Here is a 72089-nt window from a genome sequence, read left to right as displayed (position 1 = left end):
AGTCTGTCTTTAATTCACCCTTGATATGGAAAATTATATAACTGTATCTCATTGGAATGCATAAAAATGAGGAATAAGTAAGAGAAAGATATTTGCATCAACTGTATATCATATGGAGAAGAATTTCAGGCATTCTGCCATTGGTTGTAAATACACAGCAGCCAAGGACATTTATTATGGGAAAAGCATTATCATTAGAAGTGCTGTGCTTTGGAACATATTGTTCAAAGTACATTTTTCTCCTGCCTTCCAGATGATTGCTTTTTAAAGAATAATTCAACTAGATTTTTTTTGAAAATTAAATAAATTAAATAATCATTGGGCAAACAATGTTTATATTGGCTGCTTGATTATTATTCTAAAGCATTTTTGAAAATCAATGCTTGATAAAGACAGAGTAATAATGTTTTCCTAACTGCGTAGTTTAAAAAATGCTTTTGCCTGCATCTTTTCATTTGACCATCACAATAATCCTATATGATAACTGGGAGTTATTTGTTCTCACTTTAAAGATGAATAAAAGTTATCATTCAGTGATTATATATCAGAAGAGCAGTATAAAAATCTGTAATGACTATTATTGCTACTGTGGTGGGGTAGCAAACAAAATGTGAACATTTATCTAAGAAGCTATTAAATATTTATTTTTAATGAAAATAATTTTTTTGTATGGGGGACAGTAAATTATTGAAATGGAAATTATCTAATTCCCCAAGTATAATTATAATCTATTCTTTAATACTATTGTTGATTTTAAAATAGTTTCAAATTAGAGCATAGCATTTCAGGTGTCGGCTGAAATTTCAACCATGTGACTTCCAGAAAAGACAATAAATGAATAGATATTTCCCAAAATAATTCCTTGTAAACAAACTAAGAGAAATATATAAACTCTAAATGCATAATCCTAAGTCTTTATACATAGAGGGCATTAACTGAAATGTAATAAATGAATGGGGCTCTGCCACTTGGGATCTTAATTTTTTTTTTCTGCACTTGTAACTAACTACTCAAGAAAACTTTGTTTCTTTAGCTTTGTATAGATATGTGGAAGAGGCAGGCAGATGGAAAGGCAACTAATCATGAGGCTGTAATTATTATACACTTTCATTACTTCCTCTGAATGATGACCTTTCACCCTTGGAAAAAAAATGCCTCTTTTACTAGAGCTCCTACTTTGACAAAAAGATGAAGAAAAGCAAGATATTACCAGATCCTCAACCTCTTGCACTTTCTGGCACCCATACAAGCCTAGAAAATTTCCAAGGAATTATTTTGGGAAGTATCTATTTCATTAATTGTCTTTAGTGGAAGTCACATGGTTGAAATTTCAGCCAATACTTGAAATGCTATGCTCTAATTTGAAACTATGTTAAAATCAACAGCAGTATTAAAGAATAGATTATAACTTTCTTTGAGGAGTTAGATAATTTCGATTCCAAGAATTTACAGTCTCCCATATGAAGAATTTCTTTTTATTAAAAATAAACAGCTTGTTAGATAACTCAAAAATTATTTCTAATAACAGTATTGATATACCCTAGATTATATAATTTAAAATAAGATGAAAATTTCTCTTACAGTACCAATAAAAGCAGATCTCTAAATTTGTTTAAAATATACCAAACAAAAAGTTACAATACATAGGCATTATATAAAGGTCTCTAATTTTTTATATCAACAGTAAATTACACAGTAACCATTCTAGGTTAGGTTCACAAAGTACCATTTACTAAAAATGAATACTAAAGTCACGTAAATTATATTTATTGAGTGAATATTCTCAGCTCTAAAAATCAGACAGAACCTTGAGTTAGTCTGGATTTTATTCTAAGGACAACATGAAGGCATTTGGGACATTTAAACAGTGAGTATCCGGGAATGTGGCAAACTGCTAAGTTTATAGTCATGGCATGTATTCAGCTCCAGCCAGCTGCTTTACAAGAATATAGATCTAATTTCCCATGTTGCCAGATTTTTTTGATTTTCAAAAGAAAAATGTAAAATTTTAAAATTCTCAAGTGTTGGCAACCAATTAAAAAAATCATTAAAAAGAAAAAACATTTGGTAGGTAAAGAGAACATGTCTTTCTGTATTTAACCAAAGGGTCACTTGTTTGCATCATCAGGATTGAATTTGCATTTCTAGAAATCTGGCCCTTTTCTTTTAGTGAAGACAGACCGAAATCCACTTGGTGGAATATTTTTTTCAGTGACACAGTTTTGTTTTGCTATTGGACATACATCTTGTCCGATTACTGATGTTCTCTGGTATAAGCTGCTTCTCCATTCTACATAGAGTATCTCCCTCCCATCTAATGCTGAGTGATAGAGATAGAACACAGTATAGACAACTTTCTGTTTTTATTATTTCCCGTTTCTTCATACCAGGTTAGGAATTAAGCATTGGAGTACACAAATCCATAATTTATGTCAATAAACCATAAAAAAGAAAAGTTCATAAATATGTTTATGTTGGATTTTTTTTTTTTGCGACGAGACTCTGTCGCCCGGCCTGGAGTGCAGTGGCCGGATCTCGGCTCACTGCAAGCTCCGCCTCCCGGGTTTACGCCATTCTCCTGCCTCAGCCGCCCAAGTAGCTGGGACTACAGGCGCCCGCCACCTCGCCCGGCTAGTTTTTTGTATTTTTTAGTAGAGACGGGGTTTCACAGTGTTAGCCAGGATGGTCTCGATCTCCTGACCTCGTGATCCGCCCGTCTCGGCCTCCCATTCTGTGCTGTTGCTCTTGGGAGAGAAGTCCAGAAAATATGTGGTCAGCTAAAACATTTTAAGTTAGTTAGAAGATTGAAGTTACATTGATTTTGTTTCTGCTTTTTTTAAAATGTAAACCAGAGCTAGGGATCTCAGTCTTCTGAAATATATGATACTCTTAAAATAACTTATGAATTATGTATGAATGGAAATAAGTTATTCTTTATCTCTGTCTGTCAAGTGCCTCACATAGTACTTGAGCTGTCACTTTAGGTGCTCAAAAATGTGCACTGACTGAATACATATCCCAAAAAACTTGATTATTAGCTAATGTTGACCAAACTTACTTCAACGACAAGGTTTTACTTTTGAGATAAATATTTTCTTATTTATTTTAACACAATCTTCTTTTCATTTATTTTACCAGGCCAAACACCCAGAATCACACTTGATTCTTCTCATTCTATTGCATATCCCACTTGCAATTAATAAGAAAATCATACCAGCACTAATTTCCACATTTTATCTTGGAGCTGCTTCTCACCATCCCTGCCTGTTACCCTCCTAATCCAACCCATGATATTTTGTCTAGGATACTGCAATGAATTTACTGTTTGGTTTCCTTATTTCCCACTCTGCCCATAGTATATTTTCCACACAGAAGTTAGAATGATCTATTTAAAACATAAAGCAAATCATGCTCTTCCCCTGATCAAAACACAAGCACTGGTGCAATGGTTTCATACCACAGATTGAACAAACTCCAGATTCCCTAATATTGTCCTCAATGCTGTATGTAATCAGGTCCTTACCTAACTCTCTGATCTCATTTTTTACCATTATCTTTCTTGGTCACAGTGGTTAGACAATTTAGTCACCTTGTTGTTTGTCAAACATGCCAAGCTCATTACTGGCTCTTAACTTGGCATTTGTTCTTCCCTTGCCTAGACCATGCTTCTCCAAGGTATTTTCATAATGCATTCCACTTTCCTTTAATAACACTAAGCTATTACTCCCCAAAGTGCCTTTCTTGATTTCCCCATCTGGTAACATGTATTGGTTACTCCCATAACCTTATTTGTTTCTTTCCTGATACGTGTCACAATCAGAAATAACATTTTGTGTTTGTTTAATCTTTAACTATCTTTATCCCTAACTAGAATGCAAGTGCTTTGACACTTAGATTCTCATGTATCTCAATTCCTGACGTACCTGTAGAGAATATTCTGGTAAAAAGATATATTGAATTGAATTTATTTTAAATGCAATTATCTTTGATAAGACTTGTAACAACAAGACTCCACTTGTTTTAGCAGTGGACCATATTTACATTGATAAATTAGGAAGGTCAAAGAGAAATATAAAATCCAGTATTAACCTTCATGTCCTTAAAATTCTGTCACAATTTCTACGTCAAACATATAAAGCACTCAGTCTTATAAAGTGGGGGAAAATAGAATAGGCAAGAGCAAATGGGTATAATTATTCATAGGACAAAAGAAAAAGAAAAAAAAGCAGTTTTATTCAAATTTCTTTGGCATTGGGAACAGAACATTTCTTTATGCCATGGAGAATAACGTGAATAGTTCTCTCGCCAACAATTTGGAAATATTAAAAAAAAAATCAATTAGTTGTCTTTTAAATGAGCAATAAAGTATTTTTTGTCCCCCTCCAAAAGTCAATCCCAGTATTGTTTTTCTGTTGTAAAAAGTGTGGTCTCAGTACTCTGTTGCCACCCCATGAGGTGGCTGTAATTAAGGTCAAGAAACTGAATATAAATAATGACATTTAAGAACTTCTGTAATTGTCTATCAGAATACTTTGGTTTAAAGCTGTATTTTCATTTTAAGTCTTTTGCTTTTTGCCTCTAATGCTAAGAATGTTTTATGTCATTAGTCTATAAAGATAACTTATTTTTATAACTCATTTATATGCATTTTTATAACTTTTGTTATATTCTCTGCATATAACTCACATTTTTTAAAAATCAAGTTGGCTAGAAGTAGCCAAAAGCCATCAAAAAGTACTAAACAAGTTTTCCACTGAAAAACGTTGTTTAACACTGTTTAATTATTAATATAATATAATTTTACTTTGATTCTTCAATATAAATATTCAAGTATAATATACCCAACCTTCGGTATATGATTTTGGAGAAAGTTTCAAAGATGGAAATTTTATCAGATTTTTAAAGAAAAAAACTAATCTCAAATTTTCAAATTGCTTATTAATTAGGCTAATGTTCAAAGAGGAAGAGGAGGCAGGGGTAGAAGAGGCCAAAAATACAAGAAGGAGAAGGAGAGGAATGAGAAAATAATTCGAGAGGAAACTAATTAGACTGCTGAATCTGACCAAGAGGCTTATTGACAGGAAAATAAACTTGGAGTATTTTATTTAATCTTTTCTCTCACATTGCTGATACATAGTGGCGAATTTTTAATTTTGGTTGGCTTTTCACTCTAAACGGCAGGAGTGAAGAATAACAAAGCAGGTCTATGACTTCAAGCAAAATCCTAAGGACTACAAAAGTGAACTGTTAAACCATTGTGAGCTAAGAACAAATAGCATCGTGCTTACCTCATCCACTGAGTTCAAAGTCATGGCTCCACACTGATTGATCATCACTGAAAATCATAATCCCAAACCACTTAATGACTCATTCTGTACCTCCCAAATCTTTCCTCTATTTTTCTGGAAATGAATATTTACCATTAGCAAATTTCTGGGCAAACCTGAGATAAAGCAAGAGTTCCTTTTGCTCGCTTTTCTTTTTAACTTTAAGTTCAGAGGCACATGTGCAGGTTTGTTGTATAGTTGAATTGCAGGTCACAGGGGTTTGGTGTACAAAGTATTTCATCACCAGGTATTAAGCATAGAACTCATAAGTTATTTTTCCTGATCCCCTCTCTCCGCCCACCATCCACCATTCGATAGGCCCCTTATCTGTTGTTCACCTCTGTGTGTCCATGTGTTCTCATGAGGTAACTCCCACTTGTAAGTGAGAATATGTAGTATTTGCTTTTCTGTTTCTGAGTTAGTTTGCTAAGGATAATGGCCTCCAGCCCCATACATGTTTCTGCAGAGGACATGATTGCATTCTTTTTTATGGCTGTATCATATTCCATGGTATGTATGTACCACATTTTCTTCATCAAGTCTATCATTGGTGGGCATCTACGTTGATTTCACATCTTTGCTATTGTGATTAGTGCTGCAATAAACATATACAGGCATGGGTCTTTATGATAGAACAGTTTATGATAGAACAATTTACATTCCTGTGAATATGTACCTAGTAATGGGATTCTGGGTTCTGTTTTTAGGACTTAGAGGAATCACCACACTGTTTTCTACAATGTTTGAACTAATTTGCACCCCCAACAACAGTGTATAAGTGTTCCTTTTTCTCCACAACCTCACCAGCATCTGTTATTTTTTGACACTTTGAAAATAGCCATTCTGACTGGTGTGAGATTTTATCTTATTGTGATTTTGACTTGGATTTCTCTAATGATCAGTGATGTTGAGCTTTTTTTCCATGTGTTTGTTGGCCACATGTATGTCTTTTTTTGAAAACTGTCTTTTTATGTACTTTGCCCACTTTTTAATGGAGTTCTTTGGATTTTTCTTGTAAATTTGTTTAAGTTCCCTTTAGGTGCTGGATGTTAGACCTTTGTCAGATGCAGAGTTTGTAAAAATTTCTTCCATTCTGTAGGTTATCTGTTCATTCTGTTGATAGTTTCTTTTGCTGTGCAGAAGCTCTTTAGTTTAATCAGATCCCATTTGTCAATTTTTGCTTTTGTTGCAACTGAAGATTGAGACATGAAAAACCATTCAAAAGATTAAAAAACCCAGTAGTTTGTTTTTTAAAAGTGTTAATAAAATAGACCACTAGCTAGACTAGTAAAGAAGAAAAGAGAGAAAACACAAATAAGTACAATTAAAAACGACAAAGAGGGTATTGCCACTGACCCCACAGAAATAAAAATAACTATCAAAGGATATTACGAACACCTCCACAAGCTGGAAAACCTAAAAGAAACAGATACAATCCTGGATTCATACACCTTCCCCAGACTGAGTCAGGAAGAAATTAAATCTCTGAACAGACTAATAATGACCTCTGAATTTGAATCAATATTAAATAGCCCACCAACCAAAAAAAAGTGCAGGGCCAGATGATTTCACAGCCAAATTCTACCCAATGTGCAATGAAGAGCTGGTACCATTCCTACTGAAACTATTCCAAAACACTGAGAAGGAGTGACTCCTCCCTAACTTGGAGGCTAGCATCATCCTGATAGCAAAACGTGGCAGAGAAACAATGAAAAAGAAAACTGCAGGCCAATACACTTCTTGAACATCAATGCAAAAATTCTCAACAAAGCACTTGCAAATCAAATCCAGCAGCATAACCAAAAGCCTGTCCATCACAATCAACTAGGCTTTATCCCTGGGATACAAGGTTGGTTTAACATACACAAATGACTCATCACATAAATAGAACTAAAGACAAAAACCACATGAATCTCTCAACAGATGCAGTCAAGTTTTTTGATAAAACTCAAGACCGCTTAATGTTAAAACTCTCAATAAACTAGGTATTGAAGGAACATACCTCAAAATAATAAGAGCCATCTATGACAAACCGACAGCCAATATCATATTGAATGGGCAAAAGCTAGTAACATTCCCCTAGGAAACCAACACAAGACAAGGATGCCCTCTCTCACCACACCTATTCACCATAGTATTGGAAGCCCTGGTCAGAACCATCAGGTAAGAGAAGAAATAAAAGTCATCCAAATAAGAAGAGAAGAAGTCAAACTATCTTTGTTTGCAGATGACATTATCATATATCTAGAAAAACCCATTGTCTCATCCCAAAAGCTCCTTGGTTAGATAAACAACTTGAGCAAAGTCTCAGGATACAAAATCAATGTATAAAAATTGATGGCATTCCTATACTCTAACAACTGTTAAGCTGAAGCCAAATCAGGAACACAATCCCATTCACAATTGCCACAAAAAGAAGAAAATACCTAGGAATACAGCTAACCAAGAAGGTGAAAGATCTCTACAAGGATAACTATTAAAAACTCCTCAGAGGAATCAGAAATGACACAAACAAATGGAAAAACATTCCATGCTCATGGATAAGAAGAATCAATTTTAAGATGCTCATAGTGCCCAAAGCAATTTATAGATTCAATATTATTCCTATCAAACTACAAATGACATTCTTCACAGAAATAGAAAGAAAAAAACTATTTTAAAATTAATATGAAACCCAAAAAGAGTCCTAAGAGACAAGGCCATCTAAGTAAAAAGAACAAAGCTGGAGGCATCATGCTACCTGACTTCAAACTATACTACAGGACAACAGTAACTGAAACAGCACAGTAGTGGTACAAAAACAGACACATAGACCAATGGAACAGAATAGAGAACCCAGAAATGAGACCACACACCTCCAACTATCCAATCTTTGACAAAGCTGACAAAAAAAAGCAATGTAGACAGGACTCCCTGTTCAATAAATGGTGCTGATGTAACTGGCTAGCCATATGCAGAAGATTGAAACTGGAACCCTTTCTTACACTGTATATAGAAATCAACTCAGGATGGGTTAAACACTAAATGTAAAACCCAAAACTCTAAAAACCCTGGAATATAACCTAGTCAATATCATTCTGGACATTAGAATGGGTAAAGATTTCATGATGAAGACACCTTTTGCTTTTTATGGCCACTCTAGATCATTTCTCCTCCCGCCACTCCCAGAAGATGCAGATTCTTTGCAGCACATGTCATCACATTATGTTACTTGTTCTCTTTCCTTATCACAACCATCTATCAACCTTCGGGTTACTTGTCCTTCATTCCCTTGAGATTTTAAAGCTGACTCGTTCATTCTCTTCCCCCACTATTCTTGCACCAATTTCTGTGACTTTAATTATTTATGAATGATTCATCCAACACCTTGCCTTTCACATTCTTGACTTCCACCCCGGTCAGTTTTATCTACTCCACTTTAGCTACATACCCTCACAGTGGTACCCTAGAATTTCTACCTCTAATAACTCAGGGACTCAAAAATCTTCTTTGAAAACAAGTCATTCTCAGAACAAGCCACCAAGTATATTTTTGCCTCATTTAAAAAAAATACTTCAATGCTACAAATGCATTTTTTTCTAATTGAGATTTCTGTTGACTGATTTTATAACTCTTTTATAGTTGAAAATGCATCTCATTTCTCTCTTTCCTTTCTTACCTGCCATGGTCTGAAATTATCATCACAAAATACCATATGTTTACTTGCCCTTTGCTTTCTCCATTGTGAAAGCATGTGAAAAGGACCCAAAATATGTTTAAAACCAAGTATTTACTTACTATTTGCCTACACTGCAGTGATTTAACATTATTGAAAAAAATTCATGTCAATTGCAATTTAAATTTCTGGTCCCAAAGTTCAATGAGCACAACTTATTTACTGATTTTTATAATTCTCCAAATGAATATTTTACATCTCATCACTCTGAAACACCTTCCCCTCCTCTATACTTCAGTTAATCTTCTAGCCTACTATTTAACTACATTAGAAATAGTATAGTGAAACATTGTTATGTCAGAAATTTTCTCATTTTCTCATCAGCAAATCTACCAATGAACCTGAACCTGAATCAATATTTTTTTGCCTTACTTCCTATTAAAATGGAACATGTGCTTGCTTCTATCAAAGGCCACCTCCTTTTCTTTCCACAAGATTCAATAGTCAATGTCATCTTAACCACGCAGGAATTTCTGCAATTACTACTTTTTCTCAGATTATAAATTCACATTTTCTGTCTGGATTCTACACATGTTCATAAAAACATGATTTAATCTCACTCATATAAATCAAACAAAAAACTGTACCCTGACTTCCAGCTATAACATGACTTCTCTGAATCTTTTCATAGTAAATTACTCTAAAGTGTTGCCTGAAGTTACTGTTTTCACTTGATTCACATTTTCTGTTTATTCTAGGTGGGTTCTCATTCCCGACTCTTTTGTCAAATCATGACTGACATCCTTCTTGCTGAAAACAATTGGGAATTCATCATTCTTGATAATATTCAGCATAAACACTCTGCCATCATAAAAATCTTTGCTTTAAAAAAATCTAATCGATTTATTGATATATAATTTATATAATTATAATTCATCCATTTATAGTACACAATTCAATAGTTTTTAGTATTTTAGTATTTTCACCGAGTTTCACAAACATCACCACAATAAGATTTAAAATAATTTCATAATCCCCAAAAGAAACCCATACCCATTCACTCCCCATTCTCTGCACACCCCCTGCACCCCACCAAGTAGGCAACTCTTTACTGATGTACTTCCCGATTTTTTTTGGTTTGCCTATTCTAGATATTTCATATAAATGAAATCAAGCACTATATAGTCCTTTGTGACCAGCCTCTTTCATTAGCATGTTTTTAAGGTTCACCCTTGTTATAGCATATATAGGTACTTCATTTCTTTTTATTGCTGAATAATATTTCATTGTATGGATGTGCCACGTTTATTAATTCCTTCATCAGTTGGTGGACATTTGCATTGTTCCCGGTCTAGAGCCATTGTGATTAATATTGCTATGAACACTTATGTACAAATTTTTGTGTGGACATATGCTTTCATTTCTCTTGGGTATATACCTAACAATGGAATTTTTGGGTCAAATGGTAACTCAATATTTAACCTTTTGAGAAATTGGCAGACTTTTTTCAAAAGTGGCTTCGTTATTTTACATTTTCACAAGTAACTTATGAAGGTTCCAATTTTTTTCACATCATCATTCCTGCGTTTATTTCTCTGTTTAATTATAACTATCCTAGTGGATATACAGTGGTATATCATTGTGGTTTTGGCATTTATTTTCCTGATTGCTAATCTATTGTTTCATGACAGAAAAATTTTCTATAGGCAGCTTAAAAGAATGAGGTGTGATTGTACTGTTATTTCCTTCCAGTTTCACAAGCCACCACACCTCTGTTGCATATTATTGGGCAAAAGTCACAGTAATTGCAAACTAGATTCAGGGCACTGGTTCTTGGTTACACCCACAAGTAACTGAAAACCATGCCATAATTATTACAAACATAAGGAAGAGTAATACTGGTGCTGATAAGAGAGAAAATGTTATAAACAAAAGATTAGTCCACACTATTAGGGCAATGAAACTATTCTGTATGATTCTATAACGGTGCATATATGTCATCATACTTTCATTGAAACCCACAGAATGAACAACAACTACAGTGAACCCTAATATAAACTATGGACGTTGAGTGATAATGACATGTCAATGTAAGTTCGTCAATTATAACAAATGCCCACTCTGATGGGCGATGCTGATAATAGGAGAAGCTGTGCACATGTGGAGTCCGGGAGTATATGAGAACACTCTACTTTCCACTCAATATTGCTGTGAACCTAAAACTGCTCTGACAGATAGAGTCTCAAAAAAAAAAAAAAAAAATCCCCCCCAAAATCCAAAAGTTGCCTTCAACTTTGCCAACTGCCCCTCCTCAGTCTCACTGCTGATTCCTCTTACACCCAAACTCTAAATTTTGGAATGTTAACAGTTCTACATATATTCTCTCCCTAGGTGATCTTGTTCTATGTGTGTGTAAATACCATTTACATGCTGATTACTCTCACACTTTTACTTTCAACACTGAACTTTTCTGCCTACTTGACTTCTTTTCATTCAGTTTGTACCTTGAATTTATTTCCAAAATTAAATTAATTATAATGGTATCCTCCATATCCACCTATTTATACCTTTCCCCATATTATACATTTAATTCAATTATGCCATCATCCATTCAGCCATTTAAGATGCAAACCTAGAAACCATCATAATTTCTCTCATTTCCTTACTATGCATGAGCAGACTGTCAACTTGACATTCAGAATACCATCCAGATATGTTTACCTCTTTGCTATCAGCCTATTCCACTTCACGACACATGAAGGCAGTAGACACCTATCTTACATGTTTATTTCTACTCATGCCACATCTACAATTTACTCTCCACACAGAAGTGACTACAAGCTTTGTATTAAGTTGGTGCAAAAGTAATCATGGCAAAAAACACTAAAGATGATTGCAAAATCCGTGATTACTTTTGCACCAACCTAATAAAACTTAAATTAGAATCTACCACGTTCAAGCAGGAAATGTTCTTGTCTTGTACTTAGAGTTTTCTTGAACAAGAAAATGGGGAATGTATAATGTATGAGTAAGTTGACCTTTATTTATTCAGGAGCTTGAAGATACTAAAATCCTGAGTATATTTGGGTAAGATTAGAGAAAGTGGAAACAGTAATTTACTTATAATATTGGATTGGAGGATAGTTATAGAGAGAGTATGATTATTTTTCAATCTGTCATTACATACCTCTATTTCTTGGGGTAGTCAGAGTACAAATATCATATCTTAAAATTAGTTACTTTGCTCTTTGGTAGTATTATAGAATTTATTTCTTTAATAAATTATTAGATCAAGTGATGCAGTAAGAAGTTATACAATTAAATGAAGAGAAGAATAAATGACTCCGTTTGCTGATTGAGATAAGTTGCTAGCTACCTGAGCTGCAGTTAACACACTCGAGAAATCAGGTGGCTGGATGGAGTAATATCTGTAGCTACTCCAGCTCTAAAGCCATGAGAGTCATCTCCAGTGATGTGTAATTACTCCAAATACCAAGTTTTATAAGATCGTTACTGGAAGTATTGGACTTTTACTGCCAGTAAGTCTTTGGCACTTTAAATGCAACTATGTTTTGTTACTTAGGAAAGCTGCCAGAAAGTGAATAAACATTAAGTACAGAAACTTTCTGTTTATTACCAGAGTAAATACCATAAAAGCAGAAGTGACTTTTATCTTTCATACCAAGTAATTAACTAATTAACTAAACTTGTCTCCTCAAAAATGATACTCTTACAGACAAATGATCCATTCAGTTTCTGTACAGTTTTTATTAGTGGCTTAAGATAAATGTTTCCACCATCCCAAAATTAAGTAGAGCTTCAAAACAAGGAGCTGAGTTGACACTAGACAGTTCATGTAATAACTTACTGGCTTTCAGCACCAATTAATATAACTTCAGTGCAGGGAGGAAAAAAGAAGCAGTATTGTGTTAAAAGAGTCATAGAAAAACAGGAAAATCAAACTGGAGAAAATCTGTTGACACAAAGATGACAGTCCTGAATCATTTACTGTTGTTAAAGAAAATGGATTTATATTGGTAATTTCAAGAATTGTAATGTGAAAAAAATATTGGTAATTGTGAAGCACAAGTCTAACTAATTTTGGTGGCAGTTGTTACTATGACAGTGTTAGTCATACAGGGCAGTGTGTTAATATAGCTCAGCACATCCGTGTTTGTAAGTATCAAGGAAGGAAATAGTACATTTCTAGGCGTGGAATTGTATGGAATACCGATAGGCAAAGCAAGGCACACAAGTTTTTTCTATCCTTTTAACTACCTCTGCTTACCAAAGGAAAGTGTTCTCTTCCTCCTGCAGTTGTTTAAAGTTACAAGTTGTTATGCTATACTGAGATGTCAGATTTCTGGAAGACAACACAATAAATATTACTGCGTGACACTTTCAAAGAGAAATAAATAATTTTTCCTTTCATCCTTTATGTGGTTTTTTAACTGTATTTAGATATACTTGAAATATTATACTGTATTCATATTTAAAATACCCAATTTGATCGGTTTTGACATATGCATAAGGCTTTGAAACAATCACCATAATCAGAATAGTAAACATTTTTATCAATCCACAAAGTTTCCTGGTCTCCCTTTATCAACCATCCTCTTCTCCATCCCCATCCTCAGGCAATCACTAGTAGATTGGTAACTGTAGGTTAGTTTTGCGAATTTTATAGAAACAGCATCATATATTATACATCCTTTTTTGACAGGCTTCTTTACATTCATTATAATGATTTTGAGATTTATCCATGTTGTTGTGTGTATCTACAGTTTTTTCCCTTTTCTTGCTGAGTGGTATTCCATTGTATGAATATGCCACAATTTGTTTCTCTATTGATCTGTTAATGGATATTTGGTTTGTTTTCAGTTTTGTACAATTACCGATGAAGCCACAATGAACATACATGTGCAAGTCTATGGTGATACATAAACTTGCATTTCTAATATGCAGGAGTGGATGACTGGGTCATATGACAAATATATGTTTAACTTTATAATAATCCCAAAACTATTATCTAGAGTGGCTGTACCATTTGGCATTCTTTCTGTAATCTATGAGAGTGATAGTTGTTTTGCATTCTCACCAATGCTTGGTACTGTCATATTTTATTATTACTAGTTTTTAAGGTCTTCTTATCCAGTGGCAACTAATTGTGATTTTAGATTTACATATCCTTTGTGATTTATGATTTTGAGCATCTTTTCATATGCTTATGCATTTGCATATATACTTTTGTAAAATATCTCTTCAAATATTTTCTCCATTTTTTATTGGGTTATCTTTTTATTACTGAGTTGAAAGAGTCTCTTCTATTTTTGGAGACAAACCTTTTGTCTGATATGTGCTTTGAAGATATTTTCTTCCTGTTTGTGGTGTTTTCCTAAGTAAAATTATCTTAATTTGGTAACATTCAATTAATCAGGGTTTTTTTTTAAATATTGTGTATTTTTTGTTTGTTTTCTAGTTAAGAAACATTTGCCTATTACCAAATTGCAAAGATTTATTTCTGTTTTCCTCTAGTTTTATAGTTTCATTTTTTAGATCTGTGGTTTGCTTTCACTTTATGTCTATATATGGTGTGAAGTAAGGACTTAGACTTATTTTTTTCCCCATACAGATACTCTATCAGCATAACACCATATGTGGAAAAGATGTTCCTTTTTCCGTTGAATTTCCTGAGCACTGTTAAAAATCAACTGAAATTACATGTGTGGGTATACTTCTAGACTATCTATTTCACTTCATTGATTTACATGCCTATCTTTTCACTAATACTAAACTCTATTGATTACGATGTCTTCATAATAAATCCAAACTCTTTTTTTCTTAAATTGCTTTTATTATTCTAGTTCCTTTGCATTTTCACGTGTTGTAGAATCAGCTTATCAAATTGGTACAATATTGGAATTGCATTTAATAGGTAGATCAGTTTGAGGAGAATTATGATCTTAATGACATTCAGTTTTTCAGTCTATGAACATAGTATTTCTCTCCATGTATTTGATCCTTCTTTAGTTTCGATCAACAATGTTTGTAGTTTCAGTAGTAAGGTAGTAAACAACTTGCCTGTAAGTGCACTTTTCATATGCAAACCAACCCAAGAGAAGCCCATGCCCCCATCACTTCCTTTATTGGCCTTTCACAGGGTTTTCATACTCTGGCCACTCTTTCCCTACCCGAATCATCCCAGGACCAGGTACCAGACAACTAGGGACATCCCTATACTCCAGAGCTCACTGAAGTTATTCAAATCAGCCAATCCTAAACCTGCTTGGCCTGCTTACTGTGCCTTGCTCCTTCCTTCCCATGAAAACCACAACATAGGCTCCTGCCCATGTTTTCCAGTCTCTCCTACATCCTGATTAACACTGGTACTTCCCCATGTGTCTCTTTGTAGCCGAGGTGCCCTCTTCTCTTGAGAACTGTGACCAAACTATTTTTTCAATAGTGGTCATCTGATATTTTCATCTCATCACATTTTATATAATAATAAAACCTACATTTTAAAACTGTATTAAGCAACTTAAGAGGAAAAAGAATTGTCTTTTATTTTTACTTAGCTGTTCAATATTTCTGTTGAACTTGCTTTATTCCTGAAACTTCAGGTTTCCCTCTAGAAGTAGTTATTTTGAGCTCATGAAGCCTCACTTCACATTTATTTTAAAGCATATTTGTTAATGATGATTTCTTTCAGTTTCCCTTCATCAGAGAATATCTATCTTTCTGGCCTCCATGGATTTTGATGAAAAATCAACACTCACTAAAATGATTGTTCCCTAATACGTTGTGTGCCATTTTTCTGTAGCAGCTTTCAAAAGGTTTATTTTATCAGCAATTTGATTTATGCATGTCTAGGTGTGGTTGTCTTTGTGTTTACCTTTTTTGTGGCTCACTTGATTTCTCAAATCTATAAGTGGATGTGTTTCACCAAATTTGAAAAACCTTTATCATATTTTCAAATATTTTTCTCTTTCTGAAACTCCAAAGACATGTGTGTTCGATTTTTATCTTATATTTTCTCACAGATACCTGAGACTCTGCTCATTATGTTTTATTGTTTCTTCTCTATATTTTTAATTGAATAGTTTTTGTTGATCTTTTTTATCTTCACTTCCTCTGTTATCTGTCTTCTGCAATTGAGCTTATTCAGTGAGCTTCTTATTTAAAATATTGCATTTTTTAAGGCTTAAAGTTTCTTGTTGGTTATTTTCATTGTTTCTCTCTCTGTGCTAAGAGTAATTATATTTTCATTTATTTGCCATATATTTCCTTTTACCTTATGAAGACAGTTTTAGTAGCTGCTTTATAGTCTCCTTTTGACAGATTAAACATCTGGGTTACCTCTGATGTGTGATGTTGATTTGTTGATTGTCTTTTCTTTTGGTTATTGGTCACAGTTTTCTGATTCTTTGTATGCCAAGCAATTTTGGAATTCGTATGTTGTGTAGACCCTGGGTCCTATTATACTGTAATGGAGATGTTTTTGATTTAGCAGGAAATCAAATGGAAAATATATGAACAGAGCATAAGCTCTATATAAGCTTCTGTAAGTAGTTATCAAAATCTCATTTTGCATTCCTTTAGACTTTTCTATGCTCATTGGGTCTATCCCATGCATATATATCATACAATTAGGCTGAGATTTTTGCAGATTCATACAGAAAATTAGGGGATCCTCTCTCCAGCTTTCTCCTTTCCAGAGATACCCCAACATATTCTGTGTCATCTTTTCCTGAGCCTTTGCATAGAATCATGTATGTTCTATTGGCCTTTTAGCCGCTCAACTGCTGAAACCTACCCTTGGGGCAAATCCAGGAGAGAAAAAAATGTCTAGGAGATACTTCACCATGCACTTACTCCTTTAACTTCTGACTACTTTCATATTCTGCCTGCTTTTGTGTATTTTATAGAATTCTCCAATAGTTGTGTTTTTTGTATTTTTTCCCCAGTAATTTTAGTTTCAATCACTGGGAGGGATACATCATAATAGTCTCACATTGTCACACTGCAACTGAAATTTTCTTTCCTTTTCTTTGTAAACCATCAATTTTTCTAAAAGAAATGACATTTTAAAATATAAGCAACTTGGTCAAAAAGCATTTTAATATCAACTCAGATATCGTTGCCTTTTCAAATGCTTGCAATATCCTTCAAATCGTATCCTGAACTTTTGATTCCCTTTGAAGTAGAATTTTTGGTTTGATATGGTTTTAGAGTTCCAACGTTATTTATTCTTCATATAGTACTCAATCCCTTATGTGTAGTTTATTAGTAACACTATTCATTTCTTACCCCAGTTTCATCTTTTTAGTGTCTTAAATAGGAATTTTTTTTTTTTTTTTTTTTTTTTGCAATAGAGTTGAAAATTATGGCTGTGGTTAGAGGAATTCTTTCCTGTTACTAATATTCCTCCTTTATGATAAGAACTTTACGAGCACATTGTTCCTTGCCTCTTTTTTGCAACCTCAGTTTTTACTTTAGGAAGAGCTATGATTTAAAATAATTATTGAGTTTGAAGTGAAAAATTGAGTAGGCTTAACAAATCTTATTTTACTACTCTTTGTCTTGGAAATCAGAATTTTACGAGAAGCAGCTGGCTGACACTTAGTTTATTCTATTTAGAAGCCGAGAATTGGAAAATCCACATTTTTGCAGATTATAAGCAGTGTGCTGCAATATCAACATCCACTATGTCTAATTTTGCTATTTCATATTTTTTACTTTGTGTTTTAAAATAATTTTTTACTTACAGAAGAGTTGCACATATAGCACAGACAGCCTTCATCTACCACTCAACCAGCTTCCCCTAACGTTAATATCTTACATAAACATGGTATGATGATCAAAACTAATAATTAACACTGGTATAATGCTGTTAACTAAATGAAAACTTCATTCAGAATTCTTCAACTTTTCCATTATTATTTTTTCTTCTCTAATGAAGGATTTCACATTGTTATATGCCCTTATTTCTACCACTCTGTGGCAGTTCTTCAATCTTTCATTCTAATTTATGTCTTGATACTTTTAAAGATTATTTGTCAGGTGTTTTTAAAAATGCCCATTAACTTGGGTTTGTAAGATGCTTTTTCGTGATTAAACTGAGACTCTGAACTTGGGGAAGGAATTCCAGATGAGCAATATGCCCTTCTCATTCCATTATATCAAGGGCTAGAGGATATCAATACATATGACCAATCCTTATCATTTGGCTAAGGTAGTTTTTTGTCAGGCTTCTCTGCTATAAAGTTTTTATCTTTCTCTCCCCATGTTTGGTTCATCAGAAGTGAGTCACAAAGTCCAGATCTTCCTCAAGATTAGGGAAGTTAAGCTTTACCTACTGGAGGGAGAAGCATCAAGAGATTTGTGGATATATGTTAAATCACTAGAGTAATAGTAAATATTTCCAGGGTTTACTTTGGGGTTATACATGCTTCATGCTTCTTTTTAAGCATTTGACCACTAATTATAGAGAACAGTCACATTTTTTTGCCTTCTTTAGTGGAGGGAGATGATTAAAATTGTCTATTGAGTATCAGAGGGTTTTACCTCCATAGCTGGAATTTTTATAAAGGTCTTCTAGGGTACTTGGGTTTGGGTTATTGATAGTTAAATACTCTTTCACAAGTTTTAGTTTCTACAATTTTAAATGACTATTTGCTTGGGTCAGAGAATTTTATTCCTGTGGTGGGTCTCAGAAATACGGAAGAGACTATTTCTTGGGGTCATGCACATATTTATTCTCCACAGATAAACAGAGCTTCAAGTTATGTCTAAACCTAGTTTTTTCCAGTTTTCCATGTCTTGCTTCAACTATTCTGAACTTTCACTTTATTCTTTTCCTCTGATTCTGAAAATAGTTCCTTATATCCATATACTTTAACATACTTAATCCAGTTGATTTTCAAACTAAACCTATGAGGAAGACAGACATCATGGCCTTTAATTTTCAAATGAAAAAGTTAATATTCCAAGAAGTGAAGATCACACAGCTTCATCTATAAGAACAAAAGCTAGGACTAGACTCAAACTTTCTACTTGTTAATACAGTACTATCTGTATAACACCATACTAACTTCTATGTTCATTAAAAACCACAGAAGCTACTGAATATTCGTGTTCCACAAGGTTACATGAGCCAATGTGTAAGAGATATGGAATCATGTCCTCTATTGTTTTCTCTCTGTTTATCTGTAACTTAATATGGCACTTTCCTTCTGATTTTATCTTTATAATTATGTAAAATGCTCTCCTGAAGTAGATACCACAAGATCTATGCCCATTTTAAGTCTTTGTGAAGTGAATCATAAATAAAAATGTTAAAGGACTATGTAGCCATATCATTCCAGACAGCATGATACTGACTAAAATAATCAAATTAAAAGGATCATGTTTTAATCGATAAGGTGTTCTTCAATGTTATAAGTGAATGATAATGAATTGTTACTGGGTTTATGACTGAGGTATCCAAAGCATCTCTTCGTTGTCTGATGATTTTAGTCAGATGATCCATATATTAAGCTCATATTTTATTTTATGGACCACTAAATGTTGAGGCATAGTGGAAAGTGTAAAGATAAGAGTCTGTTATTACACTTCAGACATAAATCCTGAGCTGGAGGATGATATTTTTAGCACAATGTAGTATAGGATTAAAGGCATGGTCTCTGTAATGAAAGAGTTTTCCTAATCATACCTCCTTATTTTGTGAACTTGGACAAGTCCTTCCCCTTTTCTCTGCCTTGCTTTCTTCATTTGCAAACTCAATATTAGTGAGGCTTAAATATGACAGTGTTTGTGAAGTACATGGTAGTTCCTGGTATAAAGTAAATTTTCAATATATCCTATCTATAAGCACATGCTAGAATAACAGCCATTTTTCAGTCTACTGTACCAAATGTTTTATACTTAAAATTTCAATATCAGTCAGTGCAGTTGGAATAATGTGGTCTGTGGAGTCATATACACAAATTCTTCCACTTAATGGCTTTCTGTAACCCCAGACAATTTATGAAACTTGTGTAAACCTGTTTCCCCACCTGCAAGATGTAAATAAAAATAATAAAATAATAAACACATATTGAAAGCTTCTTATGTGCCAGTTATTTTGCTAATATATTACCTCCATTATCTTATTTAAAACCTACCCTGCACAGTTGGATATTTAAAGAGGTCTTACATGTAAATCATCTTGTATCATGTCTGATACATTATTATGTGCTAAATGCAATTTAATTTCCAGCCTCTTTCCCCTATCACCCACCACAGAGTGACATTGACTGATTAAGCCACATATTTAATCAATTTATGCACAATGAAATGAGTTTACTCTACTTTGGTGTTACTGTCTGAAGTTTAGTTTCCTCACTTGCAAAACAGGGATTCATTATACTTACTGTGATACACTACCTGCAAGGTCCCTACCAGCATGCTGGACACCTAATAAGGATTCAATCAGTGATTCATTTTATTTCTTTCCTTAAAACCTTGCTCCCAGACTCAACATCAGGAATGATCTTATATGCTAACTCTTTAGTGTAGTAAGGAACCATGTTAAGCAGAGACATTTATGAATAGAGATTAATTATGTCAGTCTTCAAGAAGACGCAGTACAGAGTTTGATATCTACTATTCTGTAGCAGTAAAACATTTTTCAGAAAGCATTGTGCAGACTCTGATTTCATTTAGATGATCCCCTAAGAAACTTATTAGAAAAATAGTCACCCAAACAACTGCTTGTTAACCAGAGTCCTTAATTTACATGTTCTGGGCTATATTGTCTAAAAATGCTTCCTACTTGGAATGAAAAATATATCACATTTGATTTCCTTCCCAGTTTAGATTATAATAGTACCAAATAAGCAATATATTTTTATGTGCAAACTGTTTGGTGGAACAGAAGGAGACTGTGTGTTTCTCTTTTGGCCTTAGGCAAATCTTTCCATTACTCTAAGCAGAAAGTATAATTTTATCACACATGTGAGATGCTCCTAATGACTAGCTATTACTTCCTAGCTACAGATTTGTGTGACAAATGAGTGGTATTTCCTTTCAGTTACTTCTAATTTACATGGGAAATATTAGGATAATTAGGACATTTCTTAACCTTTTCATGACCTAGATATACAATATGGTACTTTCATTAGGAAAACATATGGAAAAGAATCGTAATTTTATTTAGTAATTCAGTTAATTTTTGTGTATAGAAGATCCTCTAGCTGTAAAATAATGTTGAAGATGAAAAGGAAGAAAGGCCTGAGTATTAAGGCATGAACATTCTTAGGCAGAAAAATCTTTCATGGACACACAGTCTGAAAATAGTATTTCTGATATTATTTGTACAACAAGCTACCTTCTTGTAGCTTTTCATAAATTACCTTATGAAAATTTGTACAAGAAAGATTTCTTTCATAAATTACCTTATGAAAATTTGTACCACAGAAGCTACTGAATATTCATGTTCCACAAGGTTACATGTACTACCTTATGAAAAGTTTAGTACAAGAAAATAATATTTCCATGTGTCCAATTTATAAGATAAATACCTTTGTCTTTAAGTACCTGTATGGTGCTCCCTGGAATATCTGTTTTGTTTCTTCACGTATGATGAAGGAGCACAAGAACTGGCAAGCTTCTTTTTCTGAGATGAGGCCTCCCTCTGTCCCCCAGGCTGGGGTGCAATGATCTCGGCTCACAGCAACTTCCACCTCCTGGGTTCAAGAGATTCTCCCGCCTCAGCCTCCTGAGTAGCTGGGATTACAGGCGCCCCAGACCCCTCCGCCCACGATCGCCTAATTTTTGTATTTTTAGTAGAGACAGGGTTTCTCCATGTTGGCCAGCCTGGTCTGGAGCTCCTGACCTCAGGTGATCCACCCGCCTCGGCCTCCCAAAGTTCTGGGATTACAGGCATCAGCCACCGTGCCCAGCCCTAGAACTAGCAAGCTTTTACTGAGAAAATAAAGTTGTGTAAAGCCCTTATTGTGTTGCTTCCTTGGCATTTGTGCACACAATACTCAGATTGGATTTAGATTTCAGATTATTACTCCTTCCCTATTCTCAGCCCAGATATTACTGACGAATTTGACTCTTTCCTTCAGAAACTGGCAGAGACTCTGATTGGCTCCTAGTTACATGTTGGTTCAAGAATGAACATGTGGTCTAACTAGATCCAATGAGATGCAATGAGGACTCTTGCCAACATTTTTCAAAGAGAAAAACTCATTCTTTCCTATTGGACCTGGAATGTAAGATAATGTAAAAACTAAAGCTGTCACTGCTGTTTGCTACATTTCTCACATGTAGCCCAATACTGAGATGGGAAAATATGGATAAATAGAAACAGTGTCCGGGTTCTTAATTCAGCTGTGCATAGTCCATCCCTTGACTTTTCTGATACGTGTGCCAGTATACACCTGTGATTTAAGTGCAATTGGATTTCTGTTACCTGCAACCTTGTTGTTTCAAAATGGTCTCTACAAAAAGGCCACACCTCCCTTCACTGTTGTGTTCCAAACAGAAGCTTCCAGTGATCTGCTTCTACCTCCAACAGAACAACAACACTTGCGCACAATAGTTATACAAGAATCATAGAGGCTTATTTCCATAGTCAGTGCAATTCGATGTGGAATCACACTAATCAAATTAGAGGTTCAACAGAATTTCTCTACTGGGCTTTGGCATTTCAAGTCTAGCCAGCTTTAGATCTGTGACAAAAGAAGAAATACATAGGCTTCCTCATTCTTGCCTCTATTTCTTTTCTCCTAGGTTAGCAATTCAAACACATGCCAAGAGCAAATAATAGTTCTCTGAAATAGCATAGTCTTTGTCCATATTAAAAATATGGATTTTTTTCTAAAAACATGAACATCCACAAAGGTTTCCCTTGCTAAACTGAAAGGCCTTTACCACTAGCAGGCAGACCAATTTAGCTCTTCTCTATCTCCAGCTTTCCTTTGCAGACTAGTTATGTGTGTCTATTAGCTATTAGCTAAGCCCAGAAGACACATTAAAGAGATTTTCAAACAAATTTGTTTTGAAAAAATAAATTTTTCTGCCTCGCATAAATGAGAAAATAGTTGCAACTTTAAAAATTAAATTAGTAACTCTTGTTTACAATGTAAACTGGCATAGTCATTCTAGAATGAAGTCTAGCAGTATTTGGTGATATAACCGGGTGTGTATGAGACTGCAATCCCATTCCTGAGTTAACATCCCAGAGAAACTCTGGCTCAGGACTTTAACTAGATTCTGCTCTTCCAGGTGTTTCCCTAGGGGATAGAAATTAGAAAGCAACCTAGGAATCCATCAATAAGGAAGTGGATAAGCAAAATGTGGCAGAGTCAGGCACAATGGGATATGATGAGTCAATCACAAAATATGGATATGTCTCAGAAATATTAATGAAAAGAAACAAAACGTGATATACAGCATATCTTTTTATAAACTAAAAAAAACCCCACAACCATGCAAAATATACCACATATTTTCAAAGAGTAAATATATTTAGGGATACAGATGAAACATTTGAAGCGGGTGACTAATAGAATGGGAGAGAGATAATAGTTGGGTTTGGAAAAAAAATTAAAAACAGATTATCGTCCACTATTAGGTAAAGAGTACAAGTAAATCAACTTTCTGCCACAGAAATGACAGTAATAGCGTAAAAATGAGCTCCTTTTGACATTTTGTATTGTTTGTTGTCAGAGATAGTTCTGCGAGAATTTATTGTACCATAGGTAAAACATTCCTATGTAATAGGAATATGAGCTGGCTGTTTGAGAGTTCCCTCAGTTATGGTTAAATGAGAAGACATGAACAAATAGCAGAGCAGGAAATACTAATAGGTTTTCTGACACGTACTTTCAGAATCATTTACTGTGATGAATTACTTTGGGGACATAAAGACTTGCTTATACTATTGCCAAGTTAATATTTCATTAGAAACTGCATATATATGTGTATATATGTATGAATATAAATAGTTTCACTTTTTAGTCCCTGTTTTTCTGACTTCAAGGATAATATATTTACGTTATGAAAAGTTTAGGAAATATTGAATAATTCTGGGAAGAAAATTAAAATAACCTATAGGCATCCATCAGAGGATAAACAATTCGAAACATTTTAGTGGATTTACTTTTAGGATTTTCTGTTCTGTATTGGTGTGTGTTGTACATGCCCACATATCATGACACTTTCATATACAATGGAAGAGAAAAAAATACTATAATTTTATTGTCTTAGTTCAGGCTGCCATTACAAAGTACCATAGAATGATTTATATTCCTTTGGGTATATACTCAGTAATGGGATTGCTGGGAGGAATGGTTATTCTGTTATAAACAATGCTTTGACTAGCATCATGGAAAGATACAGATCATTTTTTTTCCCTCGGGATCTATTCCTACAAGTACATTTGCTGCGTTAAAGGATACATACATGTTGGTGGTTTTAGGAGTGGGTTATGTCATAAGGGTGGAATCTGAAGATGCCATATGAAAGGCTTAAATGTTTTTTAGGTTTTTAAAGTTTAGAATATTTTAAATTTAATGGCGAATGTAATGGCATTTTTGCCTTGAGAATATTCAGAGACATGTTTCTAAGGATATTTTAAAAATTATTAAAGAATGATTCTAAGCTGAAAATGAGTAGCGAGGACACTACAGGCAGAGCAACCCATATGAATCTGAGCTCCTACATTTGCCGACTGCATAATCTTGAAGAAGTCTCTTAGCTCACTTGTGCTTCAGTTTCCTAGTCTGTAAAATGTAGATAACAATAGTACCTGCCTCATATATTTGTTTTGAGGATTATGTGTGTTTGTGTGCATGTGTGTTTGTGTGCATGTGTGTTTGTGTATTATAGCTCTAAAAGCAGCAGTTGTCACTGGACTCGGTGGTTCACGCCTGTACTCCTAACAGTTTGGGAGGCTGAGGCAGGTGGATGACCTGAGGTCAGCAGTTCAAGACCAGCCTAGTCAACATGGTGAAACCTTGTCTCTACTAAAAATACAAAAAAAAAAAAATCAGCCAGGAATGGTGCCCGGCGCCTGTAATCCCAGCTACTTGGGAGGCTGAGGCAGGAGAACCGCTTGAACCCAGGAGGCGGAGGTTGCAGTGAGCCAAGATTGTGCCACTGCACTCTAGCCTGGGCAATAGGAGTGAAACTCTGTCTCAAAAATCCAAAACAAAAATAAGAGCAGCAGTTGTTCTTATTAAGATAATTATTAGACTGAATCCTAAAAACAAGAACTACCCTGCTATAAATTTGACACCTCTATTAATCTATTGCACTGTCTGGTGTTTGTAAAATCACTCTGGAGGAGGAGGAAGTAGAGAAATGTTATTCATCTATATATGACAAAACAACAGCAACAACAACACACACATGGAAAATGTGATTACTTTGACCTATCCTACAAAATTGTGCTACCTTTAATAGCACACAGTGCATTCCTCAAAACTCCCTTTTCTAGGAACATCTAATTACAAAGAGCAATGATAGGACCACAGTTTGTAAGCTCTGTTGCTTTTCTGTATCCTTTAAATCTGGACCCTCCTCTGTCATCTAATGAAAACAAACTGTAATTGCAAAGATAAAATTTAGTGACTGGAACCATGTTGAATTGTAGTTATTTTAACAAGCTCTACCTTTTTAATTAAACATCATGCCTCAGGGAATTTAGTTTCAAATATTTGCTTACAATTTTCTAGTTAAAGATTTCAGCTCCAGAGGTTTTCTTTTTTAAATGCTTTATTGTCTGTTGTCTCCATTTTGTTTTAAAAATTTCGATTCTTAAATGGCTGCCAACATATTAAAGGTCATTTTATTAAAATAATTTCGTTTTGCAGGAATGAGAAAACATTGACTTAGTGCAGTAGTCACACACCTATTATATTCAATATACTGTTTCAGACATAATCATGAATTCATGTAAGTCTATATTATAGATGTATATGTATAAAAGACATTATACATGTACAGTATAAAATATTCCATGAAATGTTGGGTATAATATAAAGTAGATTTTACATAGATTAAGAGTTTTAGGTAGTATTTAAAAGTTAAGAGCAGTGAGAGAAACAGCCTATGCTGTTGGGGCTTGAGATGTCAATTATATGACTTTTCCTACTGAGTTTGAGACCAGTTAATGGAGAAACACAGAAGATGGACAAAAGGAGATCAAAACATCAGCTTTACTACTGATAGATCAACCTGGAAGATGTAGCTTTAAAGCTGCAGGTAAATGAGCTTCTGAATATTCCATGCCTGTTGTACCTACTGCTCACAAACAATGCCATCCTTGGAAAGGCTCAAAGCAATGCTGGTGTAGCCTGCCTTACACAGAAAGTAGGTTGAGGCAAAAGTTCTAGCTAAGGCTGTATTGGTAGAGTCAATCTAAGGACAGCAAGAGTGAGGAAAACAAGGGAAATGATTCAGGGAATGAAGGAACGCAAGTAACGATGGTGGTTGTCTTGCTAAGCTGGTCCAAGCTTTGCATGATAATCTAACAAAGATTTTGTATGATGGACACCTTTCTAACAGATGTCTTTAAACCACGGATACTTGGAACAAGGAGCTGAGAGCAAGAAAGGAAGGGAATTTATTTACTGGCTCATTCCTCACATTTTATTCCTCTTTTGCTGAGAAATGTTTGCCCTGTGGGGCACTAAATCCCTCACACTTATCAGTTGTGTGGTCTGGCTTTCTGGACAGCATTAGAAACTATCTCAGCTTTATACCTGGGTATTCTCCAGAACATCTAAGCTCTGGCTTTTTCCTGCTTGGGCTGGACAGTGTCTTCAGATGTATCACTTTTAAGACAACCTGAGTTTACAGCGCTGTGGGGGTTCCTCACCTTTGACTGGCTGGGAGAGGATTGAAAGATCACTTTCAAGACGGCCCTCTTAAGCTTAATCTAACTGCAGTTAGATTTGTTCTCTGTGTGCATCAGGCACTAGGTCCCTTGGAAATAGAGATATATATTAACCTTTAAAGTGGGTTCTACCAAAGTCCCACTCCCTAAGTTTGGGGTTTAGAGGTAGCACTCCCTAACATATATCTTCGGGGGTTAGAATTAGACACTAGATTCTCTCAAAAGAAGCCTACTTTATACAACCTCTCTAACACAACCCTTTGATCCTTTTATATCCTCTTTATGTAAGCTTATTTGGGGAGAGTAAAATCAGCTATCTAATATTTCCTTTGAAAATACACATCTTAGTTTGCCAGGAATCTCACTCTGGAATTTCTTATTTTTTTGTATTTTTGTGCCCTAGTCAAATAATCAAATTTGACCTTCTGAAAACCAGAGCACAGTGCTTTAGAGCATGAACCCTGGAACCAGCTGACTGAGGTCCACCTTTGGCCAAAATTTTCTGGTTGATGTAACTTAAGGCAAATAAATTCGTAACTCTATGCCTCAATTTCAACATTTGTAAAATGAAAATGTTATGGTATCTGATACTATCAGGTGTGAATCAACTAGCAATTGATTTTTAAAATCTCCCTACTTATTGATGGATGTTCACTGAAATTCTTTCTTCTCATAATGAAGTTTCCAGAATGAAATTACACTCCAGAAATGAGATTCCTCTTCCTCCTACAAAATAAAAGCCAAATAAACATGAATTGGTAGTTCATTTACTGCCATGTTTTTATTGCTCAGTCACAGCAGGAGAGTTTCTCCTGAATGTCGAGGTAGAACTCTGAACAGCAGCAGCCTCACTGGAAGGGAGATAGCTCCTTCAGCACTTGAAAGTTAATGTGACTGAAAATCAAAGTTCAAAAGACTACAAAACTTTTAAACATTCTCTATAGCTGTAGTTTTTCCCAAAGAAAATCAGTATCCTACGTTCCTACTAATCCCGTGTTACTATTGTCTTAGTAAAAATCACAAGGAACCCACCAATGTGACTTAAATCAGTGGTAAATCCCCATGCTCACCTTACTTTAATTACTCAGAGCTATTGACAGTTTATCACTTCATCTTCCTAAAACATTTTCATTTGTCTTGGTTTTCTTTTTATCTTACTGGTCATTCCTTCATAGATTCCTGTGATGCTTCCTTCTTTTCTGCTCAGCTTCTTAATTTTGGGAGTGCTCAGACCTTGGTTATGGTTTTTTCTCTACCTATACTACTCCCTTAAAGATTTCATTTCATCTTTTGACATCATTTACCATCTTTTTGCTAATACATTACAAATCTATAGTTCTAGCTCTAGCCCCTTTCCTGAAATCTGAATTTATATCTCTAATTGCCTATTCGACATCACAATTTAATGTCTAATACATATCTAAAATTGAAATTGGCCAAATTCCTACACCATCCAATTCGTCCATTCCCCCTTTCCCTCCCAAAGAAGAACCTTGCTGTTTCTATCATCTTTTGACCTCAGTTGATAGCAACTACATCCTTCCAATTGATTAAACCATATCCTTGGGGTCATTCATAAATTCTCTTCTCTGTCATAACTCACATTGAATTAATTTGAAAGTCTTATTTTCTCTACTTTGAAAATATGTCCAGAATTTGATCGTTCCCAAGAATTATATCATCATCATCTCCTGGAATATTGCAGTTGCCTTCTAATTAGCTTCTCTATTTCCACTCTCACTCCTTATATTCTATTTCCAATTCAACAGGCAGAGAGATTTTAAAATGTCAGATTGTATCACTCCTCTGCTCAAAGTTTTAAAATGTCAGATTATGTCACTCCTCTGCTCAGTTTCCAATAATATTACATATAGATTCAACTTGTGCCCTAACAATTCCACTGCTGAGTACACAACCGAAATAAATGAGTTCATATGACAATAGAAAGACTTATGCAATATTTTCAATAGCAGCTTCATTCATAATAGTCCCAAACTGAAAACAACTCTGATGTCTGTAAACTGGAGAATCAATTTAAAAAATCATGGTATATCCATGCAATGAAATAATACAGAGGAAAAAGATAATAATTAGCTACCAATGCATACATAAACAGAAACGAAAGTCAAAAATATTGTGCTGAGCCTGAAAAAAACAGACAAAATACTACATACTGTATGATCTCATGTACATGAAGAACAAGAACATATGAAACTAATTTATAGTGATAGAAATCAGAATAGTGATTGCCTCTTTGGAGACATTGGTATTGAGTGAGAAACAACAGAAGGAAACTTTCTGGGGCCATAGTAACTAACATTCTGTATCTTAATCTGGGTGGGATTGACACAAGTGGGTATATGCATAGAAAATCATTGAGCTTAAGATTTTTGCCTTTTGCTGTACATGATCTGTACTTTATAATTTTTAAATAATCTAGTTTGGGTGTCAAGTGCACCTCTAAAAATCTGACAGTAACCTGAGGCTTTTGTTGATTTATTTTGCTGGTGATGTTCTCCAAGCCTATGCACTCCAAGACCCCCAGAGACACACTATTTAGGTGCATTTTAAATTGCCTGCATTTGGTTATTTTACACTACCCCAACAGTAGCAAAAAAATCTGTTCTCTCTTTGTAAGAAGACAAACTTACTCTAGCTGGGAGTTCCTTAGCTCCTGCAATAACAGGATAAAGGGAGGTGAAAGACAGACATTTATTAGATTTTCCTTCTATCATTTAGAATTCTCTAAATCTCACACACTTGAGATCTGAGACAGTGTACTTTACCTTTTGACATGCCATTGTACTTGAAGAATAGCCTGTACTTAGGATCTTTACTTGGCAAAACTTTGTCCTCAGTGTGGAAAGTTGTCCATGTGAAGTGACAGTATGTCTGGAGAGTAAGACTGACAAGAAAGCCTCTTTGACTCCAGGGGAGAAATTTCTCTCCACTTAATATCAGATTCCTGCTTTAGGTTCTGCTGAAGTACATCATAACCCCACATAAATTGTTTCTCTTTCTAATATCAGCTACAATCATCTACATTTTCTAAAACCATCAGGTGCATATATATCTGCTAGACAGTAAGAGCATTAGCACATGGTACTTTAATAGCTACTTGGCCCATTGCTAGGCCCCAATATGATGAAGGCTTAGATGGAGGGATTCCACTTCTCTCTAGCACTCCCTGTGAAGAACTCTGTATATAAGGAAAAACAAGCAGCCTAATGGAAGAGTACCACATGAATAATGGCTTGGTAGTACATGATAGAACTCTATCTAAAAAGGCAGATTTTCTCATTATTATAAATTGTTGATACTGTTTATATTATTGAGCACTTGCTAAGTGATGTTCATATTGAATAACATAGATATTTGCCACATTTCTATGACTTGGGTTTTGTCACTATCCCTATTTTACAAAAGATAAAAGTGAAACTTAGAGCAATTAAGAAACTTGTTTCAATGTCATATGGTAAATAAATACTCCAGCCCATTCTTTCAACTACAGCCATGGGTTTGAAACCCAGATGCTCCAGTGGGTCCTCCCTATTTAGGGTCTGACAACTTTAAAATCATTTTTAACTTTAAAATCTTCCACCCAGGTAATTGCAAGACTTAAGTGAAGCAATATAGATCAAGTGCCAAGTATTACACTAAAACTGGCTCCCAAAATGGTAGTTATCATACTAGTTTTCTTCTTGCCTATTTTCAAAACTCAGTACATATCCACATTTTAGAACATCTAGCAAATCTTCAGTTCTTGACTTCAAAGCAATGACTCCATTAAGAAAGATACACAACTTGAGAACCACATGAATGTACCAGCATTGAGTTTGTCACTGACTGTACAATGAACTCATGATCCATTGTAGAAGATAATCTTCTCCAAAATGGAATCAAATGTGATATATTTTATAATAGTTATATTTACAGAACAGAAAGTTCTTTCAGTAGCCTGGGGTATCACTCTATTTGAGCCATCAATTATTTAAAAGATTATTTCATTATCTTCTCATATATTTAAATTTTTAATTTAATTTTAGTTAAAACTTGTTATTCATATCAGCTTGAAGATTATTCTCACTGGTAGTCAAAATTAAATAGGTGTTGAATGTTCAGTTTTCTCTGTTATTTCTGGAGTCAGGAATATCTGATTCCAACAACTTGTTTTCTATTCATATAACCTTGGCATATTTACTAACTTCTGTGAACCTCAGTTCCCTCTTTGTAAGATGAAACTAATAATAACATACTTTTACTTTTGTTTGTTTGTTTTTTCTGTCAAGATTACATACGGTTTCCTAGTTGAATATTGAATGTATAAGATAATTTAAAAATATTACTTTTTTCTCCCATTTGCAACATGTCCAGTGTTTTGTCTATTACTTGTAGGTTTTCTTGCTGCAACACAGCTAAAATAGCATTTTTCATTTTCTTTATTGGTTTCATTAAGCATGAGCTTTAGCCTTCTTGGCCTGTTCTTTAGGGTATATTGTATTTTGTAATATACTTTTATTTTGTTTTATCCTTGGTTGTACCACCACTACTTCACAGTCCTTTAAAATAAAAGGTCATAAACCAACTCCTTGTGTAGGCATATTGGCTTATATAGTTATCTCCTCTCACATTTTCTTTGTAATTTTATTTTCAAGTTTACTATTCCTTTGGAATAAGATGTCTTTTGACCCATTTGAAATAGCTTGTAACTCTTTTTTTCTATTAAACTTTAAATTGTATGCCAAGAACTAAAGTATAAAGACGTGCCTGAATGTGCCTATTATTTTCATTCTTGGCTATTTAGAAACTAACATACCTTGTTACTTTTTCCCCAAGTTTTCTATCACATCCACATCATCCTTCAGGTTTTTTTTCTTAAAATTTAGAACTAAATCCAAATAATTCAGTCTCTTTTAGTGTCCTCTGTTCTTCAGTGAATAAAGGTATGTCAGGAAGAAAGAATAATAATTTATTAGGTACTCTACTTTCACTAAAACTAGGTTTCCAAGAGAAGTTCATATGGTTGAAGTCACACAGCACTACTAGGTCTTACCCTGAAAACATTTAAAAAATAATTTCTGGGAAGGATCATATCACTCCTTCATCTGAAAGTCCTTTAACCAAATTGATTTTATTGAGAAATTGGCTTTATAGGACACTGAAGGCTGGAGGCAGCATCCGACTGAGTGACACCTGGACAGCAAAGGATTATGCTTTCTTTCCTGCAATGGGATAGAATTTTGTAAAGACTGCTAGGCTCCAGAACAAGGTGAATGTTTCTTCTAAGGGCACGCATTCATTTTGTAGATTCTTCCTGAATGAATACAAAGGTTTGAAGGTAAAAGAGCTGAGACGTAATGAAACTAAAGCATCTCAGATCTAGTAGATCTCTTCTCTGTGCAGATAGCAGTATCTCAGTAGCACCTTCTACCTGCTCTTGAACTGTAGGTGAGAAGTGTAGGTAAATTGATATATAAAATATTTGCTCCTATAATATATGGATCATTCACTTCTAATGAGATGTATTGGAGATTAGCATTATTAAATATAAACAAAGTTTTTTTCCATAGCTTTGTGTATGTGTGTGTGTGTGTGTTTGTATGCATGCACGCACATGGGCATGTGAGTCTTTGCTACTAAGAAGTAACTGACCTACAACGCTGTAGTTGGACAAGATGTTCCATTCCTGTATATATCACATTTCACCTGGAGGTAGTAGAATTGAAATTGGCAAGGAGATTCTCCCAACCACCACCATCATGGTTACCTATTGAAAGAATGTTTAAGAGGATTAAGGAGGATATAGATCTTAGGATACTATACTGGAGAAGAGATAGTCTGTGGGATGACTCATTAGGTTGAGGGAAGTTTTGTGGTGAAGTTTCAATTGCAGAATGTGCTCATTGATCCCCATCTTTAGCCAGCCAGGTCCAACGAACGGAGCACTGAGTTGAAGATGAGCTAGATCAAGGCATAGTTCCTTGTATTCCCTTAACCATGCCAATTAGTTGAAAACCAAAATGAGGATTGGTTTGAGATGCCCCAAGTGTCTAAAATGAGTATTCCTATCCTGATACTTGGAATGGTGATATAGGGTATGACAAAAGTCCCAAGGACTCCATCCATGCCAGGAGCCCAATCTCTACTGGAACTTTAGGAAAACTATATCCCACACTGTTGACTAAAGCAAAGCCACCAAGTCGCTAAGTCAAGAATACAGACTAATTCTCTTATCTTTATTGATTATGGTGGATTTATAGAATATAAATTTCAGATTATGGAATATGGTATATTTATAATTCACATAAAGATTTAAAGTTTGCCCTAAAGTTTTGATGGCAAAACTATAAGAAATTCCTGTACTTGTCTTTGTAAGCAGACTACTGTAGTATACCACTGGTATTGGGGAAAAAACAAATGTAATATAAATATAACATTACAAATGAGCTATGCTATAATTTAATTGTGTGTTTGCTATTCATGAGTTTTTCTTGTGAGTCATCATTTTGAACATTATATGGATTTATGGAAGATACTTTACGTAAATTGTTAGTGCTGGTTTTTAAAATGTAATTTTAAGCATACTTTAACAATAATTACTGGTATTAATTTAGTTATACATTTTGACACTTGAAATTGATCTTTGGAAATTTGGACTACAAACTATTGGGACGATAACATTTATCTGTATTTATCTAAAGCCTTTAAGAAATTAAAGTTTAATATTAAAGCTCCTCATGTTAAAAATCAATTCTTCTAGTGCTCATGAAAATAAAAAGTTGAAGAATTTTAGCAAATGCTCTTGAGGCTTTTTTTTTGTCTGTACCCTTGCCTGTAATTGCATGGGTTCCTATCTGAAAGACAAGATGTTCCATTCCTATATATATCACATTTCACCTGGAGGAAATTTACTTTTTTTTTTTTTTTTTTTTACACAGACATAGCGCTTGAGAAGGGTGGCCCCATGTCCATGTTTGCCAGGGATAGCCTTAGTTTATATTTGTTATCCCAGAGAGATGATTAACCGTCATCTTTCACTTTCAGACTGTCTCAACTTGAACAATAAAGTAAATGACTGCTCCATGCCTCAGTCATGCCATCAAGGGGAGTCATCTGAATCTTTATACCAACCCAAGGTGCTTGATGCAAGAGTTAGAAGAAGAAGAGACTTATAAATTGAGGTAAAATATTTAAATGTATGACATTGTTTGATATAAGAATATATAACCTATTATCTCCCGCATTGTAGAAGACAGGGAAATGTATTAATATACATTCAGATTAAAGCCATGTTTAAAACTTTACTAAAAATAGAGGTAAGTGACTGGGTGCTCTGGCTAACGCCTATAATCCCAGCACTTTGGGAGGCCAAGGAGGGTGGATCACCTGAGATCAGGAGTTCGAGACCAGCCTGGCCAACATGGTGAAATGGTATCTCTACTAAAAACACAAAGATCAGTTGGGCATGGTGGCAGGTGCCTGTAATTCCAGCTACTTGGGAGGCTGAGGCAGGAAAATCACTTGAACCTGGGAGGTGGAGGTTCCAGTGAGCCGAGACTGTGCCATTGCATTCCTGCCTGGGTGACAGAGCAAGACTCTATTTCAAAATTTAAATTTTTTTTAAAAAATAGAGGTACATTGAAAACCAAAACATGAATTCATGACCTATGCTAAATATTTTTCTCTTCTTTCAATAAGATAGCTAGGATCTTCTGTGTTATCTTGCTTTACCCCAGTGATTATGTGAAACCACAAATGTTCACTCCAGGTAATCCAGATTTTGTTGCCTAGATCTGTTCCTTGGAGAAAAACTCATTCTAAATTTGTGAAATAAAACAGCAAAATGAGCTCAGGACATTTTCTTGAGAGAAAGCAACTCATTCTGGGTATGGTGATAAAGGAGACAATTAGAAGAGTTATGTTGTATACATTCTGAAAAATAATAAGAACAATAAAAATGGTTACAATCAAGCGAAAAAAGCTGGAACTATAAAAGGCTAACGTAAATACTTCATGATGCTTGAGAGGAACCAATTACAGAAAACGTGTGAGAGAGAAGTTATGCACACTAACATGAGCCAGTTGCTTACTGGATTACCAAACAGATAGCTGTGTGTGATGTTTGGTGCCTGCATGTGTGACCACCCATCCGGGGTCAGCGAGTGGACCGCAGGGAGGCAGGAAGTCTTCGTTTATGATCATGGTCCTCAACAGATTTAGCCTAAGGACCACCCAAAGAAAGAGGTATTAAGTCAGATTATTGTGGTTTACTGAAGAAAAGTCAGCTTCCAGGACTTCTAGACATTAATGGGGGTCTCTGGGCCCTGGATCTTCCTTATTTCCACAGAATTAGGACGTACTCTAGGCAATGGCATTTGGCTCAAGAATACACACTATATTGGATTTCTGCAATATTTTCAACCAAGGCATACATTATTTACATTCTTCCAGTGATTTACATTCTAAACAGTGAGTTATAAAAGGATTGTGATGTGGCCACAAAAACAGAAATAAAAAAACAACTTGAGATTTTTCAGATCTGGCAAGACCTCACTTCCATTGACACTGCGTGCTGTGCGACCCCCTGTTCTAAACTCTGCAGTCAAAAGAAACTGACTGAGATGGGCTGTTTTTCATACTGCTCTGAGGAACCCCACTCTGTCCAATAATTTTCAGGATATTTGGCTAAGTGAATAGAGATCTGGATATAATCGTGTTCACATGGTCTTTTCTGAGCAATCTGTAGCCTGCCTGAAAAAATAAACATTTTTCTCCCTTCTTGTCCTTACATAAATAATCTCCATGAAGACATCATGGTTCAACCTGTATCATCACCTTTTTTCCATTTACTATACTTAAAAGTTTCTCATTACATGAAGATCAGATTAAATTGCAATTTTTAAATTTCTTCATTACTGTAACATTGATTTCCAAGCCACTTACAGGTACAGTAAAATGATCTGTCTGTCAGCATAGTAGTGCCTTGTTTTAAGTAATGATTTTCATTAAATTCGCTTTCAAAAAGCATTTAATTCGCATTTCATTGAGGTACAATATAAGTTTTCTGCACATTATCGTTTGTACTAAACTAGTGGGTCCATTCTCTCACATTATGGGGCTTTCTTATATAGTTTCTAGGAAAGGCTCTAAGTTTTAGGATCTGGCTATTTGACTCTGAAACCCTTCTAAAGTTAAGAAAATTGGTTGCTGTAATTATCCAACAAGACAAAGGGAAGATACTGTATTAACATCCAAGTTCAACCATAAATCATTGTAACAAGAAGTATTTAGAAGGTGAAGCAGATTTTATCTAATGTTAATCAGTCATTTTCCAGCAGATAGATTTTTTCCTTTTAGTTTCTTAGGAGAGTTTCTTTCTCCCAAATTAAATTCCACCTTTTGACAGATGGGTCTTTACCCTGGAGCACAATTGATCACAAGAAATGTTTAGCAGAAAGAGTAATGTTATAAATCAAAGTATTCATTACCTTGATCAGATAACCAGTCATAGTACGTTTAACTATAGTCAGTTTCAGATTTTTACTATCTGATTAGCAGGCATTATTTTACTCTCTATTAGCTTTGTAATATTACATAAGCTTTTCAGATAGCTTCAAAATGCAAATATGTATTGCTACTTTAACATATGTTATGATGGAGCATCTAGAGCCAATGAACCTTCATAGATTATTGCAGCCGACCTAGTCACACCATGATATCTAATTATAATCATTCATTTCATTAAAACTACTAGTTGCTTTTACATGGATACAGATTAAATTTTGTATTACTGCATGCAACAAAAGGAGCAGCTCTATTCCTTATTCTTCATTTTGTTTGTACTTCCATTTTCATAGCCTAATTATTAATTCATGTTTAATAAAGGCCTTCTGCCAATACAAATGAGGAATATATGACTTTTTAATCATAATGCCTATGATAAAAATATTTATAAGAATATAAAAAAGAGACATGAACATACATTTGCTACTTTTTTTGTGTTAGAATCAGCCTAGATCTGTCTTGACATATATGCAAATTTAATAATTGAACACTTAATACAATTAATTTAGAATTAATTATTACTTATTTTTAGCTGTCTTTTTTATTTACGCCTTTTAATCATCAAAAACAAATATCTGTTTCTGTTTTCCTCTTTACTCACCTCAGGGTACCTAGCGTCTATTTCAAAATTATGACCAATGCAAATGTAAATGCATAGATGTCGGCAGCTATTTAAAATGAGAATAAACGGTTCCTTTCAAAAAGCACAATTAAGCCTAGCTACCCTGCTCTCACGCCCTTCCTTCTATTTGTCACAAGTGCATTCAATGAAGACAAATACTGAGGGTACACTAAGAGCAAGCTAACTATTGATACATGAGGTCTCTATCAATGATCATAGTCTTTTAATAAATTACACATTATCTTTTCATTCTGCTAAAGAGACAAAATAGTCTCATAGAGGCAAAACTAAATGATCTGATTACACAAATCCCTGCATTTTTTAGTGGTTGCGTGTCTAATTTAAAGACAATCATAAATATTTTAATTTACTTAAACTCTAATTTAAATCCAAGAAAAAAATTAAAACCAAATAAAAATTTTGGAAAAATGTTATATATATACATACATATAAAATGTAAATAAGTATTATTTCTAATCCATTAATTGCCTTAAAATTAATAAGTAAAATAATAAACACCTCGATAACAATGGGCAAAATATATGAACAGACAATTCGCAGAAGACATAAAATTGTCCACAAAAGTAGATGATGAGACAATATTAAATCTATAGATATAAAAATATGCAGAAATCAAAGGAAAATATATATTTTTGAACTATTTGATCTATAAGGCTTTTCCTTTTTAAAAATCATTTAATCACAATAACCCACCAGTGTGTATTTAGACAAGCCAAACTCAAACTTCTGTTAGGTATTCAAATTTGTGAAAACCTTTGAAGAGAGATTTTTCATTTTTATAAACAATTTTTCAGTTTTTATATATGTTTTATAAACATTTTTCACATTTAGTAATTTATCCTAAAAGTTTAGTGGGGCATTTGCACAGTTTTAACTACAAGGATGTCCTTAAAGTATGAGAAATGTTTTAAACATCCTAAAACTGGAGATAGGTTAAATACATTACTATGTGACTAATTTACAGTTCACAAAATAGTGCAGAAAAAGAATATGTAATACGCAAAGATATTCATGATATAAAAATTAAAAATCAAGTTATTTATTGTTATATCATTCATCCTCTAATGGAGACTGTCTCTATATTCACATATACACACACACAAAAGGACTTATTTATGTTAATAGTAATAACTTTCTTTTTTTGTTTTTTGGTTTTTTTTGAGACGGAGTCTCGCTCTGTCGCCGGGGCTGAGAGTGCAGTGGCCGGATCTCAGCTCACTGCAAGCTCCGCCTCCCGGGTTTTACGCCATTCTCCTGCCTCAGCCTCCCGAGTAGCTGGGACTACAGGCGCCCACCACCTGGCCAGGCTAGTTTTTTGTATTTTTAAGTAGAGACGGGGTTTCACCGTGTTAGCCAGGATGGTCTCGATCTCCTGAGCTCGTGATCCACCCGTCTCGGCCTCCCAAAGTGCTGGGATTACAGGCTTGAGCCACCGCGCCCGGCCGTGATAACTTTCTTAAGAGTGATCTGCATAGTGATTTTTAACCTCCTTCTCCTTTATTTATGTTTTCTAATGTTTCTATATTGTCCACCTATATAAGAGAATCATATTTTGAAACATTAAAAAGAGGCTTTCTGCAAAATCTTTCTTGTTACCAAGGACCCTCCTCTACCATTCCTAGTACATCAATAAATTTTTATACAGGCCAAGCTCAGAGGAGAACAAATGCAGCCCCATGCAGAACAGTGAGTTAACATTCTGAATGCACTTTTAAAAGCTGATCGTAGAAACATGAAAGCAAATCTTTCATTTTCAAGAGCCAGGTTTGCTGCAAAAGAAAATAACAAACAAAAAACTAAAAACAGAAAAGCAGCTGAAATATTCCAAAAGGCTAGGACCTAAAAGATGTTGTGATTAGAGTAATTTAAAAATGGTCCCAGTTCTTCATTCTTACCTATGTTCATGCTCTTTGCATTGATTTTGCAGTTTCTCCCTGTAAGAAGTAGAATCTCCTCCCTCATCCCCTGATGTTTGCTGGCCTTGTGACCTGCTTTGGCTAAGAGCATGCAGCAGAAGTAGAAATGCACCAGCTCTAATGTCTTTAAAGGAAGTAGGTCTTTCTAGAAGGCAGATTCAAAGTGTGAGAGGGCCGTCTAGAGAGAGGACTCTTTGGCAAGGATCTGAGAGTTGCCTCCAGTGCTTAATAGTGGTCCTCGTCAGACAGTTAAAAAGCCACTCAGTCATAGAACTACAAGGGAAGAAGTAAATTCTGTCAACAACTTGAGGGAACTTGGAGACAGATCTTTCCCTAGTGCAAACTCCACATGAGAAGACGACAGTTGTCACTTGGGTTTTGGCCTGTGAGAGAACCCAGCTAAAACATGCTGGATTCCTGACTCACAGAAACTGGTAGATAATAAATCTCTGTTTTAAGTCATTATGTTTGTGGTTATTTGTTATGCAGCAATAAACTAATACAGGCCCTGAAGTTTAAGCTTCATTAACTTCACAGTAAACAGTGCTCTGACAGTAAGGAAACAGGGTTGTGCAGGAACTCAGATGTCAAAGAGAGCCAAATACTGTTGACCAACCACAATGCCTGCCACAGAGGTCATGGCTGCCAGCAGCAGATGCTAGAGCATGATGTTCAAAGTCCAGTTGAGACAAGCCACAGGTCAGTGGAGGCCACAGCACAACATCCAAGAGCAGAAGAGATCGATGCAAACACCAGGTGATAGCATGCAGACCCAGCGCCCACACCCTTTGATCACCTGGAGAAGAAAGAAAGAAGAAGAGGCGATAGGAGCGGGGAGAGGGGGAGGGGGAAGGCTATCTCATGTAGCCCACATTTAAATCCTCAATCGATCACATTTAAACCAGAAGTGAATGAGATGCTTCAAATTATTAACTTCAAAATTCATATTATTAGTAAAGTAAAAGCTGCCAATCTAAGTTTAATTCAGTGCTGGAGATTTAAATTAAGTAATATTTTGGTACATGCAAGCTGGTGCATGGATATTTAATCTACTGTTTTATCTATCAGCCAGTGATTTAGAAAAGAAAGATTAAATGCTATGTTTGTTTTGTTATTACTTGGTTGAAGAGATAGAGGTACAGATATAAAATATTATAATGTCAAGTGTTTAGAGTATCGAGGTAGAGAAAATAAAATTGCAGTATCGAAACCGAGGCTTTGGAAGCCCAGAGGCTCCACTACTCTGAACTGTGAAGTATACAGGGAAAGAAGGCATGAGGTAAGAATCATACAATCATAATTGCTCAGAATTTGGATATGATTCCTCTAGAAGCTTTGTCTAGTCTCAGCTACAGCAAAGTGTAAAGAGCTGACTTTCTTTTTTTTTTTTTTTTTTTAATAAAGCCTTGCTCTGTTGCTTAGGCTGAGGTATAGTGGCACAATCAAGGCTCAATGAAGCCTCAAACTTCTGGCCTCAAGTAATCCTCCCACCACAGCCTCCCAAAGCACTGGGATTACAGGTGTGAGCCACTGTGCCCAGCCCAATATTTCCTTTTTGAAGGTAACTCTTTCTAGCTCAGGTCCTGTGGCTCAATGTAAAATGTTTACACTTTGAGTTTTTAAAGAAGTGCCTCCAACCCTTTTCACAGCCTGGCACAGATAAAATTAACAGCGTTTGTAAAGAACAGTGAAGTAATATGGAAAATTATAAGATATGGTAAAACATTGATTAAGATTTCTTTATGTTTTATAATTATGAGATAAATAAAATCACAGATTAAAAGAAGACATTACTTAATGAGTATGATTTCAAAAATTAATTTTATGCATTTTAATATGAAACTTAAACTTTCATTCACAAACAACAGTACCTGGTGAACAACTTTTAATGATGATTTTTTAAACGCTGGCTTGTCATCAGCAATGCCAACATTGGTTGCCCAAGTAGGTAATACAAAGTTTTAAGAAATTTTAAAACTTTAAAACTTTACTGTGGTAAAATTCTATGTAAAATAATTTTTCTTTTTAAAAAATGCTAAATGTAATTATATTTCCTCCAAGCATATGAAGAAATTTTTAATCAAGTTGAACTTTTCATATTATTTCAAAACAAAGATGAAGCCCTAAGTTACACAAAGTACATGTGAGTTTAGAGCTGTCACTGTAAAGATAAGAAGAACACTTCTAAAAGGGCACATAAGTGACAAACAGAGAGATGGGGAGTTCAGTGCCTGTCAGGGTCCTCTCCTGTCCCAGCCTTTCCATCCTGCCCTCCTCCCCTGAATGGCCACACCTGGCTGCTCTTCATACAGATCCACAGGTCGTCTGTCCCCTCTGGCAGTGGCATTCCCTTCATCTGCCTATGGAGGCAGCTGGTCACACGGTGAAGCCCCTCCTAACCTAGCTGGGCACAGCCCATTACAATGCAACAGCAAGGGTTAGGGGCCCTGCAGCAGTTCTTAATTGGTGTTAGCTTCTTGGGAAACATTCTCAGACCCTGTCACAGACAGGCAGCCTCCATACTCCACAGGTAAGGCTGCTGGGGCCCGAGGCAGTCAGTTGGGAGGCTCTGGTAGAAGCTACCCTGCTATGCTAGAAGTGCCTGATTGAGAATCTCTAAAATAACTCACTGTTATACTTTGTCAAAATAGTTGATGTGAAAATATTCATAATATCATGAAAAGTCAATTATGCATCTTGTTCCCAGAATCCTCAGACAATTATGGTAATTATTTAATTGGTATGTGTGCAAACCTTTCTCTACCTAAAATGTGTGCCATACACAAAGGAAGTGAGAAATGTGAAATATAGCTAACAATTTCATTTGAAATGCACGTTTTACAATGGATGTTTCTTCTAAAATCTAAAGGCGTTTTTCTCCCATTTGGTGCCACTTAACTAGTCAGTGTTTATAAAACACTGTGCTAGGCACTGTGAGGAGTGATGAAGGGAAAAGGTAAATATGTGGTTTGATTGCTCAATTCTCAACCAATTAATGAAAGAAATCAAATAAGAGAGAGAGTACAGCGTGGAAATGCGATGGCCTTGAGTGGCACTACAACCCCTAGCCCAGCTGCCCTACCGCCGAGGTTGTCTTCTTTCTCATCTCCATCCCTGGGCGCAGGAAGAGACAGCACCTGGACAGACTCCACCTACCTGTAAGGAACTGCTGAGAATTTGAATGACATTTACAGAATCATCACTCTGAGCTCCACCTAAAATGGCATAAAGTTAAGAGAAAATATTTGGAGAAGTATACTAACATTTTTGCAGCTCACACGTATTCAGAACAGAGCAGGTACTCAGCAAGTGTAAATTAGTGCTTTATTCTTCCTTTCGTTCTGCTCCCATTGAGTGTCTTCTCCATCTATTGAATTGTTTCTTAAGTTCCCTACAGTTATCTGTGTTGACGATCATCTAGATGTTGCTAAAATTTACATCAGTAGTTGATGAAATTTGATGCTGTCTCTCTCTGTACCTATGTTAATATTGGTATCAATAAGAAAGATACAAACCTCTCACCCAGGTAAATATGAGATAACAGGAAGTTCATGGAACTGCTATTAATACCATTTCCATCTCCTCAAATTATTACATTCTTCTCAAGCTTCCTAAAACAAGATGGCTAACACTGGGAAACATTCCAAACATACTGAAAAGAGTGAGACCTGATGGAGCCACTGGGTGGAGAATCTCTTCAGCTTTGCCTTTCACTTCTCTTTTGCTATATTTTTCTACCAGGCAGTGGAATATGGATTTGTAAATCAGTGTAATATCTCCCTTAAGAATATTTGGCATCATTATAACCATTTGATAGAAAATGCAATGTTTTAAAGATGGAAATTTTTTACTCGTATTAAACCAACTATCCATAAGAATGTATTTGATGTATTTGATATTGATGTTTGTGCAAAGTTTAAAAACAGCAGGCAATTGCATACCAAAGCTAGGTTTAGAATGGTATTTCAAAAGTGTGATTGCTACAGCGTTGACGTTTTCCCCACAAAGCAAAAATGAAGAAGTACCCATTTTTTTATTTAGAATTCTTATTTCATTCATATCATTTGTCTTCTGGAAATTATTTTATCATGAGTATTATTATCTTTTGGTTGATTTCACTAGAGTGTATCCACTTTAGTGTTAAGCATATATTGATATTATGAATACTAAGCTCTTTTTTTGAAGAATGAGACAATTGTGTTTAAAATTTGTGTTTGTTTCCAAGTTTTCTTTTTAAAATATTAGAGATAATTATTCAATACTATAGGATAGAGAAAAGTTTCTTTATATGCAAAAAGAATTTAGAGGGACCCAGTATGCTCTACCAGTTACTATGGTTTTGCTGTTAGATTTTTTAAAAAATAAATAGTAGACTTAACTTTTTAAGTAGTTTAGATTTACTGAAAAATTGAGCAAAAAGTACAGAATTTCCACATAACCACTTACTTGTTCCATATCCCCTAGTTTTGCCTACTATAAACATCTTGCATAGATGTGGTATAATTTGTTAGAATCAGTGAGCCAATATTGATACATTATTATTAACTAAAGTTCATGGTAGACATTAGGGTTCACTCTTGGTGTTATACATTATATGGGTTTTGACAAATGTGTAATGACATGTGTCACCATTCCAGTGTCATACAAAATAGTTTTACAACCCTAAAACACCTCTGCATTCTACCTGTTTTTCCTTCTCTCCCTCCCCTGAATCCCTGACAACCACGAATCTTTTTAATGTCCCCATAGTTTTGCCTTTTTCAGAATGTCATATAGATAGAATCATAGTATGTAGCCTTTGAGATTGCTTCTTTCTGTTTGTAATGCATATTTAAGTTTCTTCAATTTTTTAATGGCTTAACAGCTCATTTCTCCTTAAATTGATTTATTTATTTATTTTTTTCTTTTTTCTTTTTTTTTTTTCAAGATGGATTCTCACTCGGTCACCCAGGCTGGAGTGCAGTGGCACCATCTCAGCTCACTGCAACCTCCACCTCCCTGGTTCAAGTGATTCTCCTGCCTCAGCCTCCTGAGTAGCTGGGACTAGAGGCACCTGCCCCCATGCCTGGCTAATTTTTGTATTTTTAGTAGAGCTGGAGTTTCACCATATTGGCCAGGCTGGTCTCGAACTCCTGACCTCAGGTGATCCACCCGCCTCAGCCTCCCAAAGTGCTTGGATTACAGGTGTAAGCCAACGTATCTGGCCAAAATATTTTTAATGTATAGATGTACCAGTCTGTTTACCCATTCAACTACTCAAAGATATTCTGGTTAGTCTCACATTTTGGATTTTGTGTGGACATAAGTTTTCAATTCCTTTGGTTAAATATGAAGAAACTCAATTGCTGGATTGTGTGGTAAAAGTGGGTTTGCTTTTGTAAGAAAATTCCTAAACTGTCTTCCAAAGTGGTTGTGCCATTTTGCATTCTCCCCAGCAACAAATAAGAGTTCTGCTGCTCCACATCCTTGCCATCATTTGGTGCTGACGGTGTTTTGGATTTTGATCATTCTAATCATGTACAGTAGTATCTTGTTGTTTTTATTTGCAGTTCCCTAGTGATATTTGACGCTGAGCATCTTTTTACATGCTTTTTTTGGCCATCTGTATATATTCTTTGATGAAGTGTCTCCTCATATCTTTTGTCAGTTTTTTTAATGAATTATTTTCTTATTGTTGGGTTTTAAGAGTTCTTTATATGTTTGAAATACCAGTCCTTTATTCAGATGTGGTTTACAAATATTTTCTCCCAGTCTTATCTTTCCATTCTCTTAACAATGTCTTTTGCAAGGCAGAAGCTTTTAATTTTAATGAAATTCAACTTATCGGTTTTTCTTTCATGAATCTTTAATGTATAATTTTGAATCTAAAAGTAATCCCTAAACTCAAGTTCACCTAGATTTTCTCCTATATTATCTTCTAGGAGTCTTATGGTTTTGTATTTTATATTTGGGTGTATAATCTATTTTGAGTCACATTTTTTGAAAGGTGTGAGGTCTGTTTGCATGTTGACATCCAGTTGTCCCACTACCATTTGTTGAACAGACTATTCTTTCTCTTCATGTAATTGCCTTTACTTCTTTATCAAGGATAATTTGACTACAAATGTGTCTATTTCTGGACTCTCTTTACTATATAGGTTGGAAAATGTTTTCCTGTGGGAAACTACTAAGTGAACTGAGAAAAAGTCGAAGGTAATATTTCAAAGGCACTCTCAATACTCAGAAAATAGTATCCATGTCCACACTTGATAGCTGTGTTTATGAAAGGAAACATAAAAGCCTGGAGTAGACTTCAGTAATTATTCAGTAAATCTATATCTATGGAACCATGCCTATATTTATATGAAACCACACTAACTTTATTACTACAGCCTTACAGTAAGTCTTGAAGTCAGACAGTATCACTCCTCTGATTTCATTCTTCTCCTTCAGTATTACTTTGTCTAGTCTGTTTCTCTCTCTCTCTCTCTCTCTCTCTTCATATAAGCTCTACGGTCATTTTGTTGATAGTCCACAAAGCAACTTGATGGGTTTTGACTGAAATTGCATTGAATCTATTCATCGAGTTTGCAAGAACTGAAATTTTTACAATATTGACTTGATTTATGCTCTTGGAATAGCCCCCCATTTGTGGAGATTTTTCATTTGTTAAATCAGTTTTGTAGTTTTTATCATGTAGATCTTGTATATATATGGTTAGATTTGTATGGTTGGCTGTATTTATACATAAGTTTTTTTTTCTTCTTTTTCTTGTTAGTTACAGGCTCGGTGTGTTCACTAGACTGGATCAAACTTTTGGGCTCAAGCGATCCTCTCACCTCACTCTCCTAAGTAGCTGGGACTATAGGCACTTACCACTGCTCTGCACTATTTCATTTATTTTGCTGCTAATGTATATAGACTTGTGTTTTTAATTCCAAATTACCATTGTTCACTGCTGGTATATAAGTAAGCAGTGGACTTTTTAAATATTATCCCCTTCCTGCAACTTTACTATAACCACTTACTAATTAGAAGACTTTGTTGCTGTTATTGTTGGTGGTGGTTTTACTGGGTTTTCTATGTAGAAAAGCATGCCATCTACAAGCAAAGACATTTTATATCTTGCTTCCCAATCTATATACATTTTACTTCCTTTCCATTTTTTATTGCATCAGTCAAAACTTCAAAGTGATGTTGAATAGGAATGTTGAGAGAGGACATCCTTTTCTCATTCCCATTCTTAGAGGAAAAATATCTGTTTTCTCTCCCTTAGACTTTAAACTGTCTTTCTGAAATCCTGGAACCAGTCAATTTTGTGAAGCCATGTTCCCTTATTGTCTAAACAAATATATAGAAACTCTGGCAATGGAGAAATTAGGGAACTGTGTTTTGTTTTTTGTTTTGTTTTGTTTTTTTGGTTTGCAATATTTTCTTATGTATGTTTTGCAGGATTGTAATAACTCTCGATGGAAAAAAATTGTGGCCAAATAAGCTTCTGAAATACATAATGGGAAAATAAACAGCATATTCTATAGATCCACTTTGGGAAACATTGCCATTCCATGAGTTACGGATGTCATGGATGAACATTATCATCACAAAAGATGTATTGCTAGTCCTCTGTGTACAGAAACTTGGAACCGATGCTGCCTCTCTCCCTCCTTCTCCCAGAGGAGTTCTACACAAAGTGACCAGAAAGAGTAGTTGCAGTGGAGGGTGTGAGCAGTGCATTGTGCAAATGCTGGCACCAGGAAGCATGGGAGAACAGATACCTGCTACTGGATGCAGCCACATACTTATGTTTGCAAGGCTGATTCACTGTGTATAACTTTGCGCGGCAAAAAATTCCAAAGAGAAATTATTACTGAAATCGTGATTACTCCAGGGTTTTATGTTCCCTTTCACAGAGTTATCAACTGGGGACATGGATGCTACTTTCTGAGGCTTTGGAGTGCCTTTGAAATACAACCTTCAACTATTCACAGTTCACTTAGCAGTTAAGCACTCTAACCGCTGGATAGATAACTCTCTCTATCAGACCCAGTTTGGTTGAGCAGTTGGGTCATTAAGAAAGCCCTTCATTCTGACTATTTCTGTTTTTTTTTTTTCCTTTTCCAGGATCTATGAAAAAGCTATAATTTCTTCAAGTTATACCTATTGCCACCCAGTATCTAGGCTGTGTTTTTCTGATACAAAATAACAGTAATAAAAATGTATTAATTGACATTTATTTACTATTTACTGTGTGCAAGTCACTGTGCTAAGTGATTTACAAGTGTTCAGCTTCACAACACTTGCTACTTTGACTGAGCTGGTTACATGGTCTGCTGCCTCTTAGTTTTCCAACAGCAGGTTGTCCTGGGTCTCACCTCCAATGAAACACATCTTGCGTCATACCTCCAAGTGATACCCTCTATTTTCTACTTGGAGGTCTGGGTTCCAACTCAAATCTACAGTTCAATCTTGGATCCATTGTGTATTGTCTTAGCACAATGTTAACCATCATCATAGATCAAAGTAGCTCATTAAGTTTGCAGATATAAATTATTACATTATAAATTAGTGGTCAATAAGCCAACTGTTTTTTTTTTCTGTTTTGTTTTGCTCTGTTCTTTTTTTGTTTTATTTTTTGGACAGTCTGTGAGCTAAGAATGGTTTAGATGATCACATTTTAAATAGTTATATCAGTACCCACATAATTGCCTTGATTGTGGTTTTTGGCCAACAAAATCTACCATATTTACTATATGCCCCTTTAAGTAAAACATTTGCTGATCTCTGCTATAGATTGTATAAGAAATAAAGTCTTAGTGTCATGGTAAAGTATCTAGCCACATTCTTGGGTTCCATGTAGTTACTTTACATTTGGAAAAAGATATCACTGTTTCTCATTCTTTTTTGGATGATTGATTCCATTGTGTTTTTTAAATCATGCTAAATAAAAAATTTCTATGTCATATTCCTAACCTTTTTCATCTCTCTTATTCTCCTCTTTTATTCTTTCTGTTTATTTTTTTCTCTGGTCTCCTTCTTTTGAGTGGTAGAATGCTATAGTAGAAATGTCTTGGGCTTCAGAATTAAGGCCTTCATTCACAACTGTGTCAGTCCTTGCTGCTCATAGGGTTCTGCAACCAGAGTCATGAACTTAACCGGGACCTGTTAGAAATACAGAATGCTAGACTCCAACCCCAACCTGTTGAATTGGATCTGCATTTTAACAAGATAACCCACTGATACCTAAGCACAGCAAAATTTGAGAGTGTTTATGTCACTTAATCTTCTAGTCACAGTATTACTGTGAGGATTAAAGGAGATAATGAACATGGTACACTTAGCTCAGGGATGAAATAGAATCTGTGCACTATGTATTGAATTTATATGTTGAAGTCCTACCCTGGAGTCCCTCAGAATGTGACCTCATTTGGACATAGAGTTGTAATTAGTTAAGATGAGGTCACACTGGAGCAGAGTGAGCCCTGCTCCAATAGGACGACTGTTCTCATACAATGGTGAAATTTGGGCGTGCGTGTGCGCGCGCACGTACACACACGCACGTGTGAATATAAGGCAGACACTGAAGTGATATGTCTACAAACCATAGAACACCAAAGATTGTCAGAAAATTGGCAGAGGTTACTAGAGAAGTGTGGACGCAATTACCTTTTACAGTTCTCAAGAAGGAGCCAGCCCTGCCAACATCTTGACTTTTAGCCTCCAGAACTGTAAGGTAATTTTAATACACTTCTGTTGTTAAGCCACCAAGTTTGTAGTACTTGTTACAACAGCCCTAGCAAATTAATAAACCACGCTCAATTGGAATGTCTCTTTATTCCTGAGACATTCTCTTTTACAGAATATTTCTGAATAGTTTATAGAATATTCAGAATATTTTACAGAATATTCCTGAGAATATGTCTTTTACAGAATATTTCTGTTTTTTTTTCTTTCCAAATTCAAATTTTATTTAAGACTCTTTGTGGCTCTCGCCTGTAATCCCAGCTCTTTGGGAGGCCGAGGTTGGCGGATCACGAGGTCAGGAGTTCAAGGCCAGCCTGGCCAACATGGTGAAACCCCATCTGTACTAAAAATACAAAAAATTAGCCAGGTGTGGTGGCGCACACCTGTAGTCCCAGCTACTCGGGCGGCTGAGACAGGACAATTGCTTGAACCCAGGAGACGGAGGCTGCAGTGAGCAGAGACCATGCCATTGCACTCCAGCCTAGGTGACAAAGCAACACTCTGTCTCACAAAAAAAAAAAAAAAAAAAAAAAAGACTCTTTGTGGATCTTGGAGTACAGAGGAGCAGGTGATATTAATAATACTGTATTATTCTTTGTATGAAGCTGAATAACCACTATCAGATCTCGTGCAATGAAATGTATTAGGTAAAGATTCTTAGTTCCGGTTCTTTTAAAATGTATTTTATTTTATTTTATTATTTATTTTGTTTGTATTTATTTATTTATTTATTTATTTATTTATTTATTTATTTATTTATTTATTTTTGAGACAGAGTCTCTCTCTGTTGCCCAAGATGGAGTGCAGTGGCACTACCTTGGCTCACTGCAACATCTGCTTCTTGGGTTCAAGCGATTTTCCTGTCTCAGCCTTGTGAGTAGCTGGGATTACAGGCACCCACCATCATGTTCAGCTAATTTTTGTATTTTTGTAGAGATGGGATTTCACCATGTTGGCCAGGCTGGCCTTGAACTCCTGACTTCAGGTGATCTGCCCACTTGGGCCTCCCAAAATGCTGGGATTACAGGTGTGAGCCACCGCGCCCGGCCCCTAATTTTTTTATTTTTTAAATTATACTTTAAGTTCTGGAATACATATGCAGAACCTGCAGGTTTGTTACATAGGTATACATGTGCCGTGGTGGTTTGCTGCACCCATCACCCCGAGTCTAGGTTTTAAGCTCCACATGCATTAGGTATTTGTCCTGATGCTCTCCCTCTCCTTGCCCCTGACCCCATAACAGACCCCTGTGTGTGATGTTCCCCTCCCTGTGTTCATGTGTTCTCACTGTTCAACTCCTACTTATGAGTGAGAACATGCTGTGTTTGGTTTTCTGTTCCTGTGTTAGTTTGCTGAGAATGATCTTCTAACATTTCTTCCTGTTTACCATTAGAATTTCAATCTACATATTGTCAGTATTAATGTCACATGATATTGGATTATAGTAAAATAATTACTATTTAAATAATTTATTTTATTGGCTTTTAGACTTATTCGAGCAGAAAAATAAATGCCAAATGGGGTCAATCTGAATCTCGTGTGTTGTATTGACTCCTCCTGACACCACGGTTTCAGAATCATTGAAACCTGATGTTAATAGAGCCTTTTGGCTCTATCAAACTGGAAACTTCACCTTCTTAAAATGCGGTTGCCATAGAAACAGCAGAGTTCTAAGATTTTTGTTTTCAGAAGGTATGGAAAGACTCAATGCCAATTTATGAGCACACAGCATGACATACTAACATGTGCAATTCTGTGCTTTTTTAAATTAAAGAGGGGACAAGAAGAAAATGGCACCTAAATGTTGTCACTAAACCTGTCTAGGAACTCTTGTTTAATCCTTATACCATATTTGATTCATTTATTTCTGTCCACCCTTTGTTCCAAAAAGTGATTTAGACAGTCTGAGCCCTTGAAGTCGTTACCAGGCAATTGGACAAATATATACAACATGTTTTCATCACTTACAATTACATTCTCTGAGAAGGTTTTTGTAGTTGAACCTGAGGCTATATGTGTTTTTTTTTTTTTTTTTTTTTTTTTTTTTTGGGAGGGCAATTGCTGTATTACTTCTTCATCCTTATCCCAGTGCTGTGTCCTATGGTACAGCCCTGCTTTTAAAATTCTCTTTGTAATCTTTTAATTAAGTCTTTCATTCTGGTGCTCCTTTTTACCTGAAAAAAGAGGATTGAAATCTCCCCGCTGCTTTCCTTATGCCTCTCACTCTGGCTGCATGACTAAGCATTCAGGAGCAAGGCCACAAGACCCTGTATGTGGAGCATTGGAGGAGGGCAGTTGTCATGATTTGGAGGTGAAATCTGAGAAAACTGAATTTCTATCTGATCTTCAAACTGACCTTGAATTAGTTAAAATGAAAGAGATAATGTATTGAAATAAGAATGGCTGGTTTGAGCTGATCTTCTTAACTAAAAATACCTTGTCCCAGGTAAAATAGGGTTATTTTCAAAATTTTTTCCATTGACCTAAAGGTATACTTAAAAAAGATATATTGAACAGAAAGTTAGCAATCATGTGCAAAGTATAAATACCTTTTATTAGAGTCTTTTCAGAGGGAAGATTGTAACAGAGTGACCCGCGGTGTAGTGGAACTGAAGAAATCAGGGTTCAAAGCATGTCTCTGCCATTTTTGCTAATGTCTCCATAGCAACAGCATTTTATGTCATATAGAATGATTAATTATGTCAATTCCAAAAGGTACAAAACCATTGTATCAGGAAGGTACGCATATAAAAAAAAGAACTAAATACAACAACTGAAGTAAGTTATTTAATATGTGTACATCTGATCCCTAGAGCTAGGAACCTGCCTAGCACATAACAGCTTCTCAATATGGTAGACACTAATGATGGTCTCACTCAAAGCTTCCATTTGGTTTTCTATTGAAATGTGATAACAAAGCTATTCCACAGAATCTTTTGAAGGTTAGTGACATGCATAATAAGATGGCCTGGCACATTACTAATTTTCAATACATAGCACTATTTCTTTCCCAACTAGACTGTGGGTTACTTGAGCATAGCAGCCACTAAGTCTTTGCATTTGTATTCCCAGGTCTTCTCACAGTGCTTTGTTCATGGTAGGCACTTAGTATTTGTTGAATGAATAGCTAAAGAAATATAAGTCAGGGCATCCAAAGTTGGGTGCCTCCGATGATTGCTCCCTGAACACAGTAACTGATCCAGGTATTGGCACATAACCCAAGTTTTGTAAAAGTACCCACTCACAATTTTTCATTATAGTCAGAACTAATGGGATAGAACTCTCTCTACTCACTTTTTTGGTATAAGGTTCTAGGGATATAAGCTTGGTGGCACTTATAACCATAGTTCAGGCTCAAGTGGACAGCCAGGGCCTTAGAAGATAAAGCTAAGAGGCAGAAGGGAGTAATGATGAGAAAACAATATAAAATGAGAAAAAAGTAAAGTGTCCCTACATCCAGATATCTATGAGGCTGACTCTACTGCTGCCCTTTCTATGGGTGGGTTATGTGAGTGTAATATATTGGGGGACACATAATGCCACAACTACATGTGAAATGGGAGATGTTTAACTGAGAAACCATCAAAGCCAGTGCTTTGAAAGAGGAGGTGTGGAACTCCTTGCTCTCTTGCCATCCCATGGAAATGTGTACAGAGGCTATGGGTATGTTGGGCACTGAAGATCTCTGCTCCAGGAGAGAGTCACTAATTCCCCGCAAGCATGAGAATAGTCCTGTATGGAGAATAAACATTAAAGGCTCAGGTACCTAGCACTCAGAACCTAGATGCCAGCTTTGGGGGGTCTGAGAGGCCATCTGGCAACTTTGTATGAAGTTGGATTTGGGTTGTAGAAAATAAATCCCATCTACCCAAGACTCCTGGAAAATTAAGTTTGAGTGCAGCTTCTCTGTTTATGATCAGGTAATGTGAGCTTCCAAGGCCATAAACTGGATAATGTTGCTTGTCTCTTCACAATGATCTAATAATTTTCCCAATTTTGGCATAAATTAGCTAAGAGTGGATGTCTGTTACTTGTCACTAAAGAAGTCTTGACTACTATGGACCTAATTTATGCCAATGATTGTGTTACACTTTAAGCACAATATAAGCATGGTTTGAGACTGTGTTGTTCACTGGTATATCCCAGGCACTGAGCCCCAAGCATAACATTTAATAGACATTAATAAAAACACATTGAATACATATTTTACCAGTTTATATACAATCTCATTTTATCTTCACAGTAGCAGTTATAATCTTCAATTTTACTGAGAAAACTGAAATTAGAGAAGACACAACTGGTAAGTGGTAGGATTATAATGAAACCCAGTTCTGTCTCCCAGATACAGCTTTTAATTACTGTCATCTCAACACTGCATAAAAAGTGATTCATAAATGACTAAGAGGTATCAGAATCCAGTGTCCAGAAATTGAGAGTTGAGTTATTTCTACTTTGGTAACCCTTGGCTCTGTTGGATGCTATGAACAAAGAGTTCCATCTCATGCCTCCTTGCATTTGTCTTCTTGCAGAGGGAACTTCTGCAAAACTAAGAAACATTTTTCTCCTCAGTGGACAAAAGCTTAAGTGGAAGGGAGAATAATTCAGATTGGATTGTTTCTTGTGACTTTTATATGTCCATGGCTATTTTCCACAAAAGTGATTGTGGATATCATAGCAGAAGAATGAGAGTCTATTGAGCACTGTGGGTTCTTCCCTGTAGCCCAGTCTTCCCTGACACCAGGCAGGACAAAATCTGTATATTCCTACTCATTTCCATTTGCTGGATTAGCACATAAGATGTACAGGGACTAATAAGTCCATATTTAGATCAGTGTAGCCCACCCTTTTTGTTTCAGGTAGAGGTTTGGGGAGGTTCTGAAGACCTGCTTCAGTCATTCATCAGACTGATGCATTTTGGCTGCAGTTGGTGAGCATGCCCCAGACCACAAGTTTCCCTCTGGGGGAGTATGCGCAGTATCCAGAGTATGTTAGTAGTTGCTATCCAAGCCACCAACAGATGGTTGATATCCTAACCACTCAACAAATCAAATGGAATTGAAATATCCTGCGACATTTCCAAATGAAAGGGGCCTAAAACACATGAACTCTTAGACAAAAGAAGATATTTTGCCCATCAACAAGTGGAGAGATTTAAAATTTTTCTTCTGTTTTTTTTTTCTCAGTTCTCCTCTGGAGAAAATAAAAACAAAAACAAAAACAAAATGGAGAAGACCTCCTACTGGAAAGCCAACATCACTTTTCATTTTTTTTTCTGTTCCCTTGTTACCAGAATATCTCTGAGAAACAAACAGACTCCATGGCCTCTATGATATTGCCAAAGCAGTCAGGGAAGAGCAAAAGCTGAAAGTAATTCATGCAATTTGATGCATCTTTGCCTAACACATAAACATGTAATTTTCATAATTGCATAAATAATACCTTTAATGTATTATATTGAACTCGTTTAAAATCATGTTAAATATATTAAATTTCATTTGTGTTGTCGTTAAATATTTCACCATTCACTTTTATATTTTTCATATTTCAAGTCGAAATGCATGATCATACTATCCCCTACAAACATTTCTGTATTTTTCTTTGATAATATACACTAAAACAGATAATATACACTAAAAATAGATATACAATCAAAACATTTCATTCGAAAAAATCTTTCTGATATCATACATTGATTTTATGAGAGCAGACACTTCCAATCCACCATGTAGGTATATATTTGATATCAAGACCATAAATATAATAATAAATGAAATCTTTTGCATTAACTTAAGTTATTCTTTATGTTTTGTTTTAAAAATTGCTTATCTGAAGTTTCCTTACTGGAGTATTTATTTTTTTTGTATTAGTAGTTCAAAACACGGAAAGTTGGATTTCTCAAAAGAATTACTTTTTCCTGGCCAGGCGCGGTGGCTCAAGCCTGTAATCCCAGCACTTTGGGAGGCCGAGTTGGGCGGATCACGAGGTTAGAAGATAGAGACCATCCTGGCTAACATGGTGAAACCCCGTCTCTACTAAAAAAATACAAAAAACTAGCTGGGCGAGGTGGCGGGCGCCTGTAGTCCCAGCTACTCGGGAGGCTGAGGCAGGAGAATGGCGTAAACCCGGGAGGCGGAGCTTGCAGTGAACTGAGATAGTGCCACTGCACTCCAGCCTGAGCAACAGAGAGAGACTCCGTCTCAAAAAATAAAATAAAATAAAATAAAATAAAATAAAATAAAATAAAATAAATAACTTTTTCCTAAGGTCTCTAACTATGAATCTTCAGGCAAGAGTTTATCTTTTATTTTGAAATTCATACTTAAGGTTTTCATCTCACTTATTTGTGTATTTTCAATTGCTACAAACTGTTTTGGCCTAGCAAATTAATAAATATATTGATAATTTATTTATTTTTATGTATTTATTTTTTGAGACAGGGTCTCACTCTGTTGTCCAGGCTGAAGTACAGTGTTATGCTTACTGGTGAGACTATTTCCTTTATAGAGGATAAATACATAAGGGCACCTACTGTTGTCATTAGTCATTAATGTTGTTTTAGTCATTCGGCAAATACATTGAGACATAAAACAGCATACATGTATATATGAAAGAAAGAGACAAGATATTATTATCTGCAAAAGATAAGATTGAATACTTAAAAATTAAAAGGAATTAACTGAAAATCCTATTAGTTTATAAAATATTTCAGTAAAGTAACTATACTAAAATTCCAGAAAACATTCATGACATCCTTACATAAGGGAAACAAATGGTAAACAAACAATGCTGAAAGAAATCATGGTAGATGACAATGCACTGCGTAGTAGTCATTCTTGAAGTTATTGTGTTGTATATATGTAATCTTTATTACCAAAATTCAGCACCATCTCTTGAACTGGGTTTGTGACTATTAATCTGATATTTGAATTTTTTCAATTCCCATCACTAAGGGAATTTTTCAATTCCCATACAAAACAGTTCACACATATACCTGGAAAGGACAATAGTACAATATATTGCTTCAAGTCTATATTACCATGAAATTTGCATTATAATACAAACTGAAGGGAACTGAATTTTCTTGATATTCCATGGAACATCATGTTGGCTCCTTTATTCATGACATTATGTTAATCATATCTGGTGATCAAGAAGTAGCAATACTCTGGATACATTGGTGAAACACATACATACTGGGAATGAATATAAACACTACCAAGATTAAGAAGTTCACCATACCAATAAAGTTTTTAGGAGCTCATTAGTCAAGGGCACACCAAGGTAGCTTTCTAAGAAAAAATATATTTTGCTTTGCATGTTGTATCATTTACCATTAACAAGGAGGAATAGCATCTAGTAGGCTTTCTTGGATTTAAAAGGTAGTACAAACTACCTTAGGAATGTTTCTTAGACCTGTTTATCAGGTTACTTGAAATAATACCTAGTTCAAATGGGGTTCAGAGCAAGACAGGACTCTGGCATACTGAACATACAGTACAAATTGCTCTGCTTCTTGGGTCATGTGACCATCAAATACAATACTACTGAAGGTATTCATGCTAGATAAGAACAATTGCTGGCATGTATGAGAAATCTCAATACAAGAGTCACAGTGAGTATCCTAGGCTTCTGGATCAAGAACATGCCTTCTGTTAAAAAAGAAAAAATAATAATTACCATTTGAAAACCATGTCCAATAGCATAACTAGACCAAAAATTCAACTAACAGACCATGGGACATGCAGTGATTGTGTAACCAGAGCTTCCTATTAATAGCTAGATATTGTCAAATCTACCAAGGCATAATGTCAAATAAGCAAAATAGCAACTCATCGTATCTTGATACTAGCACATTCATAAGGAACAAGACAGTCCAATGGCTCAAATAAATCACACAAACATGTAGCCTAACCCCCTTAGTCACCTACTCTTGCATTCAATAATTCTCCCTCAGCTTTAACTATGGCCTCTTTTCTACAGCCAGCTGATGGGGCAGTACAATCTTGGGTATAGTATACTTGGTTATCTCCTTTATGTGGAGGGAGAAGGGACACTGAGGTAAGAATATACACAGACACATGAGCAGAGGTAAATAGTGTGTTTCTAGGGTTAGCAAAATGATTTGATTTGGGGGTTACCATTTAGCCTACTGGCCAAATCTAGCCTGCTGCCTATTTTTGTGAATCAAGTTTTATTGGAACACAGCCACACTCATTTATTTACGTGTTATCTATGGCTGTTTGAGGGTTATTGTGGCAGAGATGAGTAGTTGCAAACCTGACTAGGTGGCTTGCAAAGCTTAATATATTTGCTCTTTGGTCATTTACATAAAATGTTTGCTAACCCCAATACTGGTCATTAATAAGGGGTGAAAAGAAAAAGATCAGAAGATCAGAGACATGAGTATCTGGGAAATGTGTGCGAATGCAGACACGAAACTTGGCAAAAATTGTGCAGATCTTTGTCTCATCTCATTGCCTACCAGTCATCATCCACTGATAAAGAGACAATGAACAACCGGGTGGAGAGTATGTCTCACTCAGTGGATGTCAGCTAGCTTCTGTTGTCAGACACACCATATCCTGGAATGAGAACTATGCATGGGATCAACATCATGGACTCCCTCTCACAGAGGCTAATGTAGCTACTACTACCTCTTTATGGAGGAATATCTATACTTAAAAAGAGTGATGTGTCTTAGATCATGGTATTTCCTTTGCTAGTACAAGTATTTCAGAGTTTAAAGGAGGCTTATGCTCTTGAGTGACCAACATGAGATGATCAAATAATATGAGTGCATTATATCAAGGATGCCATTTTATAGCTCAGGAGGTACAACAATGGGCCATGACCAGTGGATCCACTGATTCTTCCATGTAACTCATAACCTTTATAGAACCAGCATAACAGAGAATTGGAATAGACTATTAGAGATTCAGCTGTGGCTTCAGTTTGAGGACAACATCCTGCAGGTTTACAGCACGGTCCCCCAAGTATGTTTGTTAAACAAGTGGTCTTTATAGAGTACTGTCTATCTAATAGGTAAAATGCACAGGTTCCTTTTCTTACCATTACTCTCAGAGACTCCCTTGGGAAATTTGTGATTTCTATCCCTGAGACTTTAACCTATGTATAAAAATAGAGGTGCTGAAACACTGGAGGTGGGTGGGAGGTGGCAGTGGTGATGAGTGCTCCTATCATGGACACAGCAAGTGTTCTGCTAAATCTAAAGCTATGATTACCAACAAGTCATTTTGAGTTCCCTCATGCTAGTAGACAAACGGTAAAAGAAAATAGCTTTTCTTTACTGGTGGGAGTAATTGGTTCTGATTTTCATGAAGAGTTAGCATTGCTGAAAAATAATGAGAGTATAAAGAGAACTATATCTGGAACTCTCAAAATACTGAATATCTCTTGGCATTCCCATGTCCCTTGATAATAGGAAAGGCACCATTATGTCATCTGTGACCTGAAAAGAGCAAGGTAACCAGAGTCTGGGCACACTAAATGATGAAAGCAACTTATACAAATGAAGTGCTGGCAGAGTCTGGAAGATTTAGAATGAATAGTTGAGAAGGCAGATGATAATTATGATTAATTATACCCTTGCGACGAACTTTAGACTGTTTAGACCACAGTAAACTCCATTAATCTTTTCATTTTAAGATTTTTTTTTTGTATGGCTGGGAACCATTTTGATTAATTAACATCATAATGGACTCACTGTAGAGCATGAGTGACTCTGAGTAGTACAGGGGCTGGGTGCAGATGCTATTGATGCCCCAGCTCACATCTTGACCCACCTTAAAGCTGATCTGCAGCACCAATAAGAACAATGTGTGGTATGCTGACAGGGTCCTATCTTAAGCACCAAGGTTTCTCTTCTTTTTCCAAAGGCTCCTTCCAGCACTATGAAATCTTATTCAACTGCACTAAAGTGCAATCTGAAAATACAGAAGAATTAAAATATCAGGACACATGAAGAACCAGTCATGCTCTACATCATTTTAAAATTAATCTCCAGTAGGATTGAACTTTGATGACCAGAGCAGTAACCTATAAATTAATGCATACTTTATTGCCTTTTCACACTTTCCAATCTAAAATCTCTCCACCCTTATTTGAGATTTCCAGAGTCACCTCTCACCTAAACTATATACATACAAGACCTTTTCTTAGGTCAACTTTTGGGCAAAACCAAACCAAGACAAAAACCCTCTCTGTTTCAGTGTTCATAGCTCACATTTCAAGGACAACTGACCCCTGAGACTTTACTGACCAAGCCACAGAATGTCTTCTAATCCAAGCCTATCAGGAAAGAGAGATCCTTTTTAGAAATTAATCTTACCTCGTTTTCAAATATTCTTGACATTCTTATATAATTGAACCAGAAATTATAAATCAGTAAGTTTATCCAGGGTTTTTAAAGCTAGCGGTGCATGTGAGGCATTCATGAAGTGATATTTTTGGGGTATAATCTATGGAACTATGATTCTGCTAATGTGATTGGAACAATTTTGAAACAAAAACTAAGTATAAATTTTCACTTCCAAGTGTATGTACTAGGTCATAAAATACCAGAGAAGTGTGTGTGTGTGTGTGTGTGTGTGTGTGTGTGTGTGTGTGTAGAGAGAGAGAGAGATGTAGAAAGATATAGAAGGAGTAAAGTCCAAATGAACTAAAATTCCACAAAGGGCAAGGAATAGTCCTAAGTGACCTGAGGATTCTTGCTATGTCTGGGTAGAAACTGAAGCTTGGCCTTGGCCTAGGCAGTGGGGAAAGTTAGAAAAATTTGAACAGCATGTAGAGCTGAAGTGATAAGTTGCAGACTTGACAGATCTCAAATATACAGCCAGATTTTCATATGGAACTTGCTGAGCTGAGTCTTAGATCATACAGGGCAAAATATTCCACCATACACAAAAATCAGTTTCAGATGGTTCCACATATAAAGGTATAGAGCAGATACCTAGAGTATTTAGAGTAAAAGTAAACAGAATATCTTTATGACTTTGAAGTAGAAAAAGATGGAACACAAAAAACCCACTATTTAAAATATGAATAAATTAAACTATATTAAAATAAAAATGTATGTTAATAAGAAGATAGCATTGAGGGTGACAAAGCAAACTGCAAAATAGGATTATATAATAATCTAGCAGATAACTAATTTCCAAAACAAATAAAGCACACACATATATAAATGTATATTTATAAAATATATAAATCAATAATGAAAGATAGCTCAAGGAAAAAAAATGGGAAAAAAGGTTTGAATAGCACCTTCACAAAAAGGATATCCAAATGACCAATATAAATCACAAAAAGTGGTATGTTTTCCTCTGTTAGTCATCAAAATAGTGCAAATTTAAACCACATTGTGATACCAATACAAACCCACCAGAATAACTAAAAGGAAACAACAAACAAAAAATGAAACAAAACAGAAAATATCTAGGCTGCTGGAAGTTACAACCCATTTCTTTTGGAGAAGGGATGAGGAGTAGGTACTAGAACTGAAAGGGGCTTTGGGGGTTTTATTAATATTCTATTTTTTGACATGGTTGTTTTCAATGTATAAAAACTTGTTGATTTGCATGCTTATTTTTATTTCTTTCTATATGTTGTATTTCAATGGAAAGTTTAAAGAAAAAGATAAATATTGTAACCTCATCTTTTATTATAAAGTAAAGAACATCTGGATTACATGTTTAAAAGATTAGATATTTGTAGGTGAAATACTAAGTTGTTAATAATGGCTGTTTAGTTATGGTGCTATGAATGAATTATTTTTCTTCTTTCTATGTGTTTAATAAGCAAATATAGCTTGAAAATAGAAATTATTTTAAGCGGAAACTGCTTTTTCATTATGTTAAATTAAATCTATTTTCACTTTTTTAGTCATGAAAACATGATTAAAAGATATGGGGGTGGGTGGGGATGGCTAATGACCACAAAAAATGGAATGAATAAACATACTATTTGATAGCACATTAGGGTGACTATAGTCAATAATAATGTAATTGTATACTTGTAAATAGCTTATATAATGTAATTGGATTGTTTATAACTCAAAAGGTAAATGTTTGAGAGGATGGATACTATATTCTCTATGATATGCTTATTTCCCATTGCATGCCTATATCAAAACATCTCATGTATCCATAAATACATGCACCTACTACGTGCCCACAAAATTTTCAAAAATACCAAAAAATTGTAAAAAGAAGTAAGAGTAATAAAAAAAGAGACTTGGGTAGGCTACCATAATGATAGCTTTTAGTGTCTCTACATGCCTTTATTATCTAGAGCCATGTTGCTGATATCGTTGTTACAAACCAAGCAGTGAATGAGAAAAAGACAAAAGAAACACGTCTTGGCTGTTTCTTCTTCTCATTTGTCATGATGAAGTTCTTGTAATAGCACTGAAGCTGAGATGCCTTGACCACACATGTTTTTCTTTTTTCTTAAACAACTTTATCAAGGTGTACTTGATGTACAAAGAAACCTACTGTTCATGTTTAAGGTATACTATTTAACATACTGTGATATATGCATCCACTTGTGATATCATTACCTCAATCAAGATAATACATATCCATCACCTCCCAACGTTGCCTTTGCCTTTTTTATCCCTTTGTGTGTGTGAGTGTGATGATAACACCATTTCACATGAAATCTAGTCTCTTAAAATTTTAGGTGTACAATACTGCATTGTTAACTCTAGGCACAACATTGTACCTAAGATCTCTAGAACTATTTTTAATCATTCCTTCTTCCTCCTTCCAACACATTCAGCATGTTCCCCTTTAGTACAGCTCTAGTCTTACACACTATATTCCAATCTTTCACACTTGCTTGTTCTCCTCTTCCACTAGTCATTTACATGGCATCTTATGAAGTCTTAAAACAATAGCTATCTCCTCAGGAAACGCTGATTAACTAATGTTTAAAATTTACCTGAGATCATTCCAACTGCCCCAAATTGAAGAAATATTTTTTAATAAAGAAAGGAAAGCTTCACAGCTTCTTATTTAATTTTTATTTTTAACCAGTAATGTAAATTATAATAATATTATTTTATATAGAGAGAAATCAAAGATTAGAAAAGACAAGGTACATGTCAGAAATCATACAGCTTTAGGGGCTGGGCACGATGGCTCATGCCTGTAATCCCAGCAGTTTGGGAGGCTGAGGTGGGTGGATCCATTTGAGGTCAGGAGTTTGGGACCACCCTGGCCAACATGGTGAAACCCCATCTTTACTAAAAATACAAAAATTAGCTGGGCATAGTGGTGGGCACCTGTTGTCCCAGCTACTTCGAGCTGAGGCAGGAGAATCGCTTGAACCCAGGAGACGGAGGCTGCAGTGAGCAAAGATCATACCACTGCACTCCAGCCATGGCAACAGAACGAGATTCTATCTAAAAAATAAATAAAAAAATAAATAAATAAATAAATCATACAGCTTTTTTCAAAGCATGGACTTATGATGAAAGATTTAAGTTAATGGGAAAGTAGTCTTTAACAGTAGAGGTAGGAGATTTAGTGTAATCTAAAACTTGCAATTTTGCTAATTTACTTGCTAAACTATTTTTTGATCATTCACATAGTGAAATATAATAATGTCAACTAAAATTCCAGAACAACCAGTTGAATACAATAAATGCCGTATCCATATTTTACAATGAGCAAGAAGCCTACACAACATATATCAACATACTGTCAATTGTCTTAATTCTTATCATACTGGCAACAAATTTGTTTGATGATTCAAAAGTTTCATCAATGACTTCTGGAATCACTAAAGTAAGAAGTCATGCTCCCCTCCTCCCAGGCAGTTTCCCTTATGTAAAATCTTTAAGTTGAATGTATTTCCCATTTTGGAGCACTGATAATCTTACTGTTCCTCCCTTGTTGTCACCGATCGTCAAGTTAATGATTTATAATGTGAGAGTAAAGCAACCTTAGGCAGCAGGACAAAGTCATTGAACATGCAAAAATTCAGTAGTATTTTTGGTCAATTTCTGTATTTGTCAGATTCTAACAAGGAAAACAGAAACCATTGGAAGTATTTAAAATAGAGATTTTAATACAGAAAGCTAAATCCATAGGTGACATAAGAACCTGCAGAATCACTAAGGTAAGCTAGAAATAAGCCATTGCAGGAAGCCACTGTCATTTCTGGGCTACAGGATGTGGTGTTTCCTGAGATCAGAGTGGTACCACACAGTGTAAGTTGGAATCAGAGTGGGCTTGTCCATCAGGAGCTAGAGACGTGAAAGAGACACAACTGTTGCCAAAAAATGCTACCAAAGGCGGAGACAATGTATCTTAGAATCCCTAAACACAATCCCTAAAACAAACACGGTCTCTGAACTCAGATTTATGGGAATATACTGGGAGAGGTTCGGGCAACGTACTAGCAGAATGGAAAGACACATTCTAGATTTACACTTTGCTGGATTTTCATCCTGCTGTCAATACACATGCATGCATGCACACACACACACACACACACACACACACACACACACTCACACCTGAAAGAGGGTTAACTATTACTTTCAGGGCTAGTCTCAGCCCTTGAATTTGATCATTCACTTATCAAGTAACAAATAATCCCTTATTTCTGGCATGTGAGAGACTGTTAATAAAAAGCCCCCTGAATCAGAGAATACACTAACTTGAAGCATTTTGAAAGTGGTGTATAAGAGACTGTTAAGAAAAAGCCCCCTGAGCCGGCCGCGGTGGCTCACGCCTGTAACCCCAGCACTTTGGCAGGCTGAGGCGAGGCAGGCGGATCACTAGGTCAGGAGATTGAAGCCATCCTGGCTAATACAGTGAAACCCCGTCTCTACTAAAAATACAAAAAATTAACCTGGCGCAGTGGCGGGCGCCTGTAGTCCCAGCTACTTGGGAGGCTGAGGCAGGAGAATGGCGTGAACCCGGGAGGCGGAGCTTGCAGTGAGCCAAGATCGCGCCACTGTGCTCCAGCCTGGGCGAGAGAGTGAGACTCCGTCCAAAAAAAAGCCACCTGAATCAATGAATGAACTAACTTAAACAATTTTGAAAGTGGCAAAAAACTAAATGTGGTAGCAACATGTAATGTTTGTCTAGTTTGTCCTATTTTAGATAGCATTTAAAATAGACATGATAGATATAAAATCATATACAACTATACGTATATAATGTAACTAAACATACAACTCTATCATTCGTCTTCTAATATTTTGCCAATACTGTCTAAAATTTACAAGATAAGATGTTTAATAGTGCTTTCTCTGCTCTCCTGTTTGAACTTCTTAGAGAGATAGTTTTCTACATTTTTTCATATTCTTTTATACCCATAATTTAACTATGAATTGTTCATCTTTACACAATAGTGGAGAATAATGTTATGAATACCCAAATAATCATCAACCATGTTAACTTTTCTTTTACTTTTTAAATAATCTTTTTATTTTAGAATAGATTTAAAAAGATTGTGAATATAATACAGAGAATTCAAATATTCCCCATACCCAGTTTCCTCTGTATTAACTAATCTTTAATTTGTAAAGTACACTTGTCACAATACTGAACCAATATTGATACATTATCATTTACAAAGGTCCATGCTTTATTCATTTTTTTTTTTTTTTTTAGTTTTTATCTAATGCCATTTTTCTGTCCCAGGATTTTACCCAGGATATGAAATCACTTGTGGTTGTTATATTTCCTTAGGCTGTTATTATCTATGATCATTTCTCTGACTTCTCTTATTTTTGAAAACCTTGAGAGTTTTAAGAATTACTGATCAGGTATTTTGTAAAATGCCCTTCAATTTGGATTCTCTGATGATTTTCTCAGGATTCGAATAGTATTATGGATTTGGAAGAGGAAGACCACAGAAGTAAAATGCCATTTTCATAATATTTTGTCAATGGTACATACTATCAACATTATTATTATTATTGGTATTAAACTTGATCATCTAGCTAAGGTAATCTTTGTCAGATTTCTCTCCTAAAATGTTATTCTTTTTTTATACTGCTTTCTATGCTATATTCTTTGAAAGGAAGTCACTACACATAGCCCACACTTAAGAGTAGAATACCTACATAAATTATTTGAAATTCTTCTGTAAGGAAGACTTGTCTCTTCTCCCTCGCTTATTTACATCGATGTACTTGTGGATATTTATTTTGTGTTGTGGGTTATAATCCAATGCCACTTTATTTTGTTGCTCAAATAGTTCCAGCTTTAGACATTGGGAACTTCTTCAGTTGACTTTTACGTGCAAAATTGCTGGATTATGTGTTTAAATGATGCTTAGTTGTATAAAAAACTGTCAAACTGTCTACCAAAAAGATTGTACCATGTTTGTCTTTCCTCTGAAGCTAAATGAGAGCTCCTGGTGCTCTATACCTTGCCAGCATTTGGATGGCCTTTTGAAGACATAAGTTAAATGCTAGCCAGGTGTCAATACCTTGAGGGGCTGAGGCAGTGTCCTCCAGGATGCTGCGTATGTTCCAAATCAGCGTCCAATGCATGGGACTGTTTCTTCCATGGCGGGGATTCACAAGTCCAGGAATCAAGGGGTGTTAGTGGGAGTGACTCCGTGAACGATTACCAATGATGATCCACTAGCAAAATATTTGCTTCACATCCCTGCAACCTTAAGATGTGCTTGTTTAGAAGTCTGAGCTCTCAATGGAGGTATGCTTCCATGAGGAGACACAATTCCACTGCACTGAAAGTTGAGATGGCCACCTGCCAACATTGTGCTCCTCATGCCTCTGAATCAACAGGCAAAGACGGGATTGCTCTGCTGTCTGGGTAGGTGATCTTGATATCCAAGGGCAAATTTTGTTGCTATATACAATAGATATAACCAAGAACGTATCTGTTGTACAGGAGGTATCTTAAAGCATCTCATAGTAGTACCATGTCCATGATTAAAGTCAATAGAAAACTATAATAATGCAATTCATACAGGACTACTCGTGGCTCATATTCTCCAAGAATGAAGGTTTAAATCACCCCATGAGGCAAAGACCAGTAACTAATTGAATTGTTTGCTGAGAGTAAAAAGAAAATGAGATGGGTAGTGAAAGACACTAGCTATAAATACCATATATGATCATGTGACCAGGTGCAGAAAAAAAGAACTGCAATAGGTATTAGCATTTCTTTCTTTTTTAATTATGAAAATATCTGTATATGGGTTAACAACTATTTTCATTTTCTTCCTTCTTTTACCTTTACCTTTAAATTTTAACATAATATGCATTTATAATAGTTAACTTTATAGCAAACTAATTTACAGGATAAATGAGGAGGGTGACTTTACATTCTCTTCTGGGGACAGGATTAATGTGTTTTGGATGCATGAATCATGTTAGCCAGAAGTAAACATTTGTTACTGTCTTTATTTAGAAATTCAGTATGAGTTAAAAGGATGTGTATAGGTGCCAAATTGACAGGTGGACTATGATGATGTTTTTGATATATCAACTTGGCCAGGATTCAGTCCCTAGTATTCAATTAAAGATTAATCTAGATGTTATGAAAGTATTTTATAGGCATTAAAGTTAATAATCAGTTGACCTTAAGTAAAGGGAGTTTTTATTAGATAATCTGGGTGGACCTGAGTCAAGAAGTTGAAGAGACTTAAGAATAGAATTTAGGCTTCTATAAAGATGTAGTAATTCTGCCTAAGGATAGGAGCCTCAGGTTATGTCTGAGAGTTTAAGTTAGCCCTTCCTGATGGTTTGTCCTATGAATTTTTTTGACTTGCCTACTCAGCCCAGCAATTGTATAAGTCAGTTCCTTGAAATAACTTTCCTAATATATCTTAATATATACCTTCAACTATTTATGTTTATCTTGTTGGAAATTAACAGTCAAAATATTTAAAGCTTCATTTTGGTGATATTACTGCTTAATGGTTTTTTTTTTTAATTTTCAAATTTTTTCATTGTTGGTATAGAGAAAAACAACTGACTTTTACATATGAACCTTATATCCTCTTAACTTGCCATTCTCACTTGTGAGATGGGTTTTGTTTCTCTTTGTTTTGATTTTACATTTTGTAGATTCCTTGAGGCTTTCTAGATGTACATTTATCTAGAAAGAGTTTTATTTCTTCCATTTCAATTAGCATATCTTTCATTTCTCTGTCTTGTCTTATTGCATTAGCTACAACTACAAGTATGTTGTCGAATAAAGGTGGTGACAAAGTACATATGTTTTTTGAGACAAGGTCTTGCTCTGTTGCCCAGGCTGGAGTGCAGTGGCACAATCATGGCTCACTACTGCAACCTTGACCTCCTTGTCTCAAGTGATCTTCCCACCTCAGCCTCCTGAATAGCTAAGACTATAGACACCTGCCACTATGTCTGGCTAACTTTTTTTGTAGAGACGGGATTTTGCCATTTTACCCAGGCTGGTCTTAAACTCCTGGGTTCATCCAATTATCCTGCCTCAGGCTCCCAAAGTGTTATGGTTATAGGTGTGAGCCACCATGCCTGGCACAAATAATATTTTGGCCTTGCTCACGACTTCAAGGGAGACTTGTCTTATCTCTTACTATGAAGTATCATGTTAGCTATAGGCTTCCTATATACATATTTTGTATCAAAGTGGGGACATTCCCCTCCATTCAGAGTTTCCTGAATGTTTTTATTACAAATGGATGTTGAATTTTTAAATTACTTTTTCTATGTCAATTGATAAGGTCATATGGTTTTACTTTTGGGGCCTCATGATATGGTGGGTTACATTAACGGATTTTCAAATGCTGAACCAATTTTGCATTCCTTGAATGAATCTCCCTTGGTTGTGTTGTATAATTATTTGTACACATTGCTGTACTTGATTTTGCTGAGGATATTTGCTTTCACTTTCATGAGAGATACTGGTTTGTAATTTTCTTGTAATGCCTTTATCTTGTTTTTGTTAATAGAATAGTACTGATCTCATACAGTTGGGAAGTGCTTCCTCTGCTTCTATTTCTGAAATAAATTGATAAATAGTATTATTTATTCCTTAAATGTTTGCTAGGATACACCAATGAAACCCTCTAGACCTGATACTTTCTCTTGGAGAATATCATTAATTATTGATTCTATTTCTTTTATAGATATGAAGCTAATTAGTTTATCTATTTCTCTTTTTGTGATTTTTTGGTAGTTTCTGCCTTTCAATAGATTGATCCATTTTGTCCAAGTAATCTAATTTGTGGGCATAGATTTATTTGCAGTATTTTTTCGTTAAACTTGTAATGTCCACGAAATCAGTGGTGGTAACACTTTCATTTCTGACACTGGTAATTTTTATTTCTGACACTGATAATTTCTCTCCACTTCTTTAGTCTGTGTAGAAGTTAACCAATTTATGGATCTCAAAGAATGGTTTTTTGTTCTATTGATATCCTCTGTCATTTTTCTGTTTTCAATTGCATCAATTTATACTCTATGTTTTATCATTTTCTTTCTTTTTTCCTGCTTTAGACTTAATTTTCTCTCCATTCTTTAGTATTAAGTGAATGTTTGGATTACAGTTTTTAGATCTTTATTATTTTCTAAAATATATATCTAATGCTATGTACTTCCCTTGAGGCACTGCTTTTGCGACATACCATAAATTTTGTAAGTTGGATTTTCATTAAGTTCAATTTTTGAAAATTTCTCTTGAGAACTTTTCCTTTACCCAAGGGTTATTTATGAGTATTTGTTTAATTTTCAAATATTTGGGATTTTCTGAACTATCTTTTCATTATTATTTCTAGTTTAATTCCATATAGTCTTCATTCTCTTTCTAATTTAACTAGTCCTTGGAGATTAAGCTTATTTTTAAATCCTGGGGCAAGTTAACTTATCCCTATGTACCGATCGTAAGTAGACAAAAATTCAGTATTCTGCCTTTCTGGAAATAATTGAGAACTGATTCAATGTACTCATTTTCCTTTACCTATAATCATCTCACTTTAATTTTTTTTTTTTATTCAAGGGCTTCTATTACAAAATTGTTAGCTGAATATAAGATTTTATCTCTTTTTCCTTCCAAGAAACCATTGAAATCATAGCACAAATTTTTCATAAGGCACACATTTACAATAACAAAGAAAATAAAGAGGAGAAAGCTATCAATAAAAAAGAGATTTTAACAGATTCTAGAGGTGAGAAAGTAGATGGGGGAGTGATAACGGGGAAGGTGTGCAGACAAAGTTGCAGTGTCCATAGCTGTAGATTGAGATGATTTACACAGAAGAATCCTAGAGAGACTCTGGACCTGGTGAAAAGTGAGACTAAGATGTGGAGTTAAAAAGTAAGAAGATGAGTTAACAGTCTGTGTATCAAGCAGTTGACTTTTCTGTAGAGTGAATAATTTACCCACCTTCAAGATGCCACCTTCAGGGCCACCAATCAGATCACATTGTTTTCTCCCTGCAACTGACTTTCAGGGAAAACAGGAACATTTTGTGAAAGTATTTATCTCCACTCCCACATAAAACCCACTAGAATAAATGTAAATGAATAAAATAAGGACAAACAAAGCAAATGAGGATGTAACAGCAGAGGGCAGATGTTATCAAATTTTAGACACTGGAATGCTGAGAAACAAGAGCTGATAACAGACTTGCCAGAACAGAGAAACATAAATAGTCTTCAGGGATGAAGCAAATAAGAAACAAACCACAGCATTCCTGGAAATTTAGAAGAAATGGAGGCACCAGAGACTTGGAGAGGTATGGGCAGTGGGGCTGAAAATAGATTTAGTTGAAAGTGTTAGTAAAAATATAACAGCTAGATGCCCCGATTTTCTTTCCCACTACAGGGAAGATAGATGACCTGGGCCAATGTATACATTAGGCACAGTGCCTAGGGTCCATGATAATTTTAGGGGCACATAAAAAATGTTTTAATTTACTTTACAGTCAGAACTAAAAAGTGAGCATCATATAACCTGGGTTATATTTGTCTTCATACAAACACAGTCATAAAATATCAACTTTACTTTATATTTTATTTTATGTTATGGAGGAAGGAGTCCATGAAGGCAAAAGTGCTTAGTGTCCACAACAGTCATAATGTGACCCTGTGGACAACTACCACTCTTCCACCATAAGAAGACAGCAGGGATTATTTGATTTTAGGAGAGGTTAAAACAAAGAGTTCTACATTCAGGCAATTCATTCACAGAAAAGCAGGCTTATCCTGCTCATAGAGGGAAGAGTAAATGAAAAGTCTGCTTATTAAAAAGTCTGTCTCCTACGCCTTTCTTGACTTGTAGAAAGAATGGTCATACATAGATTTAAATCACACCCCCTCAATCCCTGACCCAGGGAAGAATCATGGAGAATTCTATTTGAGAGAACTGACAGTTGCCAAAGAAAAGATTAATAACTACCCAAAGAAAAGGCCAGTTTGTCTTGCCTAGAGTAAAGCCCGTTGGTCCACAGTCCTAATCTCATAAAACAGATAGCTTCCAGCTCATAAATGCTTTCATCTGAATTATGTACAGGACAAAAAAAAAAAATCATCATACATTTTAAACATCTCTAATTTGGGAGGAAAAGCAGAAAAAATGGTGGGAGCAGAGATAATGCTATGCTGGGGGCAGGAAAAGACAATAAATAAATAAATCTAAAGTCAATATTCACAGAGAGACAAAAGACAATAACATGACTTCCTAGAACATAGAAAATGTGTTGACTTGACATTTAAGAAAGTTATTTAGGCGACAAGGTAAGGTTTCTGCATATTAAAAATAAAACAGGGATATTTAAAACATTAACAAACCATATGGAAGATAATATAGTATATATCTCCCAGAAAACAGAGCAAAAAGAGAAAAGAAATACGAAATGAAAACTATGAGAAAATAAGTGAATCAAATTTAGGGGGACTAACTTTTCTGAACAATAGGAGTCCCAAAAGGTGAAACTAGAGACATCCAAAGGAAGAAAGTGCGAAGGACAGAAAATAAATTTTCTAAAACTTATAAACAAACATTTCCAGATTGAGAGGGTCTGTGAAATACCTAGAAAAGAAATAAAAATATCTATACCATGCATATTATTTTGAAATTTTAAGACAAAAAGAAATAAAAGTGTATTAGGGTTCTTCAGAAAAACAGAAACAATAGGATACATGTACACATAGAAGAGGGGATTTATCAGGAGAATGGCTCACTTGATTATGGAGGCTGAGAAGTCTCACAGTCTACTGTCTACAAGGTAGGAAACCAGGAAAGCCACTGGTGTTCACAGAGTCCACAGGCCTAAGACCCAGGAGTTGCTTGTCTAGGGAAAGAGAAAATGGATTTCCCAGCTGAAGAAGATAGAAATATTTCTTCCTTTGTCCACCTTTCTGTGCTATTGAGGCCTTACATGGATTGATTGATGCCCACCTGCATTATGAGGGTGGACTTTCTTTACTCAGTATACTGAAACAAATACTAATTTCTTCTGGAAACATCCTCACAGACACATGCAAAAATAATGTGTAAACAGCTATCTGGGCTTTCCTTAACCTGGTTGAGTTGGTATATAAAATGAATCATCATAAAAAAGTTTGCAGAAAAAAATACATGAAGATACATCAAAGTGCCAGAAATCAGATGTTTTGCTTGCAATATTAGAAGCTGAAAAAACAAGAATAAATGCCTTCAAAAATTTAAACCTATAATTTTATGCCTAATACATAAACTATTTCTAACTTATAATTTTATATCCAGCCAAAATATCAATGAATTGTGAGGTTAGAATAAAGACATCTTCAGATATGCAAATTTGCTAACGTACTCTTCTCTATACATAATTTCTCAGGGGCTACTGGACATTAGAGTTCTTCAAAATACAAACATTAGCAACAACAAAAAAGAAAACACAGATGTAACAACATCGGAGGAAAGTAAAATGAGTTTCTAAAAAGAGTAAAGGGAGAATATGACAACAGCTGTGTTACAGAACTACTAAGCAATTACTATACATTGGAGGAGAGCAGTAAGAGATCTTCAAAAGAAGATATCGACACTAAGTTACCTGATATATTTTGAGCTGACTGGGGAAGCTTATACAGCTTTGGATGAGATCACAACAATAAATTAGTTGTAGTTATTGAAACAAGCATATAAAAAACTATTGACACCAAAGAGAACAAAAGTTGCATAATAAAATAAATATAGTATGCTACATTGCTCAGTTGTGAAGGTCAACATTTACATATAATAGTGAAAACATTAAATATTGATCATAAAAATTTTTATGACTCTATTAATACATGGAGGGGTGGGGAGGTGAATGTGTCTGTATATGGTATAAGGCAACTAAATACTCATTCTCCCAAGTCTCTTGAATATGTCTGCCTCTTTTGCACCTAATCACA

Source organism: Piliocolobus tephrosceles, chromosome 7 (assembly GCF_002776525.5).
Source record: "Piliocolobus tephrosceles isolate RC106 chromosome 7, ASM277652v3, whole genome shotgun sequence".
Taxonomy (NCBI): Eukaryota; Metazoa; Chordata; class Mammalia; order Primates; family Cercopithecidae; genus Piliocolobus; species Piliocolobus tephrosceles.
This window is presented reverse-complemented; position numbering follows the sequence as displayed.